We start from the raw sequence: 72089 nt of genomic DNA, 5'->3' as shown, positions 1-72089 counted from the left end.
CCACACAGAAATCCATGCTTCATCTGTACTCTTTCTGATCATCACCCCTCCTTTCTTGCCCCTGAACTAATTTCAAGTCCTGAGCTTTGAAGTTCTCACCATACACCCTCTCCCAGCCCATACTCAGTCTCTGGGTCCCCTTCTTCCCTTGTTTCCTTTTATGGGATCCTATAAAACACTGAAATCAGAATTAGAATGGATCCACCCAAGAGCCAGAGAATGGTTTCATTTGCAGAAAGCAATAAAGTACAGAAAATACTTTAAAATTGATTACAATGTCTACTATGCTTGATAAGTACTTGTCTCTGACTGAACAGAACTTCCTTCTGTCTGTCATGCTATTTAATAAATTGCAAAGTGATAGTACAACCCACCATGATATATTTCAGTCTGCTATTCACTATAAAACATCTTGATGTTATAGAAGAAAGACCTTTCTTCTAATTGAAAAGTCTGGTCCTTTTAAAGTATGAATATAGCTTTTATTTTTACTTTTTCTAAGTTATGCAACAGTACAAGAACCTCTTTTTAATGACATAGGATGAAGAGAGATCGCATAAAATGAAACTTTTTGCGAGTCATTTTAAGTTAAAACTAAATATGTACATGTGTGTAATGGATATTAGTAATGGATATATTCAGTGTAGAATAAAACCTCATTAATCTGAATACCAGAGGTGTTGAAATCAATCATTTGCCTTTAGCAGATGCCTTAAAAAAAAGTTGGGTCTCTTTAGGCCCAAGACAAATTGATCCTGGTGTTCAAAGGGTGTGTGCTTAGTAAGAGTTAGGATTTAATGGGGTTGAGATCAGAAGAGGAGTCTCAAGAGGACTCAAATCAACTAGTGGTTGAAATGTGCATGTTTATGTGACAGAATAAATAGGCATTGCACAGACATAAGCTGCAGGATATTTAGACAGTGGTGGGTTGGAAGGCTTAGGCACTCTAAACCCTGAGTTTAAGAACTTTGAACCCCAATGAAGTGCTCCAGTATCCAGTGTTGGTGAAGAAGCACTGAGAGATCTGAGCATGGCTGGTTAGCAGGACATGAAGAACCATAGCTGTGGCTGGAAGAACATGGGACTGAGTATGAACAGTTTATAAAAACACAATTTTAAGCACTTGGAAGCCTGCACCATATTTTTAAGTCTTCCCATTTAACTGAAAATATTTTTGTAGATCTAAGAAGAATGGAGATTAAATGCTGGGGCTGGAAGTAAAACCCAGGTCTGTGTGACTCCAAAACTCAAGCTTTTCATCACCACTCTGTTACTATGTCATACTGCTGTTTGGTGCATAACAATGGCGTGTGTGTGTGTGTGTGTGTGTGTGTGTGTGTGTGTGTGTACATAAATTATCCCTCATATATTTTTCATTGTAAAATAAAAATAGTATTATTCTGTCTTATAACTGTTTCCCTCACCAACTCTTGTGTTCATGTAACACATTAGGCTTGGAGAGTTCTAGTAACAATGGTTTCAGGTCCCTAACTCTAAGCCTAAGAACTATGTTTAAATAAAAGCCAATTCCTTCCATAAAAAACAGTCTCAGAAGGCCATACTAAAGCCACTAATGACTTGGGCCATTAGTCTGTCAGATAGCAAGCCGAGAAGTTGCGATGAGAGAAAAGACAGTAGTCCAATTTCTCTGATTTTGTAAAAACTGTCAACTCATGGAGACATTTGGGAACATTCATGACCACAGACTCACCAACTTTTTCTCATTAGGAATGTTTTGGGCTCTTGTATAGAAATAACAGAAATATAATCTTCTCTAATGTTTCCTCAACTAGTGTTTCTACTCATTAGGTAATAATACGTAACAGTAAACTTTTTAGAAATTATAACTTTGTTTATACAGTAAAATAAATGTAATTCCAACATACACAGGAAACAGATATGTGGACTAAGAAAGTTAATTTTTAAACTACCTTTTTTCTTTTTAAACCCAATTATGGTTCTATTGCTTAAACAAGTACTTCTCCATAATACTGTCTTGTTATATTTCACAGTTGAAGTTTGTGATTATATAAAGCAAATCAGATAGTATGTTTTACTAATATGGAGTTTGGTAAATCAGATCTAGATCCTTAAATTCTGTCCAGTGGTTTGCTCTGCATTTTCTCAGTCCTTTTAGGGGAGCAAAATGGTCCTTCCGTCCAATTCTTCCAGTATGTGGACAGAGTAATCACAAATGCGGGGGTCCCTATCCATCAGGAGGGTATAAGCATTGTTAATGTGAACTTGAATTTAAAAAATGCCTTTTTAAAAAGAATGAAAATAGAAAATGTGCGTCTCAAGATCACAATCCCTGTCTCAGATGCGTTTTCTCATCTCTAACATGAGGGATTGAGAATGGGTGAAGGCTAAGCATTGTCCCTTCCAGCTCTAATGATCTTTGCTTCTATTGTTTCGAACAGGCCTTATGAAACCTGCCAGAGCAAACCTCAACAAGCTCCAAGTGGAGCCTCTGAGAGAAACACAAAGGCTTCTCTTAATTTCTTGGGCTCAGCAACTGTTTTACTTCACAATCTCATTTACGCCTGCTGGCTATAGAACTGGGCCTGCCACTTTCATTTCAACCTGTATCACATGGATCAAGGTCAGAGAGAACTGGGCATTCTTATGGACCATATACATAAGAAAATCAATTTTAAAAATAAAGCTAGGAAATATACTAATATAAAAAAAGTTCCCATGACAAAATGATTTTTAAAGGGGGGAGGGGAATGTTTCTTATAAAGAGATTATCAAATACCCCTTAATCACAAATTACTTACATTCATGGAAATAAGACCAAACCTCCAAGACAGCATTCAAAGAGGACTTTTGCGATTTCAAAAGATCCTTATTTCTGCCGTGAGGCAGCTAATAAAATATTCCCAGGGGCTTTTTTAAAGAACTAAGCTTACTAGTTGATTAGACTCTGGTATTCCAAGGGATTCTTTGGCATAGAAATGATTTATAATACCCCTAATGATAGAAGAACAGGTGATACAGGGAGAGAAAACTGTTTGAACATGTTTACAAATAAAGGTCTTTTCAAATAGCAAACACAAAGGGGGAATTAATTACAATTTCATGTCATTATTGAAGGTACTTCAAGACTGTTTTCTTTCTTCACTTAAGACGGCATAATTTTCTAGATTTTTTAAAATCCAAAATACTTTATTTATTCTAGATTTATTTTACCTGCGTTAAATTATTATGTAATGAAAATGTTTCCTGAAGATTCCAACAGCAACACAAAGTGCCCGTACATGTATGGCACAACACACCATAGTATAAATTGTACTTAACCTTCACTATCGAAAATAAATACAAAAAAATCTACAATCTAGGAACCAATCTGGAATCCAAGTTCTCTAGGGTGGAATTAGGTGTGTTTTAATTCCAGGTAATTGATTAGGTCTAATCACCAAAATAGAAAGCTTCTAATTTGCCAGCAGGCAATGTTATAACTGGGGCACACCAGTGAAAGGTAGCACTGGAGTTAAAGCACAGACTTGAATGTTAATTCACCCACATTCTGCCTTCTAGCACCATCCTCCCCCTGAACTACACCCCCATGTATCTTTTGCATGCAGAGCTCTCTTTGAAGCTGTGAGAATTCCATGCGTGGGAAATCAGGGGAATCAAAGGGGCCTTATACAAAAGCATATGGTTAAGAGTCCAGGGGGTGCTGAAAAATACTACGTGTTAGTAGTCTCCCCGTGGGGAGCTCATCTGAGTATGAGACCTTCACATTTTGTATTTCTTGTGCTTGGGATATTTAAATGGGCAGCCTCAATCCTATAGCACCAGGATTTGTTTTCACATGTAATTCCCTTGGATTTTTTTTTTTTTTTTTTTTAACCTACTTTGACGAAAAAAAAAATAAAAAGAAGGAGCCAAATAGGAAAAGAAGGCAGGGGCGGGAAAAGAATAAATCATTATGCAGCTCTCAACCTCCACAGGGAAACAGCAGTACAAACCCACAGATCCAGAATTGTCAAGCAATTGGGGCTGTTTGTTTACAAGTCACAGAATCAGTTATATAACTGGACAAATTAAGGAAATCAAGTGAGTGTTGGAAGGGGAGAGAAGACTGATACTTTTTGAGTTAATCAAGAGACTTCATCTTTGAAATCGGTTCATACAGACTTTCAGTTTACTTATTTTTAGTTGCTTTATAAATTTAGTTTTTGAGACTACTGTGCCAAAAGAACAGTGTTTCTATGCCGATAATGACCCCGCATTCTTTATCATTGATTTTAGATACCTGAAAACACTTTCTCACAGTGGGAGTTGTTAATGTATCAGCATACATTTATAAAGGAAATCGGAATAGTTTTTTATCTGCGGACTTAGAATTCCTCTGTCTGATTTGACAGGAGAATGTACTCTATGACCAATTGATCAATTTTAATTCCCCCACCCTTCAGCCCATAACCTCTTTTTTTATTGGTTGTTTTATTTTTTTGGTTAAGTTCTAGGACCATATAATGTTTATAAAATGAAGAGCTTTATGAATATTTCTATATAAATAAGATTGTTTTTGGATCTGAGACAGTGTGGACATTGAAAAAAGAAAGGAAAGTTAGAAAGTCAAATGATTTGAATAGGTCATTTATATTATTGAACAAAAATAAATTTCATAAGTAACTTAAGCTACTCTCAATAAAACTCTTAGATTAGAAAGTTTTTATGATCTTTTAAATACCTGTATGTATATTCAATACTCTCTAAAAATAGGATTTATTCCCCTGAAATCTTACAACCAGGTTTTAGTGCTGTCAGAGTATAATCAACTTCATATAGTAAGTTAAACTCAAATTACTGAGGTTTTAGTCAGTAAATTTAAGGGACATTGTTTTCTTTCTCATGTAGCTGACTGGTTCTTCAAATTGGATCAGTTTAGTGCTATATGTTACTACCCAGGGAAAATCCTAGGGGAATTATTGGAGAAGAATTGTTTTTCACCAGGCAGACAAAGCTGAATTCAGGCCCTCAGGGGACCTTCTCAGGGTGTTTACTGCTAATGGTGCTAGAGCCCCATGACCAGGAAGGAGTTGCACACCTGAGATGTCGTACCCAGAGGGCCGCTCAGCTCTTGTACCTGCCACAACGGACACTGAGAATAGGGATTAAGTACAAGTCAATCTTTCAAGGTGTATGGGGGATGGCTATTGTGTTTTTCTTTGAGTCTCACAGTAGAGCAGGATATTTGGTGGCCTATGTCCTTCAACCTGAGTTAAAGGTAGGGCTGAGTTGATCACTGTCTAGAGATAAGAGGAATGCAACCAACTACAATAAAAGACTTATGCTCGTTGGTAATGTTTCAATGAATGTGTTCCCAACTCAGCAGCATCAGCCAGCCTCCATAATTGGGAATCTGATATTTACCAGCTTAGAACAGCGGTGTTTGTTTGATAAGTGCTCTCCATCCATTTAATTGTCAGTGAATGTTAAACAGAATGAATGAGTCAAAATGAAAGAACAAAGATGGATATCAACTTAAGACTGACTTCTCTCAATTGCTATTCACATTCTTAGGTACTTCTGGACTTTACGGCCATATCATTCCAATCATAGATCATAAAGATGATTTATGCAATTTATGTGGAGGTAAATTGTATAAACAAAATTTTATACAGTCATACATTGTATGGGCTATTAATCACTGTTTGAAGATAGTGATAGTTTGGAAAGGTGCCTGTAATTTTTTTTATTACTTTTATCTTACTTTGCCTGCTGTCCAAATATATAAGAAAATATTTAAAATAATAATCACAATTATCATATTACTTTACCAACAATACTTTACCCTGATTTAAATAATGATCTTAACTTTTCAAAGCAATGTTAGATATATGAGCTAATTTAGACATTATTAGAGTTTATTATTACTTATATATATTTCTCTGAGATGTGAAACGGCATCTTGTCTTATTCCAAGATGAAGGTAAGTTGGATCATTTAAAATATTAAGTATATTTCATTTCTGTATGTATATTATACTTTAATACAAAGTTTAAAAGGTGCTGATAATATAATAGGCACTTTAATTTGGCATAAGAAATTACTAAGACTGAATGAACTAACTCAATTCTAAAGAAAGGATAAATGTAGCTTTTGTTTCTTCAATAAAAAAAAATATACATCTTTTAAAGTGATTTTAAACTACCTATCCTTCAAAATAACTTTTAACTGATGATTTGGGGGTGCTCTTGAGCTCTCTGGGGATGGGACTGAAGTTTCATTAGAATATCTTAGTTTAATTGTTAAGTTAAGAGAGAGGATAGGGACCAAGAGGAGAAGAAATGCCTATCTGTGCAGGGCAGAGCAGCTCTAGGTATAACTTCTTGGAAGTGGTTGTTCGAAGTGGTAGAAAGAGAAGGGACTGTGGAGTCCAGTGGTGTGGGCTTCAAGCTCTGCTCTATTACTTAAGCTCACTGAGCCTTGCTTGGTTTCCTTGTCTATAATATGAGAATGTTTCTTTGCAGAGTAGGTGCTCAATACTATTATTGCAGGCAGCGGACATCAACAAAATGGCCTGATGTCATTTGGACATCAACCAAATGATGTAAAAGGGGTTTTTTTGTTTGTTTGTTTTCTTTTTCTTATTGGGAAACTGTGTTTCTCCAGGGCCCATCAGCTCCAAGTCATTGTCCTTCAATCTAGTTGTGGAGGGCGCAGCCCAGCTCCAAGTCCAGCCACCGTTTTCAATCTTAGTTGTAGGGGGTGCAGCCTACCATCCCATGCAGGAATTGAACCAGCAACCTTGTCATTGAGAGCTCGTGCTCTAACCAGCTGAGCCATCCGGCTGCCCCTCTGGAAGCTCAGCAGCAACTCATCTTCAACGTAGAGGTGGAGGGCACAGCTCACTGGCCCATGTGGGAACGGAACCAGCAACCCTGTTGTTCAGAGCTCGCGATCTAACCAACCAAGCCATCTGGCTACCACAAAGGGTTTTTGTTTTAAGTGCTAGAATTAAATAATTGTAAAATAGATGAACCGATTCCCCTTCAAGTAATGAGTAGTTGAAAACACCACCAAAGATGGCAGAATAAGCTATGAAAATGGCTTTTATAAAACATTTTCCCTTTGGCTTTTATCAACTATAAATGAAAGCTACTCTATTCACAGCCTAAAGCTGAGGAAATAAGCTTTTGTAAAATGCTAATATTTTCACCTCAGGAAAATAATTGTTCCTAGGAAAGCCAAAATGTTCCTACACTTAATCCTACTGTTGAAAGTATAAAGATTTGTTTTGTGTTTTGTTTTTTTTTTTCCTGAGTTGAAAAACCAAGGGCTGTTTTAAAAACTTTAAATAGTGATCAAGTGCCATATAAATTCTCAGTTATGAATTACCTGAGGACCTTAATGTAGCACATTATAAATACTAATTAATTTTTACCAACACCCCTGTGGTGAAAGCATTTTTGTACCTCCTCCCCTTTACCAGGCAGGCAGATGAAGATTCCAGGGGACCAAGTAACTTACCCTGGGGATATGTGGAAGAAGTTGCTTAGCCAGAAAAGGGAACCCAGGACATTGCAATTGGAGCCCTATGTATTTACAACTTAAGAAGAGACTCATTCCTCATGTATAAAAACATTTCTGCTTCTCTTTAGATTGATAACAGTCTGTGTGTAGTGGAGTGGTTTGTGTGTCCTATTGAGACTCTCAAAAACGTTAGCTATTTGTTTCCAGGACCTGTAATCACAAATTATTTGTTGGTAATACAAACACTTCAAACGTTGAGATCTAAATTTACTTACTAAGCTTTCAATTGCTCCTATAAATGATTTAAAAATGGAATTTAAGAACCATGAAGCCTGAACACAACAAGAAAAATAAAAGATTTTTCCCTTATCAAGTAATTGATTTACTTGTTCATTGTGGTTTTACTTTTAGATTTTTGTGTCAATGACTGTAATTTGTAAGGTAATCCAGAGGTTATTTTGTAATCCCTTCCTCTAGTCCAACTCTTTAGTGTATAGAGAGCACTTATTAGCTAAAACCCTTCCCAGTTATACATTGGCCAGTGACTAGTATAAAAGGTTGTATAATGGGTAATACAATGTATAAACAACTGTGCTCTTTAAAGCATTCAGTTAATATAGCACATTTACTCATACACCAAAGTAATTTGTAATTAGAAGAATCCTAGGAATGAGCCAGAAATAGCTGTGATGACTACAGTTTAGTTAAATTTGATAAATAAACACCTAATGCTATTTCTTCTTCAAACTCTAAAAATTTGACAACTGGGATCTGATTTATGATTTTTAAAAAACAGAAAGATTGAATGTGTCAAGAGCCAGCACAATATACATTTGTCCAAATTTTATTTTCCAAAAAATCGCTTATCTTAGAGGCTGTTTGACTATCAGTAGCATGAAAAATGGAATTCACCACCACTGGGTAGTTGTTTATTTTTCCATAATAAACTGCAATATTGGTTTATATAGCATCCATATACTCCTTTACTGTCATGCTTTTGGAGTTGTGATATTTAAAATAACACCTTGAAATTGCTGACTATAATATAGAAAAATAGGATTGACTTTGGTCCTATGAGATAGATTTTAGCTTCAAGGTACTGAAGTGTATTTTTGAAAATGAGCCGTGTGAGTGTTTTCCACCAGAATATTTATGGATATAGTAAGTTAGGCAGTCATTCCCTAGAGTAGTTTATGACATGCCAGTAGCTGAAAGATGAGTATAAAAACTAAAGTGTCCAGTTGCAACTAGAGAAAGACATTTAAAAAAAGAAGAAGAAAGAAAAATATCTTAATATAGATAGATAGATAGATAGATAGATAGATAGATAGATAGATAGATACTATGTTAAAAAAAAGTCCGCACATTTGGAAAACTGTCCTTATGTGACTTTCTGATAGACCACTTTCTTTACTGTTTCTGGGTTAAAATAAGTAACTCCTGAAGTTTTAATTTTGGTCTCTTAAACAAGACAAAACCAGTTGAACTGCTTTACATTATCTTGTGAGCCAGGAATTGAGGCCAACAGTCATGAAAAGATAACCACAAGTTGATGTTTTGTGTTTTGTAGGTTAATACCCGCAAAGAAGTGGGTGAGTTATTTATGTCCTTAAAAATAATTTTAGAAGAAATTAACAATCTTGTTATTACTCTTAATCAGATTATTTCCTACTCTTTTTTCTGGCAAAGAATTTGTAAATGTCAGTAAAGCCCTTCCTATGCATAAATTACTAAATTCAAGTACATGCTAAATGCCACTGCTGCTGTTGATAACTACGAGTATACATATAACAAGATTAAAGCCATTAACATAGATTTTAAGAGCTCTTGGCAAAATGATGTTCTTAAAACCATCACATTTTAGACACCTTTCTAATAGAGTACAGAGCCTAAGAAAAAAATCAGGCAAGATTGTTTTACTGAGCTGTCGCTTTTCCCTCTGGGGCTTATTAAGTACTATACAAACAAGGCTGCCTCTTATTTTGGCTTATTTGGCTTTGGCACACACCTCTTAGGCTAGTGGAGCCAGCCCTCTGGAACTGTCTGTCTCATCTTGAACAGTTTGTTATTCATATTTCAGTCGCTCTTTTTTAATGCCTGTTTTTCACTTGATAATATCAGAGTCGCTGATACTGATCAAACCAACTGAAGGTAGACTAGGGTGAGAACATTTCAGAATAGGACATTAATGCAGTACTACATGTATCTCGCTCACTGACATAAGTTGTATAACATCAGGGCAGAAAAAAAAAAATTGTTCAGAAATGTCTCCTTGCATCCTTCATAGGGTTACTGGTTTGCCAGGCCAAGAATTAAACAGAAAATAACCCATTTTTATAGCCACATCCTTTAGATGACATATGCAGAAACCACATGTGTTGGCATTTCATCACTTAGAGTATTATTCACGTATTAGCATTTATCTGAACATGGAGGAGAATGGCGCCAAAGAGTAAAAATGTGTTTACTTTGACCTCATAGAACTTATGCTTGGGAACGTCTTATGGGTATAGAGTCTTCTGCATATTCACGCATCACACCCATTACTGTTAATAAGGGATAACCACATACATCGAAAAGAAAACATGCCCTTTAGAATTGAACTTAGACCTTGGGGATGAAAAGATCTCCCCAGCTAACAGCTGATGGGAATAGTACAGTCTCAAATTTGCTCCCTGCTGACCTGACATCATTGAATTTGGAAAAGCAAAGCCAGGTTCAGCCCAGGGTAGTAGAGGAGAAAACTGTTTTGAAAAAAAAAAAAAAAAAAAAGAAAGGTGATTATAATCCAGGCTTTTAAATTAAGTCACAGAAGGCCCTGCCTAGTTATATCATGAAAACAAGCTCCAGCTCCAAGTTCCCAGAAAAGAGAAGTTTGTGGTAGATTTATTCTTGTTTACTACTTTCAACCAACCACGTTTAATTAATTTTTCATAAAAGTAAACCCATATAAAAATTATGTAAAATATTTCAATATGGAAACCAATTTACATTTCATTTTCAAGATTCATGATAAGGGGAAACAGGTGGTAAAAATAATCATGACCCACAGAAACTCACAAACCTTGAGGTATATCCCATCACTAACCTTCTTGTCCCCGAATGTGAACAAGGGGCCAGCCAGTCACTGAAGGAACACAATATTCAGAAAGTGTTTTGGGTGGGACATGATGGGAGGTGCTGAGAGCGGGCCACAAGTAACTGGAAAGCACAGTTCTTTCCTTTAAAAAATGTATAACTCAGCCTAAATGTCAGTACAAAGCACATGGATAAGTTTACATTCACTTTCTTGCCTTGACCTTTTTTCTCACCTTTGGAAAGGAGAGTGAACGAAGGGGTAAAGTTCTCAGTAATTTATTAAATAGGGTGTAAACAGATTTCTGAACAATGGGAGCCCTTAACTGTCTTCAGACAAGGGTGGGATTAACAAGACAAATTTTGAAAATAGGTAAACTTGAGCCTGTCTCTTGAACCTTTCCAAGTCTCTGTTTTCATCTGTACAATGGGAGAAATCCTGCTTCCTTACAAGGTGTTTGAGGACATCAAATAAGATACAATACATAAAATGTTTAGGATGGGCCTGGGCAAACAGCAAGAGCTCAAATAAACAGTGGTCTTTATTATTATTAATGATGGATAGTGGCTAATACCCACTTAATGTCTAGCATCCTTGGCATGGGATGTTTTTGACTCTCCCCTCTGGTATTAATGGGCGACTCAATGGGCCACCTAGGGAATGTAGGGAATGTCAAGTAAAACTCTGTCACCTTCGTCATTTTCTCCTTGGGTTTGATCCAAAGGCTGATTTAACACAGTGTCCCTGCTGGAGGGATGTGGTGGGGAAGAGGGGGTAAGAAGGTGAAGAATCAGGTCAAGTCCAGTGAGGATCGTGACCTCGAGCCTTAGCCAAACCAGCACCAGTGCAGCACCACTTGGCTTTGCATCCTTTGGGACTGAGCAGCTCTGCATGTACCAGGCTGGCCTCATTGGTATCCCAGAGAGAGCACATGAGTGATTTCACTGAGTCCTGCGAGGTTTTGCTAACTCCAGGACTAGGAATCTCAGGCACCTGGTTTTGGAATGAAATATTGTTTTAGAACAAAGGACAGCACATTAGCTATTTCAGATTACTCCATGATAGAAGAGATAAGCCCCCTTAAAAAGGGAAAAGCCCCCAGAAGTGAAATCACAAATGCTGCATTATTGTGGGATGTAGAAAGAGGATAAGTGGTAACATTTCTGTCTCCTGCCCACATGAATTCAGGTGATGGAAGATGTGACTGTCCAAGAGAATTAAGGGTAAGTAGATGGAAGAAAAGCTTGGTCTTCGAATTAGGGAACCTCAGGTGAAGGGTACCATCACAGAGGAAAGTTAAATTATTGTCGTGTGGGAGACCCTGCTCACTGTGCCATTTGTCATTCAGGGCGGCCTGCGGGGTCTCAGCTCCCACTCCCCACATAAGAACGCAGGACGTGGTGAGGCCAAAAAGGAACACCCACGGAGCCATAGGTAGGGGACTCGTACTACTATATTCTCGCTGGCGGCTGGGTTGGAGACACAGGAAGCAGGAGCCACACTGTTCGCAACCCTCACTGCACTGCTTGCAGGCTCAGCCACCATCTTCTTGCTAGCCCCCATTTCTCTGCTAGCGTAGCCACAGCAGTTATATTAGTGGCCAATGGCTCACTGGTTACAGCTGACGGCCAACTAGCCACAGCTGATGGCCATCCAATCACAGTTGATGACCATTTACTAGCTGAGCCAGCACCTTTCTTTTTTTGGGGGCGGGGGGAAGGGGAACAGGACTTTATTGGAGAACAGTGTGTATTTCCAGGCCTTTTTTTTTTTCCAAGTCAAGTTGTTGTCCCTTCAATCTCAGTTGTGGAGAGTGCCATTCAGCTTCAAGTTGTTGTCCCCTCAGTCCTAGTTGTGGAGGGCACAGCTCAGCTCCAGGTCCAGCCGCCGCTTTCCAGTTGCAGGGGACGCTGCCCACCATCCCTTGCGGGACTCGAGGAGTTGAACTGGCAACCTTGTGGTTGAGAGCCCACTGGCCCATGTGGAAATCGAACCCGCAGCCTTCGGAGCCAGGAGCACGGAGCTCCAACCGCCTGAGCCACTGGGCCGGCCCACCAGCACTTTTCTATGTGAGGCCGAGAGCCTGGAAACTGGTCTCTGGGGCTCTGTCCCCACAATTATTTTAATGCATCTGGTGAAGATTTGATTTGGGAATATCATTGTAAGGTGGAGGTCTTGAGACAAATCTGAATATGTGTGAACCAAACTGTGTACAACTTAGACTGATGCAGAAAGAACATATTGTTTTACTTGAAACGTTTTGATACAAATTAAGTATTAATAGAAAATCCGGTATCTACTGTCTTAAGGAGAATAAAAGGGAATTCTGGGGGCCTTGAGCCCTAAGCTCTGAGAACACATGCTAATCATAATTAGTGAATTAATTGGTGGTGCTCTGTAAAGTTAGGAAGTTAGACCCCCATGCAAGTGTCCTGATGAGCTCAGAAGCTTAAGGCCATCCATCTGTCCTGCCACTAGTACCATCTAGTGGCAGCCAGGACAATGTGTAGGCACCTTTTTAAAACTTGCTTTTAAAAGTTATAAAAGCATACATCAATAAAACTCATTGTTAAAAACAATGAAAAATACACCATAATTCAGAGTAAATTGTCAAGGGTCTTTCATTCCCTCTCCCAATCCCACCCCCTCTTCCTTATTTATAGTCACCTGCTTTTGCTGTGCATTTCCTCAAATCCCAATCTCTCTCTCTCTCTTTCCCCTCTAAATGGAATCATACTACATATAATGGAAGATGATTTTTTTGTTGTTGTTATTGTTTAACAGATATCTTCAAGTCTATTACCTAGCACAGCAGAAACTATCACCTGTGGGCCCAGACACTATGATCTGCTCACAAGTTGAAATGTTGGGTTGGCTGTCAAATTTGAGCTGGAAGAGTTATTTGGGCCTTGAAAATGCCTTTCGCTGGATGTTGCTTGTTTTTGTTTTTTTTTAAAGATTTTATTGGGGAAGGGGAACAGGACTTTATTGGGGAACAGTGTGTACTTCCAGGACTTCTCTCCAGTCAAGTTGTTGTCCTTTCAATCTTAGTTGTGGAGGGCACAGCTCATCTCCAGGTCCAGTTGCCATTGCTAGTTGCAGGGGGCGCAGCCCACCATCCCTTGCGGGACTCGAGGAATTGAACTGGCAACCTTGTGGTTGAGAGCCCACTGGACCATGTGGGAATCGAACCGGCAGCCTTTGGAGTTAGGAGCATGGAGCTCTAACCGCCTGAGCCACCGGGCCGGCCCTAGATGAAGTTTTAGCCGCAGACTAGCCATTATCGATTCCCCCGCCTAAACTGCACCTACCTTGTTCCCTGTCCTGAGGAATAGCTCCTCTCTTGCTCCATCCTGTGGCCTAAGCTGGCGATGAGCGGTCTGGTCCAGGCCTCCACCTCTCTTGTCTTGTCCCAGTCTGTTTACTCCGCCTGAGAGAGCTCTCTTGCTCCCATGCAGACTTCTCTGCCCCCATGTGCCATTGTCTGTCTTTACCCTCCTCACACCTCACCGTTGCAGATGCTTCTGTACTCCTCTCCCCATCTCTGAAGTGCCAACAGGGAGATCACTCTATAACACATGATCATTCTGTCATTTTATGCTTAAAAAATCCCTCCAGCTCCCATTTTCTGTAGAGCAAAGCCTAAACAGCTCAGCAGGTACGCAAAGCTCCTCCCACACGGGTCTAGGCCTCTTTCTTCCTCCACTATTCCCTATGCTCCAGCTGCACAGAATCCCTCCTTCCAGAGTGGATCACATGCCTTCATACGCCGATACCCTGCAATACCTTCTCTGTGCCTGGAAGGTGCTTTCCCTCTGTCTTCCTGATTAAATTCTACTTATTTGTCAAGATGCAGCTCAGATATCATCTATGAAGCTGCTTCCAACTCCCACAGGCGCCTCTTCTATCATTTCATGTATTTTATATCCCTTTCTACTAGAGCATTTACTGCATTTTACTAGAACTGTTTGGCAATGAGCAAGAAGAGCCGTCTGAATACTTCTTGTGATACCCTTACCATTTCTTGGCCCACAGAGTAGCTGGCACATGAATATGTTTTGAAAGAGTAAATGAACATTAACGAGAAGGACTAGAATGAATAGACCTCAGGGCAGTGATTTCCAAACTGACTGTGATAAGGATCCGCTAAGGTGCTTGTTAAAATGCAGATGCTTTGGACTTACTCTGAGAGTACGCCTCATTTGGCAACTCTGAAAAGGTGGAACACAAGAATCTACATTTTAACAAAAATCCCAGCTAATTCTGATGGCCCGTGAGAAACCCTCCCCTAGAATGCAAATCAAATAATCTGAAAAAAAAAAGCAAAAAACATTTGTTCCTCGAGATATCATACATTGAAGAATGTGCTTATGCCCACAAGAGATCCTTGAGGTGGTTGTTCTTGGCACTCCTGAGAATAAATAGATGCCAGCCTACGTATGAGAAAGCCACAGTGAAGTGAATTCCGTGAAGACTCTGTAAAGAAGCATCAAGTTCTACATATAAGGGCTGAACTGTTTCTTTTTCAGAACAATTGTCGTCAACTCCCATATGTTTGTTTTGTTAGAACAGTCACTATTTAGCCATGGCCAAGCTGTTTTCATTAATATGTTGCATTTGTGTCAAGCGTCTCTTTGGATGTTCTCCAAGCATTTTAGTAGCTTTAAGCTTGTCTTCCCTCACTCCCTGAGGGAGGAACAAGCCCAAGTTCACCCCAACTCAACTTGTTAGAGATGCATTGCTCAAGAGCAGCTCCCGAAGCACCAGATGCAGAGTGGGATAATTCCCAGCCCCCTCCCCTCTGCTCAGTCTCATTTTCCCCACCCACCCTGCCAAATGTTGTCTTCAGCAGGTGGCTCTCTCCCCTGCCTTCAAGTGTGCTCAATTTTCCTCCCAAGATAGATAAGCTCTGAAAAGATTTACAGGTTCTAGACAATGGAGGACTGCCAAGGACAACACTGGCCAAAGAAAGACTCCATACAACTAACTGATGGGCTTTTACAGAGACAGTAGAAAATGTGGGCTAGGCTCTGGTTCAGAAGGCAGAACCTTTAGGCAGCAGATGTGCACCAGGTTCAGAGCACCAGTTCTCCCAGAAGTCCAGGGGCTCTGACCTTAGCCACGTGGACCAACCTGGACTTGCCCTGACTCCTCACTCCTGTGCTTTCCTCCCGGTGAAACCTCTCTTCGCTCTACAGACTCTGATTTCCTCAGCTCTAAAGAGGTTAACCCAGTTGCATTAACCCAGTTTCTGATTTAGGCACTTCTCTGACTCCATCTTTTCTAGGTTCTTCCTTCTCAATCATGGCCTCCTTAGCATGCCTACTCTTCAGCTTTGTGTCTCCAAACTCCGTGAAGACACCACTCCAGGGCCAAAGCAAGACACTCATCTACTCAAAGCAGACCAGCTGAGAAAGACATTGCACTCTTCTCCAGTGGTTTATGAGGTACATTTTGATGCTTGTCAGTTTTATGGAAAGAGTGATATACCTGAAAGAAAGAGGACAGAACCACACTGGCAGCTACCATGGCGAGTCTGTTCAGTGGTGTGGCCCACTGAAGTTATTCCCTGATGTTTTGAGAAGATGGTCTGATACTGACAGCTTGATTTCTTGCCTCATGGGCACTTTGCGTTAGTGTCTTCAGGGTTTTTAAAAAGTAAACATACTGTAAAATTAACTCTGTGAGCGTGTGTGTGTGTGTGTGTGTGTGTGTGTGTATGTGTGTGTGGTATGTGATGTGGCATGTACAGTTCTATGAGTTTTAACACGTGTATAGATTCATGCAGCCACTACCACTATCAGGATACAGAGCCCCAGGAAACTCCTTCATTCTGCCCCTTTGAGCGTATACAAGCTTTACTTTAAGGCCTTACTCTTATAATAAAAACTAGGGGGGAAAGGTTAACCTCTATAGAAAGTTAAGAAAAATCATCCGTGTTCAATATTTGAAGGAATTTGTCATTCCGAGTTGGATCACATCTATAGGGTGAGAACAAATTCCCATGATCCTAAGTCCTAAATGGGTTCTTAGGATTTGTCTTCCCAGGCAAATTGGCTAAGCTATTCCTTCCTATCCAGGCAAGCAAGAGCTACCTCGCTCAGGAAAAGCATCCTTGTCCTGGATGGGAACCTGATGATTTAAGGTTTCATCCGTTATCTTTTGAGTTTAACTAACACGAATCTGAAATCATTAGGCTGCAGCCATGAAACTTCTGAAAATAAACTCTCAGTGTGGTCATATTCATTAACTCTTTAAGATGTAATCATGTAGATTGGGGGAAATAAGTACCAAGTGCACGCATGTATCTACTCCACTACAAAATACAAGCCTAAAAAATAAACTGTGAGAAGATCAAGATTCCAGCTGGGTTTTGACTTGAAAAAAAATTAGTATATATATATATATATATATATATATATATATATATATATATATATATTATATCCAGAGAAATATATATATATCCAGAGAAAGTGACTGATAAAGACAGGAAAAAACAGATGTTTCAGCTTTGAGAAATTCACAGTGTTCCTATGTTTAATGGGTTTGTTGAACTTTTCTGAATATTCAAAAAAATTCTGGTCAAATAATTTTGACATTTCAAATTCTGCTTCAAGCAGAAGGAGGTTGCCAATAACACCATGCTTACTTCATGGGCCATTAGGAGTGACCTTCTCAGTGGGAAGGAAACATCAGCTTTTGGGACTGTTAAAAACCAGGGTTTGTAGACTTTTAGAGGATGGTAAGTGTATTTGAGTCGTTTGGGTTTTTATTCTGCCTCTTCCACTCACACTAGCTATATGACCTTGGGCAGGCAGCCTAACCTCTCTGAGCTTAATATCCTCATTTTAACAATGGAAATCATATATCATTTACTGGGTGGCTTGGAGGGCTTAATGAGATAGTGTACATAAAATGTCTGCCACACAGCAGACACTCAGTGAATGTGATGTTTGCTTTTTCTTTCCCCATTTAATCCATCCTTCTGCCTCCAAACAGAGACCCACTGAAATTAGCTCAGTCAGAGTTTATAGTTTTCTTTAGCCTAAGAGAAAAAAGATGGTTTAATCTGTCTTTTAATTTATCCTACGACTTTACGTTTGCCCTGGCAGGAAATAATGTCTTGGAACTAACTTAAAGCGTTTACCTTTTCTTTTTGGAGTAGTTCTACTTTAGGATCCTCAGGAAAGAAGGAGAGTAGCTGATCAGGGCTCCCCAGATCAGGAAAGCCTAAGTTACACTGTAGTCCACAACAACCTCATGAACAATCCCAAATCTTGATAGCGTTTTACGATAGTTTCCCATTGACTGCCCCTCTCCCCAAAGAAAAGGATGGATTGATGCAGCACAGAAGGATGGATGGATGGATGGATGGATGGATGGATGGATGGATGGATGGATAAGCGATAAAGCAAATGCAGCAAAATGGTAATTGTAAAATCCAGGTAAAGAGTATGTGGATATTTTCTGTACAGTTCTTCCAGCTTTCTTGTATATTTCAACATCTTTCACAATAAAATGTTGGGGACAAAAGTTTACTTCTCACTTATGCTATGGGTCTGACAAAGGCTGGCTGGGTTTCTGCTGCGTATCTTCTCACTCCAGGACCTAGGATGATGGATCATCTTGAAAATGGCTGGTTGCCATGGCAAAGGGAAAAAGAGCTCTGCCAGGTATTGCAGACAGTTGGATATTTCAGCCTGGAAGTGACATGTGTCACTTCTGCTCACAATTCCTGGCCAGAGCTATTCTCACAGGGCCCTACTCCAGCCCATGGAAGTGCAGTCCCACCATGTGCCTAGACAGGGTCAGGCTGGAAACATTTGGTGGACAGCACAATAATTACCCTGACAAAAATAAACTCCTTAAAAGAACCACACACCTTAGTACCATCATCAGTAATAATAGTAACATGAAAAGGCACATTCACTTAAAGCAGTGTCAATAAGAGAACTCAGAGGCTTTCTCTTTCTCATCCACTTGCTTTCTTTTGGTCTCCTTTAAAGGGAACAGAACTAACCCGCGGAAGGCTAATATGTTCCAAACTTCTTGCTGGCTGGTTTTTCAGTCAGTCAGCCAGCCAGCCACTCAGCCAGCCAGCCAGCCAGCCACTCAGCCAGCCAGCCAGCCAGCCACTCAGCCAGCCAGCCAGCCAGCCAGCCAGCCAGCCAGCCAGCTCTTTCTAGAATCTCATCACCTTTTTATTGAGTCAGCTCATTTTCACCATCAGTAAGAAAACGTGGATGCTGTCCAGATAACTTAAGAAAAGCAGAAGTTAGACAGAGGCTGATGATGCTTTTCAGAAATGGGGTAATAACATAAAATATTTGACTTAAAAATATTTCAAAATTATTCTCAACTTGACATTTTAGAGGAGTCAGGAAAGACTTCATAGCTGAGGTGACATTTAAGCTGGCACTTGAAGGCATTTGCTAGGTAGAAAATGGAGCAGGGCATTCCAAGCAGAGGGAACAGGCTGTGCAGTGGCAAGGAAAGTCTTCTGGCTTGCTGCATCTGGAGAATCAGAAATGCACCGTGGCCAGAGTCTAGAGTGACTGTCGGGATTACTGTTAAAGCACTAGTGTAGAGCTAAAAAAAATTGTTGTAATTTTCATGTTAGCAAATGGGAGATGGAATACTATACTTATTAAGGAAAAATTTTAATTAGTCTTATTGAATGCTGTGACACTACTTAGTATGACTTGCAAGAGAAAAGGTCATTTTCAAGTAACCTGCTGTGTAGAGTACTATAGGTTTCTATATGAATACTGAGTTTCTAGAAATTGAATACTTCTCTTTAGTGACAATCATTTTTAAGTTGTATATATGTTTTTAATATATCCACAGTAATTTTCTTTGGGAAAAGCAAATGGTCTACTAGGCTGAAAACAAATTAAGACAAAAATCACCAGGTTAAAAAAACAAACACTGCAGGAGTGTGGGAACAAAATGAAGTCATTTTAAATAAAATGTGTCAGGTGGAGAGTGATAGGGAGAAGAGAAAGAAGATGCTTCTCATGTGATACATTATTTAATTTTAAAATACTTTGCGAAGTGGATATTATTATCATTTCGTAAATGAGAAAACAGAAGATCAAATAAAGTGGCTTCTTATAAAATTAGCTGTTTAAACTTGAGCTTTGTTTTTCAACTTCTGAGACTGTTTTTTTCCCTCTGTAAAACGGACACAGGACGTGTGCTGTCTACCTCACAGAGTAGTCAGGATAAAAGAAAAAACAAGTAGAATTTTTTACATCATTCTTGACCTTTCCTAGATTTTAAGTTCTCTGATTCTGTTCTGATATTTGCACATTATTCAAAACTGGTCTTTATAAAGAAACTTTGTGAAGCCTGTTTGTGGAGAAAGTCTTTTCCTAGAATATCTTAAAATATACAACTTCAAACTGCTTATTTTTAAGTAATTAAAAATATTGTCTCTATCTGAATCCTTTTTTTTTTTTTTTTTTTTGGTATAAAAATAGAGCACAAACTTTGGTCATTATTTCAATTAGCAAATGCATGGAATATCTTAGAAAGATAAGTTTTTTTCCTTTAAATTCGTTCAGTGTTTCTCTTGGCATTTTAAATAATTTTGTTTGAAAATGTATTTTGCACTGCCTTTTTAAATAAAACACACCTAATAATATTATGTGAAGACACTGTTCTAAACGTTTTACATACATTCACTTATTTAATCCTCACAACCATTCTACAAGTTAAATACTACTATTACCTTCATTTTTCAAATGAGAAAATTGAAGCACAAAGATATTAAGTGACTTTCCTAAGGTCACACAGTTAGTAAGCAGCTCCAGAATCTGAACTCTTAAACACTGAGTCATGATGATACATTTCTGAAGATGATACATCTTCCTAGATGAAATAGGGCCCTAATTATGTATATCAGTTTTTATTTAATATCCACAGAAACTACTGTGATTTAGTACAGGATTGTGTCTCTGTAGTCCCTGTCTATTATACTTTTTAAATTTACTTTATCTGCTTTTTATAAGCACATTACATTCATTATCTCATTTAATCCTTCCAACAATCATGTAACATGGAATTTTATATTTTATATGTTAGTCTCCCTATTTTATAGATGAGGCTAAGCCACTTGCCCAAGGTCACATACTAGTAAGTATCAGGCCCTCAAACACAGATCCAAAGTCAGTGTTCTTAACCACTATGCTATAGTATTTTCATGTCACAGAATACTTCTTTCTTTTTTGCTTATTCAAATTCTACTCACCTTTCCAGTTTGCATTATTGTTTTCCAGAGAAACAGAACCAATAGTATGAGGAGATTTAGCTTATGTGATTATAGAAATTGGCTCATGTGATTATGGAGGCCAAATTGTCTGCCATCTGCAATCTGGAGAACCAAGAAAGTTGATGGTGTAATTCAAGTCGAATTAGAAGGTCTAGGACCCAGGAGAGCCAATGGTGTAAGTCTAGTCCGGGTCCGAAGGCCCAAAAATGGGCGCGGGGATGGTCAATGCCATAAATTCTAGTCTGAGTTCGAAAGCCCAAGTACAAGGAGTGTTGAGGTCCCAGGGCAGGAGAAAATGGATGTCCCAGTTCAAATGAAAAGTTACAAATTGCCTTCTTTCCTATAATTATTCTGCTTCCAGTTTCCTAAAAGCCAGAAACCAGATTACCCTCTATGTTGGAACTGTCTCTAAAATATGAGTTGTGAGGTTTTGAGAGAAGACCCAAGCCTTTAGTGAATGGACATTGTGACATCTGTGATAAAGATCTTTATTTTTTGGCATGTTTTCTGTGCTCAACTGTGATCCAGAGAGTTTAGAAGACTGGATTAGTGATTTCTCAATAAGCAACGTGTCACAAAATATAAATTCAAGGCATGTCTCCTGATCTACCTGTTCAAAGTGTTGTAGTCATCAACAGAATTAGAAGGATGGCCTTGTTCCTCAAGCTTCTGGGTAGCCATCTGATGCTTAGAAGTAAAAAGACGTGGCTACAACTTGTATAAAAATAGCCCTTCCAGATGGCTGAGGGGCAAAGTTACAACTCAGCAGCTTGATATAGCTGAGCACTCAAGTTTTGGAGTAGGAGGAGAGCTATGCGAGAAGTAGCCAGAGACACTGGGCTTGAGTCCAATCATAAGTAGAACAGTATATGCCAGGAGAGATCACTTAACGTGGCAGATTAGCTGTTAAGATTTCCTGTTTACTTCATCTCCATCTCCTCCCCACCTCCCTTGATTCAGCTTTACCTCTTAGCCCCTAGGAAACACACACACACACACACACACACACACACACACACACACACACACACTTTTTCTTTTAAGGAGTATAAAATAGAGTTACAAACTATAAATTTTAAAGGGCTTTAGAATTCTCCTAGCCTAACTCCTCGTTTTGGAGACAAGCAAACTGAGACATAGAAAATTGAGATGACCACGTAGGCTCAACCAGAGTGTTTGTGGGACTCAGATCTCCAGCTTCCCACCCAGGGCTCACCGTCTGGCTCCTCTGTGGGAGGGTGTGTGCAGTGGGCCACATTTTCCCCAGTCCTGCCAAGAATCACGGCAAACTCAAAAATCAAAGCCTTGAGTTTTTTTGTTTTGTTTTTTAAAGCCATGGAAATATTGCAAAAGCCACGATACTGCTTCCACCCCTCAAAACAAACACTAAAGCTTTGATAAATGAGTCACCAGCTTGAAACATCTTGTTTCATAAGTGAAAAAGAAAATATTTGCTAATCAAATGCTTTAGCAGATTAAAATATGTAGTTTTCATATTTTCCCACCTTCTAATCACTGCATTTCTATCGGATATTCAGGAAGAAAACTTAAGCCTGTCTGTGGTGAATACATTGTTTTAAATATCTCAATGTCTGTTTAAATAATTGAGTGTTGGTGTTTAAAATCCAGTCATTAGGAATGGGTTAATGCTTACATTTAGTGGTCGTCGTAATAGACATTATTGTTTTTGAAAAACGGTGAATTGAGAAGCTTGCTGCTCTCCTAAACCAGCGCATAACTAGTCCACATCCAAGACACTGCTGTGCTCTGCTGGCAGTACAGCTTCATTGCAGGTAAGTGACAGAGGTGGAAAGTGTTTAGGTGCCAGCCTTCCAAATTCAGTTCTACAATACAATGACTCTTTACGGTACTCCCATTTGCCTTGCATAGTCTTACATGAAGGGTTTACAGGTATCAAAACACCCACATCTCCAACTAATTTTTTCCAACACAATAGGATTTGTGCTTCCCAGGTGGATATTACAATATTAGTGTAAATCAGTATGTTACTTTTGAAGAGGCAGTTTCTTTCCTTCTTAGGGATTCACCCTCAAACTTCATGGAGTACAGGCTTTGTGACAGGTACCTTGCAGTGCTTTGGGGGGGGGGGTGTCTACCCTGAGGTACACCTGCTATTATAGCACCACGTCCTCATACTGCTCAGCGACCTAGCTGGCTGATGGGGGAGTGTTCACCATGGAAGGAGGAATGGAGAGAGGACAGGGACAAGTATTTTCTGATTGCCCACCAAGTGTCTGAGCCCGTACTAGCTCTGTCAGAGCTGGCTAGAGCACTCTTGTTAAACTGTCAGAATTGACCTATGAGTAAGTGTGGTAATTCTACTCCAGGTCTGTCCTCCTCACCCTGCAGCACAGATGGAGATCTGAGTGGAGCTGGCCTGGAGCAGAGGTCCACCTGCTAAACACATATTGCCCAAATTAAGAAGGCAAGTCAGGATATGATTTTCAACACCTTTATTAAGAAATATCAAAAGTTCATTACAGTTCCATACACAGTTTACAAAGTTCAAGTGAAGGGGAATGTTGGGGTGCCATCAATATAACACTAGGGTCAATTGCCAAGGAGACAACCCTGTAACTCCTGTCACCTTGCTTGACAGTGGTCCACAACCATGGTTTTTCCCATTTCCACTAGGCCACAGCACAAAACCTTAAGTTATTCGAAAGAATTTTAATACATTATACATATATCTTAAATATTTCTCCTTTTATTTTGTCATCATTCTTCGCTGAAAAAAGCTAAGCTGTTTATAGGATGCACGTTCGAGTCCCATTCACTGCTGTTTGTATTACATTTTCACAAAGCCTGCTGTGAGAGCTGCAAACATTGCAAGTTAGCATGTTACCATATTACACTTGCAAGAGAACCCAGTCACATTGTTATTTTTTTTTGTTTCACGTTTCACAAAAGAGGGAAAATCACTCCACTTGGAAACAAAATACCACAGTCATTCAGTAGAACCGTTAAGTATGGGACACGCCTGCCAGGTCCACTGAGGTCCTCACAAGCGGCCAACAGCATGACTGGGAACAACCGGAAGCAGGAACACCAACACAGAATACGGGAAGGGATCTTCTCGGGACGGTACGTCACGATCTTTTGTCAGGGACATTGCATCAGAGGGGAATGACACTTTCAAAATAATCGGGGCTAGTAGGTCACTGGCACCCGATGGGAAACAGCAACGGTGTGGTGTGCCTCGGTGAAGGCTTGTGCTGGGTTATCTGAAAGTAGATTTCTGAAGAGATTGTCCAGCAACATCAGAAAGAGCCATCTTCAAAGGAAAGATTCCTTGTTCACCCACATAAGACTGCGTGTCTCGTTGGGCTTGCACTCGTACTCAATGACAGAGAAGGGGCTTCCCCACTGGCAGTGATCTCGCTTGTGGTAATTGTAGAACTTGACTTGCCACACCGTCTCGAAGGTCCCAATATCAGTGAACTGAAGGAAGACAAACACACCCCATGAATACGTCATTCTGCCATGAGCAATAGATGAGAGCTAACATTAGTGAAAGAGGTCCTGAATCTTCAACTGTAATCAATCAATACGTTTTGGGTTGGCAAACCTTCGCCTTTTACGAACTATCTTTCATTATTACGGGAGGTATTTTCCTGAAAAGCTATGTGTGAACCATTTTTCCCCTATGAAATCTTATTCTCATTGTATGAGTGGCATTCGCTATCATATTGCCCTTAATAAAACGAACTCTCCAAATACATCTGTTTTTCCAAATTTAATTTCTGGAAACCGCTCATAGAATCTCAACATTTTAGAGCTTGCCACAAAAGGGGGATTGGGAAGAGAAGATAATATTTAATGATTGTTTTTTTGGTTTCTATTTCAAAAGACAGCTGTACAAAATAACATAAGCACAACATAACTAAACATAAGATAACAATTGCCCTCTATCGCTAATTTCAATTCCAGGGAAAACAATTTTATTGAAAGCATTTGATTGTTAAAGACCCTAATTTAACTTTTAAATACTACCAAGTGTTTATAAGTGAAGATCCATGCCCATGTCTCAGGCTTTGATTGTAACTTACCCAGAACTATATTTTAGTACCTACTAAATGCCTTGCATGTATAACATTTTGTATAAGGCATGATTCTTGCTCTCAAGAAGTCTGTATTCTGCTTCCCGAAGGTAGGCCCTGAAAATCACTGCACCGAACTCTCCTGAGCCATAAGCACATACTTCTCGTGTAGCTGAGAAGAGGGCACAGAATACCCTAGAGGCCACTGGGCAGTTGCTCAAGTGGCCTGTGGGGTAGCCTGACCCTGCTACCAGCTCCTGGAGCTATTTAGGGGCTCTGGCATTCAACAGCATGATGCCTGTCCTTATTTTCTCCTCTGACCCTCCCCTGTCATGGGAGGGGACAGGGACTGACTTGGCAGGGTTCTTAGACTTGTCAGGAGCCAGAAGACATGGGAGAGGGAAGGCAGTGAGCAGCAGGAGCCTTCGGCTGCTACGGGACGAGGGTGATCAGGTGCTTCCCAGATTGCTTTCCAAGATGCTCTCAAAATTATATCCTGCACCATTGCCTCATCCTGCTAATTTAATCCCAAAACAAGATTTGGCTTTCCTTTGGGGTGTTTGCTTGACTTGAAACAGTGGGTGATATACCTAGAGTCCACAAATTTTCTCCCAGATAAGAAAATGCAGTATGTCTTTTGAGAGAGTCTTGGCTTAAAGACCTGTACAAGTATACAACAGCTTTATTCACAATAGCCCAGACAGGGTCAGCCCAAATGTTTCATCATTCACCTGGTGATAGATAAGTTTGGTATATCTATAAAATGGCATTTTACTCAACAATAAAAAGGAACATACTGGCATCCTGAGCAAAAGAATCTAGACTCTAAAGGACACATACTGTATGAAACTCATATCTACATATAAAATCTCATATATACATATAAAATCTGTGCTGACAGGAAATATCTGTGGTTACCTAGGGCCTGGTGTTGGAGGAAGTGAGTGATGGAACTGTGCAAGGGGGAAGTTTTTGGGGTAATGAAAATATTTTACATCTTGATTGGGTGGTGGTTATACGAGTATTATATGTACATGTTTGTCAAAACATTTTTGTCAAAACATTGATCAGTTTTCTTTAAAAGGGTACATTTATTGTATATAAACTATACCTTAAAGTTGATCAAAAAACAAAAATATTGATTTTTAGCCAGCTACAAAAAAACAGGTACTCTAAACACTGCCAATGGGAACTGAATTATACAGCCTTTTGGAAGGGTAATTTGTATCAAGTGAAAGGTGTGAATATACTCGGGTCTAGAAATTCCATTTATAATTTATCTTAAGAATATCACAGTGTTTAGAGTAGTGAAAAATTGAACACTAAATGTCCATCTGTCAGACATTAATTACAGCATATCGATATAATGGAATACTATGTAGAAATTCTAAATATAAACATTTAATAAACTTTTTCTATTATTTATATATTACCTGAACTAAGCAGAGTACCAACAAAAATGTCTAATATTAATTCAATTAAAATTATACATGTTAATAAGTTTTATTTTTGTCTATGTACTTATTTGTATTTTCAAAATTTAATGATTGAGTTTACCTTTTATAATCAGAAAAAATGTTAAGTCAAACTGTATTTACAAGAATTACCAAATAGTTAATATCCTTAATATATAATAATTTATGAATTAATTACTAAGAGCTACTAAGAACATTTGGATAAAGCTGGAACATAGTTCATTAAAAAGAAAAAAATGGCCAACATCTAAAAATATTCAAATGTAATATTAGTAATTCAAAAAATAAAACTTGTACAGAGATAATATTCACCTATCAAATAAGCAAAAATTTCTAAATACCAGAAGAAATCTAAGCACCCAACTTTAGAAAATATTATGAAAATGGCAGCCTACCCATGTGATGGATTTATATATCCATTAAACATGAATTTAGAGCTTTTAACGATGAGTGAAAATGATTAGAACAATGTTAACAGGAAAAGATGGGTTAAAACAGTTTATATACAGTATGAGCTCAAATATGTAAAATAAGATGTACAGAAAAAAGAAAATGAAAAAATATTAACAACAGAGTTTCTAAATAAAGAAATTGAGTGGTTTTCTACTCAGATATTTTTGAAGTAAATGTTACTTTTATAATTAGAAAAAATATTTTAAATGGTGAAATGGATTTATCATTCATGAAAAATTAACACATATATTCCTCAACTCCTAGGGATTTTACAAATTCTCTTAAGGATACATATATGCTAATAAAAATATTACAACTTGTGTGTACAACATGGTAGTGGTGGTAAGAATGGAATGAAGTCTCAGTCTATAAGTCACCAAGATTTTTAAAGAGGGTTTAGTATTATTGTTTTTGACCACCACAGGGCATTCCACACTTTAAGTATAACTGAATTAAATTAAGTTAAAAAAGTATTTTACCAACACCAGCTAGTCTTTTGAGGGAAGCAGCATGAAACCATGCTCCGTAAGAGGAAGAAACAATACTGAGGCCTTATTTTTTAAATAGACAAAAGTTGGTTGTAAAAAAAACAAATTAAGAAGATTATGACCAGAGGTAAGAAAAAACTTACGGTATTATACTTATGTCTGAATAACCTTAAAACTAAGAAAGTCTCAATCTAAGAGTTCTAAGTAACACAAGAGACCAAAATAGAAATCTGCTGACAGCAACAGTTATAGCTAAAGATATGGGATATTAGGTGCATTCATAGTTCGGTTTTGTTTCTTCTTTTTTAATGTTGGATCCAAGGTCATGGTGTAGAAAATTTAACTGTTGCTAATTATGCATATAATTTCCTCTTTCCCATGCTTTAGTTGTTTTAACTTCCCATTAGCCTTCTTCCTTATTATTCTTTCCTCTGGGGTTCTATTTCCTGGGTATGTCACAATCTAGCTCAAAATTTCTTCTCCTTTGGCTAAGAACAGATGGAGTCTTAAACGCTGACATTCTTCTTGAAGAACATAAGCAACTATACAGCCTCTCCCTCCCAACCCATCTGTATCTTCCAAGGAAAGTTTACTCAGGCAGGCATCCTGGTGATGCAATTTATACACAGGTATAATTCTGTGCATCTGTATAGTACCCTTTATTTTATACAACTCTTTCCCATATGTCATTCCACTTTGGTCTTGTGATTGGTTTTAACATCTCCATTTTATGGATAAAAGAACTAAGATTCAGAGAGGTTAAGTGACTTGCCTTTGGTATAGACTGTGAACCCAGCCAATGATAGGAGCAGGTCAAGAACCTAGGTGTCCTAATTCCTATCTAGGAACCATCATCCCTGTACCAAACTGTTTATATGAGCAAAGAGCTAAGAGTTGATGACTAGTTTTTCTCTTTTTTCTCTCTGAGTGAGGATATATATGGATTGTCACCTGTTGAATGCTTTAGGACACTGAACTGAATATTTTAATCCCTCCAATATTCATATGATAAAATCTAAATCCCCAATGTGATGGCATTTGGTGGTAGACACTTTCAGAGGTAACTAGATCATGAAGGTGGAGTCCTCATGAATGGGATTAGTGCCAATAAACATGATCTCTCTCTCTCTCTCTCTCTCTCTCTCTCTCTCTCTCTCTCTCTCTCTCTCTCTCTCCCCCCCCCCCCCCTTCAGATGAGGACACAGTAAAAAAAAGCAGCTGTCTATAACCTAAAAGAGTGCTCTCATAAGACACCAGATCTGTTGGCACCTTGATCTTAGACTTCCAGCCTCCAGAACTGTGAGAAATAAGTGTTTGTTGCTTAAGCCACCCAGTCTACTGTATTCTGAAACTGGCATCCTACTATATACCTGGACATTTGCTATAGTGTCCTTACAAGTTGCAAGTCTTGGTACATTTTTATTTCACAACTAATGTGGGAGAGAACCCATCAGATTCCAAGGAGAGGAGACATTTGTTGTCCTCGTTAATAAATGAGTAATCTAAAGAGTTTCTTTTAAAGAATTTCTGTGGTCTTACAACCAGTTGGCCTAGAATTCACCATGCCACCCACCTCCACTGGAGATGTGAAATTCACCAAGAATAAAATCATTGAGAAATCCACCGACTTGAGAAAATAGAACAAGCTTATCATATTTATAGAAACATGACGTTCCTTCATTATTAAACAAATTCAGTATAAATAAGCATCTGTGACTTTTAGTGTGTTGTGACCTATCAATTCCTACTGGATTCCAAGTCTCTTTATTCCTGTAATGCTTCAAATTTTATTAATTGTATACATGTTCTTTATTTCTCTTAGCTGAATATATAGGACTAAAAGTTCTGGGTCTTATGAAGTATGTTTAACTTTATAAGAAACTATCAAACTTTCCCTAAGTAATGGTGTCATTTTACTTTCCTACCAGCAATATGAGAGTTTCAGTTGCTCTACATCCTCTCCAACAGTTGGCATTGCTAGTCCTTTTAACTTTAGCCTGTCTAGTGATAAGAAGAAGGAAGACAATAAAAAGCAGAAGTCAATGAAGAAGAAAAGGAAAAACTAAAGAAAAACTATAAGGAAAAACTGTAAAGAAAGAAAAATCAATGAAACTAAAATCTGTTTTGTTTTTTTTTTTGTAAATGCCTTTAAATTGATAGCCCCCTAGTAAAACTGAGTAAGAAAAAGAAAACAAATTACGAACAGCAGGAATGAAAGAGACGCTATCACTGTAGATCCTATAGACCTTAAATTAGGAACAACCTTATACCTATACGTTTAATGAAATGGACAAATACTTTGAAAGATACAAAATATCAGTAGATATCTATCTACTAAAGAAATTGAATTTGTAGTTAAACATTTCCCAAGAAAGAAAATTTTAGGCACAAGTGGCTTCAATGATAAATTCAGATATTTAAGGGGAAAAATATCAATTCTACATAAATTTTTCAGACAGAGGAAGGGACCCTTTTCAATTCATTAAATAAAGCTAACGTTACCCTACACCAAAACTTGACAATGATATTACAAGTAAAGGAAAATTACAGATACAAATTCTTCATGGACTTATGCATAAGATTGGCTTATACTTTTTATTTGCTTGAGACATTAATAAATCAAATCCAGCAATATATAATAAGGATATTATATCAGGAGCAAGAGAGTTCATCATATTAACAAAACAAAGGAGAAAAACCATATAATCACATTAATAGATGCAGAAGGACCATCTGGCAATTCGACATTCATTCATGATAAACTCTCAGCACACTAGGAATAGAAGGAAAGCTTTTCAACCTGATTAAGGGGCATTGATGAGAAAAAACCTATAGTTAACATCACCCTTCATGGTAAGAGACTGAGACCTTTCCCTGTAAGATAAAAAAAAAGGCAAGGTTATTAGCTCCTGCTACTCCTATTCAGCATTGTATTGGAGTTCCGAATCAGTACCTAAGGCAAGACTCATTAGGGAAGTAAAAGCGGTCACTATTCACAGATGAACAACTGCTTGCAGAAAATACTAAGCAATCTAATAAAAAGCTACTACAATTAATAAGTGAATTTAGCAAGTTTGTAGGCTACACTATCATTTTTAAAACCACTACATTTCATAAAGAAAAATACTAGCACTGAACAATTGCTATTTTTTTAATATATCACCAATTTTGTAGGTGAAAATTGGCATTGCCCTATTTGTATTTTTCACAATAGTGAAATTCAGCCATTTTCCATATATTATTGGTCATTTGTATTTCTTCTTTTGTGAATTGCCTATTTGTTTTAAAAGTAGTTTTCTATTTCCCATGTCTTACGGTTATCTTTTTCTCATAGGTTTCTAAGAATTCTTTGCAGTATTAAGTTACAGATCTTGCCAAATTACTAGACAGAGCTGACATGAGGAACAACTTTTATACTTGGGAGTGCTTGCATAAGGCTCTCCACTCCACACAAACAGCCTCATAACAAGCTCATATACCTCCCTGCCTTATTCCTCCAAACTCCCACCAGTCTCCCACTGAAGAGGGCCTACTGAAGGGGAACCTTATGATGATTTGTGCAGGCAGCTTCTCCATCTGGCCTCTGTCCTTGGAAGGACTGAGTAGGGAATTAGTCATGTTAAAACACAAGTCACCATTCTCTTTGAAGGAGGGGTTGTGAGCTTTTAGAGCTGGGTAATGCTTTCTTAACTCCTAGTACCAGGGCCTGTGGAATTATTTGAATAAAGAGATCACTGCCATTAATCTCAGTCAGATGGCATTTGACTACTTCCTGGCTTGAGCTTCAGTGGGCAGTACAGGGCTGTGGGAAGTTACTAATGGCAGCAGCAATTTCTGCATGGGTACTAGCAAATCAAGGCAACACAGCTTTTTTCATCAATTGTCATTTGCCTTTTAATTTAAATCGCCTTTTAATGAAAATTTAATTTAACTTTGTTTATGATATTTGACAAAAATTTTACCTTGTGTATAATCAAAATTTTCAATTTTTACCTTTGGATTTCTTCCATTTCTTTTAGGTTCAGATTAAGTCTCTTTGATTTTTCAAAAAGTTGGCTTTTTTACAGATAACTCATTGATCTATCTGAAATACATTTTGGAGTATGGTATCAGGAAAGAACAACAGTGATGTTTCTCCCAAATAGCCAATTATCCTAGCATCATTTATACAATGATTTAAAAATCCAAAAAAAACTATGTACTTTGAAGTAACTTTAGACTCATAAGAAATTGCTCTGGTATAACCTTAATCCAGTTTCCATTGCTGGATTCATCTACTCCGTTGGATTTACTTGGACATCTTAAGACTTCCCTGTTGTCTGTGAAACAGTGGTTGTGTCTGTAATTTACAATACTTGAGCTTGAAACGTTGGTGACAAAAGTCATAAAGTAGTATTAAATGCTATATAAGGCTTTCATTACTAGAATGACATTTGAACTTAACATTAGAGTTACTGACTTGAGTCAATAATATATTACCTACAATATTTAGTTTCTAATCAAATATTGCCAAACACGTAACAAAACAGGAAAGTATAACCTATATTCAGGAAAAAAAGTTCATTATGTAGTAACTTACTCTAAATGGGGCCAAATGCTGGATTTACCAGACAAATATTTAAAACCAGAAATTATAAATATGCTCAAAGAAGTAAAAGGGAATATGGTTTCAATGAACAAACAGGGTATCTCAAGAAATGGAAACTATAAAAAGTACAAATGAAAATTCTAGAGGTGAAAACTACAATAGAAAAAAATAGAAGATAAGCATAATAGCAGACTGGAAATGACAAAAGAAAAAAATCAGTGAACTTGAGGATATATCAATAGAAATGATCATTTAAAGAACTATAAAAGAAAATTGAAGAGACTTGAACAGGACCTTAAATACCTGTGGGATAATACCAAGCTGTCCAACATATGTGTAATTGGAGTCCTATACTCCAAGGAAAGGAAAGAATGGAGTTGAAAAAAATTTTTTTAACAAAATAATGGTTAAAAATAACCAAAATTTGGTAAAAACAAAACAAAACAACAACAACAAAAAAACCTATAGATTCAAGAAATTCAATGGGCCCCAAGCAAAAGACATACAAAGAAACCACACTTAGGTCCACCATAGTCAAACTACTTAAAACTAGAACTGTACAACATGCAAAGGGATTATTTATTTTATATATACATAAAATGCTACATATATAAATATTATGTATATATGTCTTATACTTAAATTAAAATATCTCCATGCAAATAAAGGAAAGAAATAAAGATAAGAATAGAAATTAATGAAATAGAAAAATGGACAGTGAAACATATGAAAATAAAGCTGGGTTTTTAAAAAGCCCAATAAAATTGCTAAATTACTAGTTAGATTGATCAGAGGGAAAAAAAGGCAAATTATGAATATCAAGATTGAAAGAGTGGACGTCATTGCAGATCCTAAGACCTTAAAGGATGGTGAAGGATTATCAACAATAACTCTGTGCCAATAAATTTGATAATTTAATTGAAATCAATGAATGACATCAAAGATAAATTACAAACATTAACTGAAGAAATAAAACCTGAGTAACCCAACATCAACTAAGGAAATTGAATTTGTAACTAAAAACCTTCAAACAAAGTAAAAACACTTACATTTATTGGTGAATTCTATCCAACATTAAAGAAGAAGAATATCAGTTCTACACAAACTCTTCCAGAAAACAGAAGAGTGAACACATTCCAAATCATTTTACGTTGCCAGTATTATTACTCTGATACCAAAACTAAATGAAGAAATTACCACAGAAATTACCAAGAAAAGAAAACCACAGATCAATATTCCTAAGGAACGTAGATATAAAAATCTTCAACAAAATATGAATGAATCAAATCTAGCCATGTATACAGAGAATATACCATAACCAAATAGTATTTACTTTGGGAATCAAGGTTGTTTTAACATTGAAAAAGCAAGGTGATCTACCATAGAACAGAGTAAAAAAGAAAACACCATGTGATCACCTCAAAAGATCGAGAAAACATATTTGAAAACATTTTGCAACATATTCATGATAAAAACTCTAGTAAACTAGGGATAGAAGGAACCTTCCTTAACCTGAGTTTACCAAAAAGAAAACAAACCTACAGCTAACTTCATATACTTAGTGTTGGAAAACTAAATGCTGATAAATTTAACAAAATATATATAAGTCTGTACAGGGAACACTGTAATATGTTATAGAGAGAAATTAAAGAAGAACCAAACAGAGATATCATATTCATGTATTAGAAAGCTCAATATTAAAGTGTCAAATTTCTCCAAATTAACCTATAGATTTAATGCATAACCAATGAATATCCCAATTTTTGGAGAAATTGATAAGCTCATTCTAAAATCTGTCTAAAAATGCAAAGGGTCTAGACTAGCCAAAATAACTTTGAAAAAACAAAGCTGGAATATTTATGCAACCTGATTGAAAGACTACAGTACAGATAATGAAACAAAATTGTTTTGGCTCTTCTAGGTCTTTTGCATTTCCAAATTTAAAAGACTGATACATAATTAAGTGTGTAAAGCAAGTAAAATTCTCATACATTGCTGGTAGATATATGAAATGGTACAACAGTCTAGATATTTCTTATATAGTTAACATATACTTACCTTGTGACTCATCAAATCTCCTCTTAGGTATTTGCTCAAGAGAAATGAAAATGTGTTCATACTAAGAATTATACTCCAATGTTCATAGCAGCTTCATTCATAATACTAAAAGCTGAAAACAACCCAGATGTCCATTTATTGGAGAAAGATAAATAAACTACAGTATATCCATACAATGACTATGACTCACTAATAAAAGGAACCAACTACTGATACATAGAACAATGTGAATGAATCTCAAGGACATTATGATAAGAGAAAGAAGTCAGACACAGCAGTGTGATACTATTTACATGAAATTCTAGGCAGTTAAAACTAAGTTATTGAGACGAAAAGCTCAGGTGGCCTAGGGTTTGGGGGACTGATTACGAATAGGCATGAGGAAATTTTTCAGGTGACAGAAATGTTCTATATTTTTTATTGGGGTGATGATTACATAGTATTACCCCATGTGTCGAAACCTATGTAACTGCACATTTAAAACTGGGACGTTTTATTGCATGTAAATTTATATCAAAGGTGATGTAAAAACCTTCAATGAATTCCTATAGGCTTTAGGATAAATCTGACAGGAAAGAAGGTACTGTAACATTTAACACCTATTTACTTCTCCAGCTTTATCTTGGGCCAGTCCCTGCCTCATTCTCTGCCCCTGCATGTGGGACTTTTCTCATTCATTACAACACATTATGCTCTCTTCCAGCTCTTGACTTTACTAGCTCCTCTTTTCTTATGTGCTCCCTCTTCCTGCAACTCTTATTCATCCTTTAGTTCTTCCTTAAGAAAGCCATCCTCCAAATCTTGGACTAGGATAAGACCACTGGTATATGCTCCAAAGGCATCTCTACTTTTTCACCGCATTTTATATAATAATAATAATAATTATTTGCTTTATTATTGATAATCATGTATGAAGTATGTTTTCCTTCTCTAGCTTAAAAAGTCCATGAAGCTAGGGATGTCTATTTTTTTTTCATCAGTCTTCTACCAGTGTCTGATACATAAAAAATTCACATATGTTTGCTGAAAAATCAAGCAAATAAAAAGTTTAATATAATAAAAATCTAAGAATCCTAAATAAAAAATTAGACATTGAATTTAGCAATATATTAAAAAATAATACATAATTTTAAAGTGGGGTTTATTTTGAGAAATAAAGGTAGGTTAGTATTTGAAAATGTATTATATAATTTTTAAATTAATATATCAAAGGAAATAAATTATCTCCATAGATGGAAAAAGGAATTACATGAAATTTAACACATTGTCCAATTAAAAAAATACCTTTAATGAACTAGAAAAAGAATGCTTTAACTTGATAAATAGTTGAAACTAACATTGTACCTAATAGTGAAACCCTGAAAACAAGAATACTTATCACCACTAGCAGGCAACATTATTCTAGAAACATTAGTCAATGCAGTAAGGAAAAAAAAATCAGAAATTGATACAGTTATGTGTAGTTTATGACTTTCTATTTGAAAAACCCAAGATAATTTGCTAAAAAATTTTAGTAAGCAAGTTCAGTAAAGCGGTCAGTTGCAAAATACATATTTTATTTACAACATATTATAAAAGCAATGTATTTAAAACAATGCAGCATTGGCGTAAGAATAGACAGATAGATACACTAGATTAGAAAGTGTAGAAAGAGCCTTAAATTTTTTACCATATAAGAAATTACTATGAAATTTACTATTGGAGAAACATGAGTTATTTAATTAATTGTATTGGGACATTCTGGACAAATAGATTCTAATATGAAACCATGAATTGAGATAATATTTCATAATTTCATAACATTTCCTTTTATACCTTTTCTTAAAGGGAGATAGTGATTGTGTCCTATGGTTTCCATTTGCCATGGTACCACAACCCGACACCCCCAAGTAGGCCTTACCGGCATTGTGATCTGGATGGGTTGTCGTTCTCCACTCTTGGTTGGGGCCACACCTTCTGTGTCATATGTGCCCGTATAAACAATTCTGTCCCCATCAGGTTCTTTAGACTTCAGCTCCAGTGGGACAAGCACACCACCAATGGAGATGTTCCTGCAATGGACCATCTGTGTTGCGTTGACCACATATGGTAGGAATTCGCTTAGGTTCCCTGTGCTGGTCTGCACCACCACCCGAGGCAGGAATTCTACAGGGTATGGCTAAAGGAGACCTTGTAGGGGGGTAGAAAGTTCTGAACATTCAGGAGGCTTGGATTCTCCAACTAACCACGTATGTGACCACAGACCAACTACTTACTCTCTCTGGACTGACCTCAGTATTTGCATCCAGAATAGCTACAAAAGGCCTAGTATGACTATCAGTGGTCCTCCTCTTTAGCTTCTCATCTGGGGAACTACGAAAAAGCTACCTATACCCGGCCACATCACACACCCCAGGGATTAGGAGTCAGTTGGCCTGGGGTGTGGTTTGGGCACAGGTAAATCTATTTTAAGATTCTCTAGGTGATTCTAATGTGTAGGTAGGGTTGAGAACCACTAAACTAATTCTCTGATTTTTTTCTGTTCCAACAATCAGGGGTCCTGTGCGTTGCAGTACTCATTCTCAAGCCAGTCACACCACCAGAAATTCTCACTGGCACTATTCCTTTGTGTTAGGGTAATGTTCCCAAAGAGTAGTCCCTGAACTAGCAGTACCACCTGCCAACCTATTAGGAAGCACATTCTTAAGCCACACTCTAGGATGAGACTCAGCCATCTATATTTTAGCATGCCCTCTACATGATTCTGATCGCTTAAGTCTGAGAACCACTGGGTTAGGGCATTGAAAAACCCTTGATAAAATTAAAGTGTAACTAGAAAAAAAATAGTTTTGTCATTAACACAAATTCATTTCTAGATTAGTTTGAAAAATAGAGAACTACCCTGAAGAAAATGGATATAGAACAGGTAAGTTGAGAGAAGAGGTTAGTTCCCAGGAAAAACGGGAAACGAAAAGTCTGGATCATATGGAGAGGCACAGAACACTGGGACATAGGAGGGTAACGGGGCAGTTGTGGGGGATGTGACAAATGAATGGACCAAGAGCACTAGAAACAAGCCAGGTTTGGTTCTAGGTCCTTGAAGTAATGACTACGGAGGACACTCAAGCTATACTAGGTGTCTGGTGGATGCAAATCTCCTCCTGTCCCCCAGGCTCAGTATATGGTAGATGATAGAGATGGTTGTTTCCTCCTTCCACACTAGACTTTACATCAACTCTAGGTGGAGGCTGACAGGTAAAGGACTCCACCCCTGGATACTTACCCATAAGCTACCACACTTGACCTCACTGACTTTCCAGCCCGAGGTCTACTGGGTGCATCAACTGTGGTAGCAGGAAAGAGATAATTTCTGCCACGAATAAATTTTTAAAAACCATCTTTTTATTGTAAGGATGTTGCCAATCCCAGGCACCATCACCGGGCTGAACAGACAACTCCGGAGAAAAAGAAAAACACCCACCACAGAAAACCATCAAACTAGGCCAAGCCTAGGAGACTGCGCCCTGACGTGTTCCTCCAGCCCTGCGGTCCTCAGCCACGTAAGGGCGGATGAGGAGCGTCCTCAGGGAGCCCCAATAACCACCCCACCCCCGCATTTACACTTCGTTCCTCAGCCTTTCTCCCTCGTTCAGCCTCGCTGTCAGACTCGGGCGGGATGCCAGGACTTGGGAGAGGAGGACCTGGATTGCGGAGGGTGAAACCCGCGGCAAGCAGCTCCCATCTGCACCACCCCGGCCGCCTGGGGGTCCGCGCTGATGGCTGGGCAGAAGGGATGAGAAATTTACAAGGAAAAAAAATAACCCTAACCCCCCTGGCTTTCTGTTATTGTTTTAAACATCTCACCTCGCAATGGGTGGAGGGAAGAGAGAATGTAGGAAAGACAAGCGTTTGGCAGAGAGGACCAAGAGGAACTGGGAGCAGATTTCTAACCCCCCACCCCCGGTCCCGCTGGGCACGGGGCGACCCAACAGAGGCCAGGGAGGCTCAGGCTGCCCCGGGGGCCTCGGTGTTCCGCGCGTACCCCAAGCGGGGCCGGGCATCCGCGGCGCGCGCCCGCACTCACTCGACCTGCAGCGTGCTGGGCTTAATCTTCACCTCCACCTTGTAGGAGGAACCGGTGAGCAGCTTGATGGTGCGGTTCTGACCGAAGCGCTGCCCATCCACCTTGAAGAAGACCGGGCCGTCATTGGGTTGGATGCGCAGCGCGATGGAGAGGCGCACCAGGCCGGGCAGGTCCCCCATGGCTGGGCGCTGGGCGGGCGCGGTGGCTATGGGGGACGGAGGAGAACGCCGGCTGCGACCCAGCGGCTGGAGAGCGGTGGGCGGAGAGGAAGCGCGGGGAGGGAGAGGGAGGTGGCGGAGGGGAGGCTGCCTCTGGAGCCCTTGCCGTCGCGGCGGTCCGTCTGGGCTTTTGAGGAGCAACTCGCGAGGCCGTGGCCTCCCCTCCCCCACCACCCCGAGAGGAAACGCGCGGCAGGGACAGCTCCGAGGCCCCGAGCCTCCCCATCCCCCGCTCCCGGTGCTGCGTTCTCCGCGCGGGTGGGATCCCTGCGGCCGGCAGGCCACAGGCAGATAAGCGTAGCTGGGGGCGAGAGAGTTAATCCTGTTTACGCACCACAATCCCTTTCAGCCAGGGGAGCGGAGGACATTTAGGCTCCTCCTAGAGCGGCGCGGGGCGGTAGGAGAAGAGAGGTACTGGGGTTCAGCGACACTACACCAGGGAGCGAGATCTGGGAATCTGGATTCCACCTCCGTCAGCAAAAGGATGTGGACACCATTGCTCGCGGGTCGGGATCCATGCAGGCAGGAGGAGACCGAGAGGAGAAAGGGAGACGGGAAGCGGAGCGGAAACCGCTAGCCAGTGATTTAAGTTTCAGGAAATAGGAGTCTTTCCAAAGCTTAGGGGAAATGGCCAAGGGAAGACTCAGTTCCTTCTAATGTGGACTGCAAACCACACTTGATTAGGAAATGCGCAAGAAAGAGCAAAAGAAAACAACCAATATCAATTCAAGGAGCTCCACCTTCTTGTGGATGTGTATTTTCATTATGTGTATCCTTGTCTCAAGAGTGACATGGTGTAACGCATCACATATATATTTACAGATCTTGATGGATGAGCTATTAACCCTGGCCTGTGTTGAAGGCATCGTTGGTGACAAGAGGAGGGATCCTTAATAAAAGGTTTTCGGCAGAGCACTCGGTCTGACACCTCAGAGTTTAGATTTGCATAGTAAGCATAGTTAGAGAGAATTCATAGCAGAAGTCGGTTGACAGATCCTGATTTTGGAAGCAAGTGGGGACCAAGGGTTTTAAGGCTCTATTGGGAATGACTTCAGAGAGCGAGCTCCTGCTTCAGCACCACCTAGATGGTGGATAGTACCAGGGCCCGAGAACACACCTGGGGCGTGGAGAACCTGATTCGTGAGGACGAGAGACCGGCCTGTTTAGTAGTTTTTGTTGACCCAGGTTACTACTGCTTGTCTCTAGAAATAGCATCGCCTCGAGAGTTATCTATTTCCTACATTATTCTACGAAAAGAAATCCGCTTTAACTCTCATTCCAGAGTTGTTTGCAATATTCCCTACACCATTTTGAACAGTATTAAATTCTGCAGGGCTGCAGAATTTTGTGTGATTATTCGCTTCTCTGATATTCTGACATTGGATAGATTTGCTGATCACACCATACTTGCTGACAGTATATTATATCCTTAAAAGGCTGATATATATATATATATATATATATATATATATATTACATTAATGTAAAGATATATATAGCTAGCTAGATAGAGATAGATATCTCTATCAAAGGAACCCTAAAAATATGTGCTGACTTAACCAAGTTGTTCTGACTTCACCAGAAGGGAGGGAGTATGAGTAAGATGGGAGGGAATGGCTTGAAAATGTTCCTGGCAGCAGAGGCAGTTTGCCTAGTGTTCAGCCCAGAAGCAATGCAATCAGATTTGTTAAAATTCCCCTCCCTACTGTTTTGCCAGTTGTGTGACCTTGGGTAAGTTTCATAACTTCTTGGAAACAGTTTTCTCATCTGTAAAATGGGTGGAGGAAGCAGATGCTATCTCTCTGATAGGGTTGCTGAGAGGATCAAATGAGATGTTCCACATTCTTGTGCCTCACTCTAATATTAGCAATTATCATTAAGTGGAAATGCAAAGGTCAATAAACACATATAAGGATGTTCAACCATCTTTAGTAGAAGAGCCAGACAAATGCAAGTTAAATCAGTAATATCAAAACTGTTTTTGGCTTTAGCAGCTTGGCAAATTTTTAAAAGGTTTAAAACTCAGTGTTAGTAAAGATGTAGGGAAATCAGCACTATTATAAGCTGGTAGAATAATATAACTGCTACAACCTTTTATTGGAAGTAATCTGAGGAATATAGTAAAAGGTTAAAATTATATACATGTGTGTGTGTGTATGTATCCTTTGAGTCAGCAGTCCTACTTTTAAAAACCTAAGAAGAAGGCATAATTACATTGGCTATATGTAATGTGGGCATTAATTGCAATAGTAATTGTAAAAATCAAAACAAAGCATAAACTGAATGTCAAACAGTAAGTAAATAACTGAATAAATTCTCATGTACCATAGTATAGAATTTATGTCACTGTTAAATAATAAATAATATGTTGTATTGGCAAACACATATGCTAAAACTGTTAATGATAAAAGTGGAGTGGCTACACAGTAGCAAACTATGGAAGCCCAAGGGCAGGCATTTTTGTCTGTTTCGCTCATTGCTGTATCCCCAGCACGCGCAGAACAGTGCCTGTCACATAGTAGTGCTCCATAAATGTTTGTTAAATTGAATTTCTGTCCTTGTTTTTTTATGTTTGAACAATATTTATTGGATTTCTATTGATAATATATTTCACATGTTATGTTAGAGTCCAGAAGAAGAAGATACAAGCTCCAATATAGATGCTGATGTAAGAATACAGTAGCAATACTGGGTTCAAAGTCCTATTGGAGAGGCAAGTATAACAAGCAAAGGAAATATAGGAGGAGACAAGAACATGTCAACTTTTCTCTATTTAGAATATAGAGGTTACTTCTCCTGTTATTTTTGTGTTTCTCTAACACATAAAATTCAAATATTACCATTCCCACTGGTTTGGTCAACATATAGTACTGTTGACTGAATGAATGTTCATTTAGTCTTCATAAAGTGTTTGAGCTTATTTTTTTTAAATTTTCTATTAAAATGTGAGTAATGTGTGATATTAGAGACAATTATATCCTTGATGATCTGTCCTTGTTTTAAATATGTTCATATGGAAATTCTTCCATTTCTTGAAAAGTCATTAGTTAGATTCATATGATTTATCTGGAATAATGTAAAGAGAAAAAATCTAATTGCAAATAATATCTACAGTATGATGCCATTTTAAAACATTAAAAAATTTAAAACCATGTAAATTTGTATATGTTTTTATTAGCAATTTAAAAAGCATTAGAGGGTACACAACAAACTTAATGGTTATTCTTCTGGTAGATGGGGGCTGGAAATTATTTTAAATTCTGTTTGGAAATTTCTTTTGGAATTATTTTAAAATCTGTTTGGAAATTTTACTTTTTTTCTCAACTTTTTGTGCAGCAATCCCCCAGTCTCAAGCCATCTTCCACCTGTGTATTGAAGAGTGTGTTGGACACGGAGTAAGGTGACCTCAGTTTGAATCCTGGCTCAGCTACCAATTGGTTGTTTTATGCAGAGCACTTCAAATCTTTGCATTTCAGTTATCATTATTGTAAAATGGGAATTAAAACACTTCCTTCCCAACTTTGGGAGAATTAAATGAGGAAATGAAAAAGCGTTTGAAAACAATTACTTTTCAAATACAAGGTGTTAATAATGCCGCGCAACATGCATTAGGAATTACATTTTCAGAACTATAAAATGCAACTTCTTAAAATGGACTTAATTAACGTAAAAGTAACTGGACCATTTCTCATCACTAATACAAATGTGCAAAGATTATGGGTATGGAGTCTAATGAATCTATGTCTGTATCTCAATTCAGCTGAGAACAAGCTGCATGACCTTGAACAAGCCAAGCTATGTAGCCTTTCAGAGCCCCAATGTTTTCATTTATACAATGATGGTGGTAACATATATGATGCTCATAGAACCAAAAGAGATTATATAAAACACACAAGAGGATCAGTCACATATAGACACTCAATAAGTTGTAGCTATTTTTATTTATTTGAAAATATGCTTACTATATTTTTTTAAGGTGTCTAGCATTATTACCTCAAATTGATGACCCTAAACATTACCTGTCAACCAGGCAACCATTAATTATCATTCTTTGGAAATCGGTAAATTAAGCCCAAATGAATGGTGAGCTTAGCAGAAGAATCAGGCTACCATTCCATGTTCGCCGTCCCAGTCTCTATGAATAGGCTTCAAAAAGTAAACAGTATTATGACATGGGACATTGTGTGTGTGTGTGTGTGTGTGTGTGTGTGTGTGTGTGTACATACATATAAAATCCAAACTCAGCACATTTTACTTTCTTTTTCGCTCGACCTATGTTCAGGTACAGCTTAACATTTGCAGGAATTATTTCTTATTTTTGTTTTTTAAATCAGTATCAATGGTTTGTGATGTGCCATCCTTCTCCTGCCTCAGGATGTCTTAGCATCAGGGATCTCAACCTGTTCACTCTGTATTTATGTTAGGACTTCCCCTCCTCATTTGATTTGCTAGACTTGAAGAGAAAGCCATTCTCCTGGACCAATTCTGAAGAATCCAGGTCCTACCTTAGACCCAAAGGATTTCTGTAGCCATAGGGATAAGCAATAGGTCTCCTGTGTGTCTGCTAGACTCTTGGGGGAATCTGGTTACCCCCTTATGCAGTGATGGTGCAGACTCCGGCTCAGTGATGGAGAGCCTGACATTAATTCTCACTTGCATTTGTTCTAGACCAATTTAACATAGGAATTGGCATCTAAATAAAACTTGCTATTTCCTGCCATGGATGTTATCTGGGAACAGCCAGGGCAGCAGTACTCACATTTTCTCCACAAATATAAATAAATATTCCATTAAAACTAGATTCCATAGAAATGGCTTTCTACTCTTTCTGATATTAATACAGAACTGTAAGAAAAAATTGTGGTAAAATATGCAGAACATAAAATTAACCATTTTAAAGGTGTAGTTCTATGGCATTCAGTACAGTCGCTATTGTCCGACTATCACCAACATCCATCTCCACAACATTGTCATCTTCCCAACTCAAGCCGTGCACCCATGGAACACTAACTTCCCATTATACCCTCCGCCCAAACCACTGGAGTGTTATACCTCTGCGTCTTGTTCTTTCTCTTCTTTCAGGCCCCTGATCAGATGTTAGCTCCTTAGAGAGGCCTAAAGTTAGTACCCTATGCCTTCAGCTTACTTTATTTTCTTTCAGAGCACTTATCATCATCTCCAATTCTAAAATATACATTTACTTGTGTACTTGTACATTGTTTCTCCAACCAGCATAGAAATACCTTTAGGGCAGAGATTCTACCCTATTTACAACTTTATTCCTAGTACCTAGAACTGAGCCTAGAAAAGAGTAGGTGCTCAATATTTGTCAAATGAATCAATCAATGAATTAAGTCTTCAGAATTATTGGTAATTATCCCATCCATCAAGGTCCAAGTCAAATATTGCCGTCTCCTTAAAGCTGTTACTGACTAGTCCAGCCCTCACCAATAGTCACTTCCTTTGAAGTTCTACAGAATCATGGTGTAGTCAACTCATAAGTTATTGGAATATTGGGGGCAGTGGTAAACTGGAAGAGATGAACATGGATAGCCCAAAATCATAGTAAAAATAGAATTAGTCAAAGTCTAGTACAAAATTAATATATTTATAGTGCACCCAATATTTTAGAACATATTTCCCCCCCTATAGATTCCTTCCAAAAGGCAAAGATGATACAACCACTTTTAAGGACACAGAATGTTACACACATTGCCTGACCAAAACAATAGCCTGAAGTTATTCTTTGTTTTCAAATAATACTATGAAGTCCACAAAAATGTGAGCTTATCACTGAACAAACTGTCTTTCTAGCATTCTATATATTCCACCTGGGGTTTGAGATATTGATCACAGTTTTACTTTTGCTCTCCACTGCCCTCCCCCACCGTTCTCCATCTTCACACTGAACAAACTCACAAAGCTGTCATTTCTCAGGTTTTACAAACACAGTTTCCATGTATTACTCAAGCACTAGTCACTGCCGCTTTCTTCAATATGTCCTCTGAAAAACTCATGGTACTGTATGACTATGATTACCCAGCAGAAAGGCACATTAAAGCTATCTTCTGTTCTCAGGCTACAAACATTTTTAGTTTAGTGCAAATCAAACCAGACAGGGACATTCACCGAGTCTCCTTGTGATGGACCCAAACCATCACCACCTTTTTGCTTCCCACAGGAGCACTGTTTAAACATGACCCTAACCTTTTTTTCAAAAACTCTGTTAAATGCATGCGGCAAGGATGCAGGTTGCTTAATATTTCCTTCTTTTCATTTTCTTCATTTGTTCAAATATTTCAATATTTTCTTCAATGTTAAGATGCTGACATTTTGATTACTAAGGTTATATTAATAATGATTAAAATTTTAGATATTCAACAACAGAATATAGCTAAGATTTTCTTAGAATAGTGGCAGAATGTCAGGCGGTGGCACATTATTATAGGTTGTACGTGATTGGTGAGAGGTTTAATGCTTAGTATATGGTCATAACTACTAATAGATGTCTTTTAACACAAAAGTGTGGCAATTTTAATAATTTTTTTCACAAATAAGCTGCACATATTTGAAATGTACAGTTTGATAAGTCTCTTTTAAAAGATTTTTACTAAAAATATAGCTAACATACAATATTATATTAGTTTCAGGGGGACACCATAGTTATTCAACATTTATATACCTAAAAAAGTGGTCACCATGATAAATCCAGGAACCATCTGACACCATACTATGCTATCATCATATTATTGACTATGTTTCCCATGCTATGCGTTACATCCCTCTGACTTATTTGTTTTATACAAATTTGGACCTCTTATTCACCTTCCCCCTTTCCCCCTTTTTAAAATTTATCGTTAGAGTTCACATTCAATATTATTTTATATTAATTTCAGGTGTACAGCATAGTGGTTAGATGTTTATATAATTTAAGAAGTGATCCCTCCTGACTAGTCTAGTACCCACCTGGCACTATACATAGTTATTACCATATCATTGACTATATTCCCTATGATTTACTTTACATCCCCATGACTATTTTGTAACAAACAATTTGTACTTTTTAATCCCTTCACCTTTGTCATCCTGACCCCAACCCCCTCCCATCTATCACCCCAACAAATCTAGTACCCATCTGACACTATGTAGTTATTACAATATTATTCACTACATTCCTTATGCTATACCCTACATCCCCATGACTACTTTGTAACAACCAATTTGTATTTCTTAATCCCTTCCTCTTTCTTCACCCACACCCTCAATCCCCCTCCCATCTGGCAGCCATCAAAATATTTTCTGTATCTATGAGTTTGTTTCTGTTTTGTTTGTTAATTTTGTTCTTAGATTCCACATATAAGTGAAATAACATTGCATCTGTCTTTCTCTATCTGATACACTCCATTCGGCACAACACCTTCCAGGTCGATCCATGCTGCCACAGGTGGTAAGAACCCATTCTCTTCCATGGCCAAGCAATATTCCATTGTATATGACAATTAAGTTAGCAAAGTCATCCTAAAAGAAGTGCTACATACCTCACCACTGAATATCACTAAGGTCCCCTTCGAAGTGCTCCCCTTGGGCAGCCATGTACCAATGCCTCCACCTAGTCCACCCTTCAAAACAATTTTGGAACTCTTTTTTTGGAATGGCCATCAGAGCTGTTGTATTACCCTTGATGTCCTGAATGACATCAAAATGTCTTCCTTTCAATATTTCCTTTATCTTTGGATAAAGAAAGAAGTCATTGTGGGCCAGATCAGGTGAATAGGGAGGGTGTTCCAATACAGTTATTTGTTTACTGGCTAAAAACTCCCTACAGACAGTATCGTGTGAGCTGGTGCATTGTTGTGATGCAACAGCCATGAATTTTTGGCAAAAAGTGCAGGTCATCTAACTTTTTCATGCAGCTTTTTCAGCACTTCCAAATAGTAAACTTGCTTAACTATTTGTCCAGTTGGTACAAATTCATAATGAATAACCCCTCTGGCATCAAAAAAAGTTAGCAACAGTGTTGCAACTAGTTGGCGAACTTATTTGTCCGTCTTCGTGTGTACCGCCTCCTCTTTATCCATTCATCCAGTGATGGACACCAGGCTGCCTCCACACCTTGGCCATTGTAAACATTGCTGCAATGAACATATGGATGCACAGGTGCCCTAAAAGTAGCATTTTGGGTTTCTTTGGATAAATACCCAGAAGTGGGATTACTGGGGCCTTCATTGTCTCTTCTTATAGCCTTTGTTTTACAGTCTATTTTTGTGTGCTACAAGTATTGCTACCGCAGCTCTGTTTGTTTGTTTGTTTGTTTCCACTTTTATGAAACATTTTTTTCCATTTCTTGACTTTCAGTCTGTGTGTCTTTCAACCTGAAGTGAGTCTCTTGTAGGCAGCATATGTAAGGGTTTTGTTTCCTTATCCATTCAGTCACCCTAACTTTTGATTGTAGCATTTAATCAGCTCATTTACATTCAAAATAATCGTTGACCGATATGTAGTTATTGCCATTTTATTATTCATAATTTTGATCTTTTTTCCCCCCTGTCTTAAAGAAGTCCCTCTGACATTGCTTGTAATACTGGCTTGGCATGATGAACTCCGTTAGCATTTTTTTTTGTCTGGGAACCTCTTTATCTGTCCTTTGATTTTCAATAACAGCCTTGCTGGGTAGTCTTAGTTGTAGGTCCTTGCTTTTTATCACATTGAATATTTTGTGCCAATCCCTTCTGGCCTGCAAAGTTTCTGTTGACAAATCAGCTGACAGTCTAATGGGAGCTCTCTCATAAGTTGCTAGTTGCCTTTCTCTTGCTGCTTTTAGGATTCTCTCTTTGTTTTTAACCTTTGACCTTTTAATTATAATGTGTCTAGGTGTGGGCCTTTTTGGGTTCATCCTCTTTGCAACTCTGCACTTCCTGGACTTGTATTTCTATTTCCTTCACCAGGTTAGGAAAGTTTTCAGTCATTGTTTCATCGAATAGGTTGTCAATCTCTTGCTTTCTCTCTTCTCCTTCTGGTACCCCTCTGATGCAAATGTTTTATGCTTGATGTCGCCCCAGAGGTCTCTTAAACTATCTTCACTTTTTAAATTCTTTTTTCTCTTTGATGTTCTGATTGGGTGTTTTCTGATACCTTGTCTTCTAAATCACTGATTTAATCCTCTGCTCCATCTAGTCTACTGGTGATTCCTTCTAGTGAATTCTTGTTATTTCTTTGTTGAAGTTCTCACTAAGTTGCTTGAGCATCCTTATAACCATTGTTTTGAACTCTGTCTCTGATCGGTTGCTTGCCCCCATTTTTATTTATTTATTTATTTTTCTGGATTTTTCTCCTGTTTTTTCATTTGAGACACATTTCTTTGTTTCCTCATTCTGGCTACCTCTCTGTGTTTGTTTCTATGTCTCCCAGTCTTGGCCAATGGGCCTTATGTAGTAGGTGTCCTGGGGGGACCAGTGGCACAGTCTCCCTCATCACCTGAGCTGGGTCTCCAGAAGGGTCCCTGTGTGCATTGTGTGTGTTCTTCTGTTATAGTTGAGCCTTGATTGCTCTTGTCATGTGAGTGGGTGGGATTGACCCTCAGGCTGACTGGCTGTGAGGTTTGGCCACATCCACAGCTTGAAGGCTGCTATGTGGGAGGCTTATCCCACTGAGTGGGTTTCACCCCAGGGGTCTCTGGAGCCTGTTGAGACCACCCTTTGTGTGTGACACTTGTGGGGCTACTTGGATGATGCTCTGCTATGGTCTGAAGCCAACTCCAAGTATGTTGGTTCTTGGCCCGCTTGGGAGGGGCTCTGGTGCAGGCCCAGGTCAGACACTGTCTGTGACCGGCCAGAAGCTATCAGGTAGGAGCTGCAAAGTGATCCGCAGTTTTCTGCCTTTGTTGGACCTGGAGGCACGTGGGAGAGGTCTTGTTGTGAACTGAGGATGGCTACCACCAGTACCAGGCCTGGGGTAGCTTTGCAAAAAGTCAGGGTACCCTGAGGCCTGCTGTCATCTGCCAGCTCCCTTAAGGTTCAGCCACTGATAACACCTCATGTGGTATGAGACTTGGGTGAGGCAGAGCCTCAGGAAGTCACTAGAGTGGGAAGAATTGTGGTCACCAGGTTAATGTAAATTCTGGTTTGGTGCCAGTTCTGAGCCTGGAGCAACTAAGCAAAAGTCTCAGAGCAGTCGCCCCCTACCTGGAGCCTGCTGGACTCCAATAATTTTACAAGAAAGAGAACAATGTAGGTGGGGCTGACTTCTCTTGGAGAAAGTGCCTCTGGCAGCTTACAAGTTGGGTGGAACAGGGCCCACTGAGTCAGCAGGGCCAAGCAACAGAGCTCACCAGGCCAATCAGATTCAGATTTGGCTGGAGTGGGTGGGTTCAACACAGGAAAGATAGCACCCGACTGCCGGCTGCACTGAAAGGTGGACCTCTCACCAGCAAAATGCGGACTGTTTTCCAGTTCTCCTCCTGAAGCCACACATCTCACTCTGCCCCCTAGTATGTCTCTGAGTCCCCTGGAATCACTGTTCCTCTGCTGGAGCCCAAGGTGAGTGCCTGCGAGCAAGTGGCTCTGTGCAGGGAGTGTTTATAGAGCACACCTGGGTTTCCCGCAGCCTTCCAACCAAACTGAACGTTTGGAATCCCCACTGTTTTTCACAGTCAGATGTCATGGGTGTTCCTCTTCCCAATACCAGTACTCAGCGCTGGGGTGTCTTGTGTGAGGGGCTGGGGTCCCTCGCTCCCCTGGGGGGGAACTCTGCGGCTGAGATATCCCTCCTGATTCTCAAGCACCACATTCAGCTGTGGAGCCCATTCTGCGTCTCTGCCCTTCCTACCAGTCTCAATGTAGTTTCTTTACATTTTCAGTTATAGGACTTCTATTCTGCTAGACTTCAGATGGTTCTCTAGGTTGGTTGTTCTATAATTTAGTTGTAATTTTAATGTGTTCATGGAAGGACACAGACAGTGTTTATCTACTTTACCATCTTGGGTCTCTCCACAATATTGCTTTTTAAATGTACTTTAGCCGAAAACCACTTAATACACCACCAGATAATTGGTAATTGATTACTATAATTATATTTATATACTCTCATATGATTCTCTATTTTTTCATATGTCTTTTGTCTAAATCAGATCATAATTTTCTATTCTTTTATTTACACCACAACACCTAGCACAGTTGATTGAGTCAGGATTCATTTGCAAGTGGTTATAAAGAAACTCATTTCTAACTAGCTTGGGAGAGACAAATGGGTATATTACGTAACAAAAGGAAGCATTGATGAAGCAATACATAAAAAATGGAAGGATCAGCTGGACCTCAGGAAGAACTGGAACTAGAAACTTTAGAACCAAATCATTGGAGAGAGAGAATTATTTTCGCAAATAAGGCGGTGCTGTTTTCCAAAGAAGGACCAAGGAAGTTGCTGGGAAGGCACGAGAAAAACAAAAAAAAAATAAATGACAGAGGAGGAAATTGAGCTGAGATGGTCTAAGGCCAGTGTGTGAACTCTGAGCACAATGCCTGGCAAGGCTATCACACTGACAACACTTGTCAAGCTACTCAAATTTGGCTCCCTATATATAATAGCCTTGACTCTGTCTAATCTTATAGAAGCCATAGCTTTGGAGTTCAAGATAGGAATTTTTAATGCTCTCTTCTAGTTTATTCTACATTTAAAGTTCTCTGATTGATTAAGAAACAAATTGAGTGAAGGAAGTTAGAACATCTGGATGTTTCCCACTTTCTGACCCCACCTCTTTTCCCATCATGCACACATGTACCCACATACTCAGGTGCCTGAAATACCCTCAAACTGAAACAATACACAATCCCAATACTTTTTGAAATGTAGAGAAGGTTTTGTGGACACTAAGAAATTCTCATGCCCTGAAATCACAAAATGCAATGAGACAATTTCCTGCTAATGATGACTGACCTAGCTCCAAGCTCTGTCAGGATCATGTGATTGGCTTGGCAGAGTGACCATTATTTTCTTGCTTTTTCTATCTTATGCTTTACAAAATACCATCTTGAGTAATCACAAGACCTGTAATACTGATGAGTAAGGAACAATGAACAGTGGAATAGGTTACTGTATGTTATAAAGGAAAATCAGTTGACATTGAAAATCAAAGCACAATTCTCAAAGACAAAATTGTCACTTAAAGTACAATATGCTGTCTGAAAAGGTACTGGAAATTGTGAATGAGGAGAGATGGGGCGCTGCATAACAGGTTAAGAAGCAGCAAATAAACCTTTTTATTCTTTTCTTGAGATGGAAAGGTGCTATTCAATCACTAGATTCTGAAAATCTGACCAGTGTTTTTGGAAAACAATGTGTCAGGAATTTCCCCCTCATTATTTACTAGTTCCATATGTAGCATAGACATTGTAAAAGCTCGAGTTAAGTCTCAGTTTCAGGGAGTGCCTCAGTGCAGCAGGGTTCATGCACTGGGCACGCAGATAAGAGATAGGGTATTGAGTCAGAGGAGAGGGGTCTTGAGAGCAGCAATATGTGAGAGGCCAGTGTTAACAAGCCAACAGATCTTGGTCTAACATAGGTACTGTATTATTTATCTAAGGATGCATAAAAATTACCCCCAAAATAGCAGCTGAAAACAGTATGCATGTATTATCTTGCAATTTAAGGGGAGCAATCAGGAGTCCAGAAGAGTGTAGCTGGGTGATTTTGGTGCAGAATCCCAAACACTCAAGCTGTTAGCTGTAGCTGCAGACATCTGAAGGCTTGCCTGGGGTTGGTGGGTCTGCTTCCAAGCTCAATCACAGTGGTGTTGGGAAGACTCAGTTCCTTTCTGACTGTTGGCTGGAGGCTTCAGTTCCTTGCCCTGTGGGCCTCACCACATAACATAACAAAGATGAAAGAGAGAGAGAGAGAAAGAAGGAGAGAGAGAGAGAGAATGCACTCAAGACAGAGATCACAGTCTTGATAACCTCATCTCAGAAGTGACATATTGTTACTTCTACCATACGCTACTGTGAAGTGGGAATGGACTACACAGGGGTAGACGTCACTGGAGGCCCACTTGGAGGCTAGGCATCACAGGTACAAACTCATTTCTTAAGATTGTTCTCCCTAGGAACTATCAGGTCAAATCTGAAATCTGTATAATAATGAAGCCTAAAAGCACAGACATGTATTTGTTTGAAGAAATAGCTTTTTTTGTTGTTTTTAAGTGATCATTGCACTACAAATATTTTAAACATGGGTCAGCAAATTGTAGCCCTTGGGCCAGTTTGACTCTGTCTATCTTTTATGGCCCATGAACTAAAAATGATTTTATATTTTTAAGTGGTTGGAAAAAAATTTAACAAATTATATTTAATGACATGATTCAAATTTTAGTGTCTATAAATAAAGTTTTATTGGGACACAGCTATACTCATTTGTTGAGGTGTAGCCTATGCTGCTCTTGTACTAAAACAGCAGAGTTGAGTAATTACAACAGACACTGTGTGGCCCACAAATTGCAAAGTATTTACTATTTGGCTCCTTACTTAAAATGTTTGCCAACTCTTGACTTAAAAGGACATTTTAAATAAATTAAAAATTTAAATTTAAAATAAAGTCTCTATTATTTATAAATGACAGTGCTCCCTGCTGGCCGTCGCAGAGGAAAAAAAGCAGCTTGGAGAGGATTCAACCAATGGCTGCATCCTAGGGAGTTTGTTCATTATTTCCATTGCTGGGGACCGAGGGCCACTAAGTTCCTATGTATTCTGAGGCCTGGGAGTTCTACTTGAATTATGGGAGCTCATCACTATCCTTCTAAGAAGTACTTTTTATTGTTTAAGTAGTGAAGGATAGCAGAATTTGCCGCTTTAAATATGCCACTTTGGCATAAGGGTTATTTTAAGCCAAAAGCCACTGAGTAGAGCAGATACAAGAAACTTTGCCTTCCCCCTATTTGTCTAAAAGGAGGGAAAAACTTTGTAAAGGTGTGTCCCCTCCCCTCACTGCAAGAAAGGTCAGAAGTTAATCACAAAGATTGCTCTAGACTCTATCAACCCAGAGAAGGCACCAGAGAAATCTCTGACAAACCTAGCTGAAACTAGCCTATATCTACCATTAGTTTCCCCCATAAATTTGCCTTCCCATAATTTGCCATTCCTAGAAGCTAAAAGTCCTTTCCTTTGTCTGGTCAATACTCTAGAAAATTATTGTTCTTTACTAAAATCCCATATGAGCCCAAGTTCTAACTACCTACTTATTACTGAGCAGTCCCAGGTGTACGTGTGATTCACATGTTAATAAAGCCATCTGGTTTTCTCTTGTCAATCTGTCTTTTGTCAGTCTAATTTGCAGGGCCCCAGCCAGTGAACTTAAAATGAGTAGAAGAAAATGAAAAATTTCTTCTCCTACACAATTCTGAGTCAGTTTCCTTTCTGGCAACCCAATGATATCTATAAAGTTAGTGTGGGGGTGGGGATAGTTTAATCAGAGAATATACACTAAGGTTTTAGAAGTAATAGTTGCCCTTTTTTTCTTTATTTTTCTTGTTTATATTTCCTAGAATAAATAATGAATATGTATTGTTTTATGCTACAAAATGAAAGGATAATCAAGCTATTTTTACAAACAGGATCAGAGAAAGAGATGGGACCAGATACCTGGGATGCACTTTTTGCCACAACTGAGCTTACTCAGTTTAGAGCTGATTTTTTTGGAGAGTTAAGGGAAAAAGTTGAAACAGGAAACATATGGGTTATTTAGTTTGATACAAAATAAGCTAACATATTTTTCTAAAGAGACAAGGTTTTTCCTGGCACTGAATTTAAGGAGAAATGTTGTATGTGTGTGGGTTCTTGTTCAAGGTACACTGAGTAATTTAATAAATATCTTAAAATGTGGTTTTGCAAAATACAGAATGTTCTTCAAATGGATTTTCACATTAGTATGCTGTGAAAACTAGAGACTTACATTGTATGTTAACATGGTGAAGATATTTCTGTAAGAGATCAAAATAATAAGATCGAGGTAAGTTCCATTCTCCAGTTATTACCTAATGTAGGTAATAGACCCTAGCTCTCACACTCACCTACCTCAGAGCCAAATTCAGAATTTCAATGCTTCTTCCAAAGTAGTTCCAAATTCACATTTAACCATGGACATATTTATCGGTAGTTTGTGATCCACATTCCTCATCAACCAGCAGAAACTTAATTAAACTCATTCATTAGAGTTTGTTGCCTTTTCTAGTTACCTATTTCTCTACTTTCTCATCCCTAAATCACTACATATCCTCTCTGTGGTCCAGGTTTAGTTTTTGTCCTCAACTGAGGGTAATCCAGGTCTTGTCCACCTTATGCAATACAACAAAAGCCCAGTTTGATTAATAGAATAGCCCATTTATTCTTCTCAAGCAAGATGCTAATGCCATATCAATGTACAAAAAATGACATACGAAAGACTTCTGCTTTTGACATGATGGTACACCATTAGTTTCCTCCTACAAAACAATTGGAACCTACATAAAACACAATTTTTATTATATTGCTTGTATCACAAATAGAGAACTTTCCAAAGGAAAAAAACAAAAACCCAATGAATCTTGATGTTTCTGAAAACGTAGAGTTGAACAGGAGGCAAATGAAATTGCAGCATCAGGCCTGCAATCCAGAAACCAAGCTGTTAGGCCAGTGGCAAGATGGAGAAGTGGCAAGGAAGGAGGAATGAGCTTGGGATTCCTGATGCTCCAAATAGGGGTTAGAAGTGCTGGTGGATTTGTAGCAGTCCTTGGTTCCTGGTAGAAGTGAATAAAAATTGTATCTGGAGGAAGCATCCTCACTTTGGGCCACATGTTTTTCAACAGATGAATATCTACCAAATATCAGCTTACAGTCAAAGATCACTTAACCCATGTAGATTTAAAAAAAGAATGAGATTCCACATAAACAATAAGCAACAAACTTAGACCATCAAGAACTTCGTATATTAGAATAGCAGACAGGAAATATAAAATAGCTATGGATGAAAGTCTTAACAAAACAAAAGATGAAATTGTAAAGATGAAAAGAGATTATAAAGTATAATCAGGTGGCCATGAAGAAGAATTTAAAACCCGATGAAATCAAATAGCAGCAATCCATTTCCAGAAAAACATTATAGATGTCAGGAAAGAATCAAGCATCTACCAGTAGTAGAATGGGTACATTTTGCACAATAGCATAATATATTTCAATGAAAACAATTTAACTATTGTTTTCATTGTTTTCAATGAAACCATTTAGAGCTATATGCAATACTATAAAAGCATCTCTCAATGCTAAACAAAAGAAATAAGATCCTCATGACTATGGATATAGGATTTATATAGTTCTAAATCAAGCACAATTAAGTTACAGTAATCAAAAACAGTTTGGTATTGGCACAAAGGCAGGCATATAGACCAATGGAATACTATAGACAGCCCAGAAATAAACTTCCATATATGGTGAAATGATTTTCAGCAAGGGTGTGAAGACCATTCAGTGGGGAAAACGACTGTCTTTCCAACAAATAGTGTTGGAAACATGGGTATCCAATTGCAAAAAAAATTAAAAAAATAAAAAAACAATAAAAAAAAAATGAAGTTAGACCCTTACCTTACATCATGTAAAAAAATTAACTGAAAATGCATCAAAGACCTAACTGTAAGACCGAAAAGTACAAAATTCTTCGAGGAAAACATAAGGAAAAAGCTTTATGACATTGGGTTTGGCAATGAGTTCTTGGATATGATACCAAAAGCACAGGCAATAAAAGTGAAAATAGACAAATTGGACTACATCAAAATTAAAACCTCCTTTGCATCAAAGCAAATAACCAACAGTGCAAAAAGGCAACTATGGAATGGCAGGCAATATTTGTAAATGATATATGTAATAAGGGGTTAATATTCAGAATACATAAAGAACTTCTACAACTCAACAGCAAAAAGCCAAATAACTCTATAAAAAATGAGTAATGGACTCAAATAGACATTTCTCTGGAGAAGATATATAATACGAATGACCAAGAAGCATCTGAAAAAATGCTCAACATCACTAAACATTAGGGAAATGCAAATCAAAACCATAATGAGATATCATCTCACTCCCAGTATGATGGCTGCTATCAAAAACAAAACAAAACAGCTCTTGCCAGGCGTCCTCCTGAGAGTGATGTCATCTTTAAACCATGCATGGCAATCCCTGACGCACCACCGTGATGCCCAGGGAAGACAGGGTGAGCTGGAAGTCCAGCTACTTCTTTAAGATCATCCAACTTATGGAAGATTATCCAAAATGCTTCATTGTGGGAATAGACATTGTGGGCTCCAAGCAGATGCAGCCGATCAGCACGTCCCTCCACAGGAAGGCAAGAGTGCTGATGGGCAAATACCATGATATGCAAGGCCATCCAAGGACATCTGGAAAACAATCCAGCTCTTGAGAAACTGTTGCCTCATATCCAGGGGAATATGGGCTTTGTTTTCACCAAAGAGGACCTCACTGAGATCAGGGACATACTGCTGGCCAATAAGATTCCAGCTGCTGCCTGTGCTGGTGTCATTGCTCCTTGTGAAGTCACTGTGCCAGCTCAGAGCACTGGTCTAGGGCCCGAAAAGACCTCCTTCCAGGCTTTAGGCATCACCACTAAAATCTCCAGGGCACCATTGAAATCCTGAGTGATCTGTTGTTGATTCAGACTGGAGACAAGGTGGGAGCCAGTGAAGCCACACTGTTGACCATCTTCCCCTTCTCCTTTGGCCTGATCATTCAGCAGGTGTTGATGATGGCGGCATCTACAACCCGGAAGTGCCTGACGTCATAGAGGAAATTGCATTCCCACTTCCTGGAGGGGGTCCGCAGTGTTGCCAGCGTGTGTCTGCAGATTGGTTACCGAACTGTTGCACAAGTACCCCATTCTATCATCGATGGGTATAAGCCGTTCCTGGCTTTGTCTGTGGAGACTGATTACACCTTCCCACTTGCTGAAAAGGTCAAGTCATTCTTGGCTGATCCCTCTGAATTTGTAGCTGCTGCCTCTGTGGTTGCTACCACCACGGCCGCTCCTGCTGCTCCTGCAGCCCCAGCCAAGTTTGCAGCAAAGGAAGAGTCAGAGGAGTTGGACGAGGATGTGGGATTTGGTCTCTTTGACTCATCCCCAGAAAGCAACCAGTACCAACTTTATTTGTGAAACAAGGAAAATAAAGGCTTACTTCTCTTAAAAGTAAAAAAATAATAATAATAAAATTAAAATAAATAAATAAAACAGAAAATAACAAGTGTTGATGAGGATGTGGAAAAATTAGAATCCTTGTGCACCATTGGTGGGAATGTACAATGGTGTAGCTGCTATGGAAAACAGTATGGTGTTTCTTTAATCAAAAATAGAATTACCATATGGTCTGTTAATACCACTTAAGGGTATATATCCAAAAGAACTGAAAGTAAGGAAGAGATAATTGTACAATCATTTTCAGAGCAGAATTACTCACAATAACCTAAAGGTGGGAGCAACCCAAATGTCCACTGACAGATCAATAGATAAACAAAATGTGGTATATACATATAATGGGATATTTTTTGGCCTTAAAAAAGAGAATTCTGACACATTCTACAACATGGATGAACCTTGAGGATATTACGGCATGTGAAATAAGCTAGTCACAAAAAGACAAATATTGTATGATTTCACTTAAATGAGATATTTAAAGTAGTCAAACTCATAGAAAGTATGGTGTCTGGCAGGGTGGGAGGGGGAATGAGAGTTATTGTTTAATGGGTATAAAATTTCAGTTTTGCAAGATGAAAATTTCTGGAGGTTTGTTGCACAAAAATGTAAATATACTTGATTCTACTGAACTGTGCATTTAAAAAAGGTTAAGATGGAAATTTTTATATTATATGTCTTTTACCACAATTGAAAATCTTGAGGAAAAAAACAAAAAAGCAAAATTACTCTGCTGGTTAGAGATACACTTCTATGTGTACATTTATATGTGCATATAAGTTATACAGAAAAACAAGAAAAGGATTATCATGCAGTCAAGATAGTGGTCATCTCTGGGAGAAGGGAGAAATATAGGATGGGGAGGGGCACACAGGGTTCTAGGCCGCTGGAAATATTCGATTTCTTGAGTTTGGTGGTAGTGACATCACTGAACTCAGGTCTGGTCACTTGTTGTATGAAACCCAAAAATTCCAGAGACCAGAGTTGGTGAGGAGAAAAGGCATTTTCTTTATTCTAGATTCTGGCAACCAGGGAAAATGGCAGACTGCTGTCTCAAAGGCCACCTTTCCCCTTCCTAGAATGGTCAGAAGGTTTTTCTAGGTACACAAGAAGAAGCAGAACAAAGGAAAGGGGGAAGTTAGTCATGAGACTTGTCCAGGAAGATGTCTCCTGGGGTCCAGTTTGTTCAGCTATGGTTATCTCGAACCCGGACTTCGGGGTGATTCATGGCATCTGACAAAATCCCAGTCCAGTACTGCGGCCTGGTTGCTGGTGTATGGATGGCTGAGGGCTGACTCAGTTTCTTGCAAGTTAGTGTTCTGCTGATCAACGAGGTATGCATGTAGCCTTGGGAAAGCAGAGCAATTAAATCAGGCAGTGAGGGTGAGAAAAAAGAGAAAAAATATATAAACTACAAAATAAAGTACAGCAAACTGTAATTCAGTAAACCAAACTAGATTGCTAAATCCTTAAAAGTGTACCATCAGCCTTACAGTTACGCATATTCACTTCATAATTTTTCTATACACTCTTTATGTTTTATGCGTTTATATAACAATTAAACTGTTTTCTTTAAAAAACTATATAATATACATACTGAATAGTGCATAAAACACATAAACAGTTTAAAGAAAAATTATGAAGTGTATATCTGTAATGCTTATATGCATATACATATGTATATGTGTTACGGGTGGCACTGTTATTTCTATTTTCAAGATTTAACACTCTGGTTTGGTTTGGCAATGTAATCTAGCTGAAAACTTTTTAAAACTTTTTTTTCTTTTCTCTGCTTCCCTCCCCTCCTACCTGCTTTAATAACTGTTTTCTCAAGGCTGCAGGCTTTCCTAAATCTGCTTAATCTCCAGGAGTCTGACTTGAAAGAAGCTGTTACAGCCCTGCGCTGAGACTCCCTCATAAGGCAACAGAAACTGAGATACCTTTATTTCAGAATGTGTGTGTGTGTTTTTTCCCCCTCATTTTTTCAGATGTCAGTGCCCAGGAATTGATCAACGCCCCCTTTCCTTTGTTCTGCCTCTTCTTATGTGCGTATAAAACTTTTGGCTGTGCTAGGAATGGGAAGATGGCCTTTGAGACAGGAGTTAGCCATCCTCCCAGAATGCTGGCATTTTGAATAAACCTGCTTTTCTTTCCACCAACCTTGTCTCTTGATTATTGGCTCAAGAGCAGCAAGCAGCTGAACTTGGATTTTGTAACATATGTATATGCATATGTATATATACATATTCGTGTATGCATATGTATTAGTTTCTTGTTGCTGCTGTAACAAATTATAACAAAGTTAGTGGCTTGAAACAACACAAAGTTATTATCTTACAGTTTGGATGTCCAAAGTCCTAAAATAAGATGTTGCCAAGTCTGTGTTTTTTCTGATGGCTCTAGGAGAAAAATCCTTCCCTTGCCTTTTCTAGCTTCTAGAGGCCACTTGCATTCTTAGCTCATGGCTCTTTTTGAAGAAGACTCCATCTTCAAAACCAGCATCATAACATCTTCCAGTCACTCTCTCTCTGCTTCTGTCATCACATTGCATTTTCCTGAATCTGACCCTCCTGCCTCCCTTTTATAAGGACCCTTGTGATTACATTGGGCCCAATTGAATAAATCAAGATAATATCCCCATCTCAAAATCTTTAACTTAATCACCTTTGCAAAGTCTTTTTTGCTATACAAGGTAATGATAATATATTCACAAATTCTAGGGATTAGGATGTGGGCATCTTTGGGAGGCCCTTCTTTAGCTTACCACAAAGTGGTTTCTTTCTTTTCTTTTCTTTTTCTTTTTTTTTTTTTTTGGTCAGTTTTTGTATTGGGTTGGTTGTTTTTTATCACCAAATCTTGAGAGCTCTTCACATATTCCAGATATAGTAGTTCAAAAATGTGATCTGCAAATATTTTGTTCCCAATCTATGCCTTGTCTTTTCATTTTCTTAGTGGGATCTTTTAAGGAGAAGGAGCTGTTCATTTTGAGAATTCCAAATCATCAATTTGATTTTTTTAATGGATCATGAATTTGCTGTTGTATCTAACAAATCTATGTCTAACCTAGGATCTTATGATTTTTTTCCTAGTTTTGTGCAAATTTTCTAGTTTTAGGTTTTACATTTAGAGCTGTTATCGATTTGGAGTTAATTTTATATAAGGTGTGAGGCATGGATCTTTTTAGGACTTCAAATCTTGAATGAATGGTGCAAATACTAAAACATAGCTAGAACCCATCAGTTGCAGTGGTGGTTAATGGTAGATATTCTATATCAGCAGCAGCCTCTTGACCACAGTATTTCCTTCCAGAACACCCTTGATTTCTATCTTCAAGCACGGCAAGGCAACTATATAGAAGATAACAATTGTATTTGTGTTCAACAAAACTTAAAAAAAATCCCTAAACAATGTCCCCAAATAACATCAACAACGAACAAAAGCACCTTACTTAGAAACCAGCTTGAGATGATAAATTTATTTTTCTCTACCACATTTTAACATGTTTAAATAAAGGATTTATTATAGACACTAAACAAGAATAAGACTCATTTAGATTGCACTGTTTATTTGAGGAGTTATATGAGAAACTGAACAGTATCATTTTTATTATCCCAATGATATTTAAATACATAGATTGACATCCTAGAATATTGCTTGTTTGACCAATCCCTTAATGCAGCTCTCTGTTTATGTGTCTCTTTTCAGGTTTCCATAATGGGAAGAGGTTTCCCTCCTGTTATTATAGTCTAATATTTTGTTCTTACTTGGTTGAAATTTGAGAGAGGAGGGGAATGAAATATGAGTTCTCAAAATACTCTGGACTCTTAAATGCTTCAACATTATTTTTATGTGTACCTTTATGACATTGTCCACTGTATTTATTATATAAATGAGGACATACAGGTTTGCATGGATACCCATATGTCTGAATGAGCACTTGGAAATGCTAAATGCTACAGGATCAGAGAGATGGGAGAATGTGGGCCTTGGCACTAGGTAGATCTGGACTGCGCTCTCAGCTTTGTCACTTATTAGTCGTTGGAGAGTTTCTTAGTCTTTCTGAGCCTCAGTTTTCCTACTGCAAAACTGAGATGATGATACCTGCCTTGGATGCACAGACTAGGTGCTTTGTGAACATTGCTATATAGAGGAGGCCATGGCGGGTGAGAGGAGACAGAATTCTCTGCTGGATCGTGAAGGATGGATAGGATGCTTTCTCTGACTTTTGCTTTTCACCTCCTTTTTTGTCGCTGTGACAAATTATGCATCCCTCCCCTGCTGCTGCCTTTGCTGTTACCATGGTGATCCAGGTTCTATTTAGCTGGAATTTATGATGGGACAGATTGGTTTTGTGATATGTGAAATCTCACTCTCTAAAATAAGGACCAGGCAGTTACTGCAGCAGTAACATCATGTATTGGGCAGAGCTTCTGCCACCTCTCAGCCACACAGTAAGCAGAGAACTCATTGTAAGTCTGGCATTGTGCCAGGTTCCGAATATCTCGGGGACAGTGGTCATCTGAACTGATAAGACACAGCAGTTGATGATTGCTGTTTGCTTTTCAGTTTCCCTTCCGTTCGGTTTCTTTTTTTATGCTGCGTGCATCATGTTCTGTCCCTTTCTACCATCAATAACCTTCTCTCAGATGTTTCATTCTTATAAAATTGACACAGAGGTCATTTAGTAATCATTGAAAAAAAGAGGTTCTTATAATTGATTTAGGAAAACTTGTTGTTATGAAACATTTCAAATACAAAAAGTAGACAGTACTCATCACTCCACTTCAATAATTATCAACTCAGGGTCAATGTATGTCCCCATGCAATTTCAACCTCACCCATATTTTTGAAGCAAATCCCAGAAATTGGATCACTTAGTCCATAAATATATCCACAGAATATCTAAAAGATAAGAATTGTTGTTCTTGTTTGTGTGTGTTTAACATGATTGCAATAGCATTTCAATTGACCTTGAAGATACTCCTTATCACTCTTGGAAAAGCTATGAAGGATAAAATTATTGACTTTTACTTCTTCCCATGAAGGTTAACTGCAACAAAAATTTCCCTCCTGTAATAAACCACTAGAAAATCAAATACAATATATATGACAACTATTTTCACACAGTGGACAGCAGGCAACATAGGACTGTGAAACCTGAGAAGAGGGAAATAAATAAGATGAACCCTCCGATTGTCCCAGCTTAGTGGCTGAAGTCATTTCCAGGCCATGGAGCCCACCATAAAGCCGTAGTCTGAGTAATTCCTGGAGCTCACAGAACTGAAAATAGTTTGCACTGCTACCAGCCAGAACGGAAAGACCTTATAATATTTGCAGCCTGTTTGTTGGACTTTACTTTTGACTTTGTGGAAACAAGCTGTTAATGGGCTAAAGTATATATGAATAGAAAACATGTATAGATAAATATTGTCCAATTTTGACCCCTGATACAGAAACCACACCATGATAGCCAGTTACCAGAAACAGTCTCCTATGAAATCAAATGAAAAATCTGAGTGGTATAAAGATAAGCAATGCTGTAACCCCATTGTTTATTTCCTAATGGTTTTTTTTTAACAATTCTTGGATGATATATAAGCTTCTTATCTGTCCCATTTGTTACGTAGGAAATAGAAAAAGTGTGTTTTTCTTTCCATATATATACATATTTTTTTTTCTTTTAGTTGTTATGAAATAGGAATGTTTGCTGTTATTTAACTATGATCAGAAAGTTTAATACAAACTCCTTAAAAATCAAGTTTTTGGTTTTTTTTATCAGCATCCTTCCTCCTAAAGCCTATAGATTGATATTCAACTTGATAAGGAAGATCAATGTGATTACTTTAGGCTATATTATTTTTCAACCTCTCTATCCTGGTGGGGTCAGCAGGATTCTAAGTTGATGATCATCCACCTGTCTACTGTGTACCACTTTCAGCTTCTGCTCCCAATCAGGGCCTTTTTTTTCTTGGTGTGACTTATCCCTCAGAGCACCTAGGCCACTATACTTCTGGCAGCAGGTAAGGGAGACATCTCAGTAATTTTCTACTTTGATAATTTTCCAGTTCAAAATCATTATTATCTAAGATATACAACCTTGATTAATCATTTATGTACCTACATATATGATAGAGTAGACCAACAACTGTTTTCCGAGAAAAATATTTGTCCTGGCTTTAAAAAAATTTTGTAACCACCAAGAGCAGGAGCGGTATATTCATCTATTGAGGTGCAAATTACTTTTACATTCTACCAGAGTTAGCCTGTGCAAATGAAAGTGATATTATCTTTTTACACAAGTGGTAGCATGAGGTGTTACCACTGTACAACTTGCTCTTTTTCACTTAACAATATAGTACTCATTCATCCATTCATTTATCATTTATATTATTATATGTGGAGTTCCTAATATGTGTCAGATTCTGTTCTTGATGCTGGGACACAGCTGCCTTTTGGTGCATTGTCCTGCCCCAGCAATAGTTTCAGGTTCAGACTGAAAATTCAACTAGTGGGATTCAGTAGGACTGAGTCTAGTCTGTACCCGGAAACAGGTCAGGGAAAACAACATGCAAAGCATCTTTGGTCTCAGCAGTGATCCAGCAACTCCACGCAGGAAGTGCAAACATAGTTTCCACGAACGAGGTCAAGGTGTGTGTGATTCATCTTGAAACAGAGAATGTACTGCTGTAGTTCCCCACCTATCTCTCTGTGTGATTCCAGTGACATCAAACTCAGGCTTGAGTACCAATGCACTGCTCTCTCAGTAAACAAGACAGACAACCAACTCATGGTATGCAATAGTCCACCTTTATGGAAGGAAGTGGTGCTGTGAGAAGGCAAATCCAGGCTTATCTCCCCAAGAGGGTTTGCTGCTCACTTTTGAGGGGGAGACAGACAAAATAAATAAGTATAAGGATAGTACTTGTAAATAGATGATGACCAATAAAGGAGAAAGAAATAGAAGATGATGGAAGATGCAACTTCATACCTTAGTGAGGGGAATCCTTGTGTATTTGTTATTTGGACACAAGTGAGTATATCCTAGAGATTTTTGCTCAGAAGCAGATTTGCTGGGTCAAAGAATGTGTGATGCTTTTCCAGTTTTGATAAATATTGCCAAATTTCCTTCTGTAGAGTTAGCTCTACTTTGCACTCCCACCAACCATGTTCTTATTTCCCCACCTTCGTCAACACAGGGTGCAATCTGAGTTTTGAGTCTGAGCCATCGGACGTGTAAGAATAACATCTCAATGTTCCTTTGTGGTTCCTTTTATTATGAATGGATTCACTCATTTTTCATAAGTTTAAAAATCATTTGAACTCCCTTCTCTGTGAACTTTCTGTTCGTGTCCTTTACCCTTTACCCATGTTTTAGTGTCTCTATTTTATTTCTTTGTATATTGCATCAAAGAAATAAGCGTTTTGTCTGGGATATGTAATCATTTTTTTAAAAATTGACATTTGTCTTTTTGCTTTGTTGGTGTTTTTCTCGTGTGTTATTTTTTACTTTTATGTAATTTAATCTCTCAGTCTTACGGCATCCCCATTCTGGAATGATAAAAATAATTTATCTCATGTTTTCTGATAGAACTTTCCTGATATCACTTTTAATATATTTACATTTTGATCCACTTGGAAATTATTTTGATATAAGGTGTGAGATGTAGAATCTCAATTTATTTGATTTTTCCATATGGGTATCCATTACACCACCATGATTTATTGAATAATAATTTGATACTATTTCAGAATTTATGTATCTGCTGTTAATCGGTTACCTAGAATACACACACTTTAGGCCTCTGTTAAAACTATAACTTCAAACGTTTTGCTGCTCAACTTTTATCTTAAGCAGTGTGATGAAAGATGATTTACATGGAGGACTGTTGAAAGGATAGTCATCTGAGATTTTATCTCTCTCTCTCAGTCTCTCTCTCTGTCTCTCTGTCTCTCTCTCTGTTTCTCTCTCTCTCTCTCTCTCTCTCTCTCTCTCTCTCTCTGTCTCTCTCTCTCTCTCTCTCTCTGTCTCTCTCTCTCTCTCTCTCTCTCTCTCTCTCTCTCTCTCTCTCTCTCTGTGTTTTCCCCATGTTTTATTTCTGCATTAAGACAGATAAAGTTTTATATATAACTTCTATTATCACCTTTTTGAAGCTAAGCGTTTGTTTCCTTACTTTGGATATGTTGAGAAATTTTAAGAAACTGCAATACAAAATCCAAGATTGCATTTATTGTAGGGATATTTTATTCAATGACTTTTATATATAAATACACAGTAAGCATTTTTTTGTTTTGTGTTGTTTTTAAGAATGAAAAGTCAAGGAAGCTTTGTTTCTCCTGTGGAAATGGTAACTCTTTTGGGGGTTGATGTGAGTTTACTGATTAATTTCTCTTGGCTGCCCCATATCACAGGCTAGAGGCAACCATGTGCTAGAGGTAATGTTTAGAGCTGGCAGGCTCCGGAAAGAGGCAGACCTGGGTCAAATCCCAGCCCATTGCCCTTAGGGGCTGAGCTACCTTAGTGAAGTCATTTAACTTCTCTGTGTTTGCTGCCTCATCCATAAGACAGGGATAATAATAATAACTGCCTTGTTATATTGGGCAGATTAGATGAGATTAAAAATAAGTGAAGGATTTAGCACAATGCAAACACGTAGTAAGCATTCAACAAATCTTAGCTTTTATCATTATTATGGATTCACTCATGTTGATCAAGGTGTTAAGAAGCCATTTTTAAAACAGTGGACAGCGTTTGGAAGATTAACACAAAGCTGCGATGCATTGACATCTGTCCTTCCCATAAACAAGTGAATCATTTCTCTTTTGTTATTGCTCTTAATATCCTAGAAACTAAGGGCTTGAAAAAGACCCAACTATCCAAAAACAAACAAACAAACCAAATGTGACCGAATGTTATTCATGTCATCGGATTACAGAATCTAGGTGTTGGAAATGAATTTAGATGTTATCTGGCCCAGTTTCCCTTCCCCTAGTTATTTGGCAAATATTCAAATAAACCCATATTTTAACCTTTTCCCCTGTACGCAAGACTAAGGTGTCTTTTAAAGAAACGGAAAGTCTGTTTGAATCAGAATGGAAATACACACATATTATTTCAAAACTTTAAAGTACCAAAATATTTCCAGAACCAAATCATGATCTGATATTTCATTTGGTTTAAGTTCCGTTGGGAAACAGTTTCTCCCACGTTTTACGCGAGGTCAGCTTCTAGAGGGCTTGCGACCTGGTACCGCCCGCAGCTCTGGTGCCGCCCTGTGTCCTGTGCAGTCGGGAGGAATCAGGAAGGACGGTCGCTGGTGTAGAAAATATGTAAAACTCTCTTCAGTGACCTCAGCTACGCTTCATGCCGCTTAGCTCATCTGGACGTGGGCAGGACATGTAAGAAGGGTGACAACTGGAACTCCAGGCAGCTGTGTCTTCAGAAGCCGATTTTAGGAACGAAGTTGTCTGAACAAGTTGAAGATTGAAGATACCCTTGGTATCCAGTAACCATGATGCAGATATAGAACCTCTGTGTCCCCAGCCCTGCAGGTCTGGGGAAAATGGAGCCTTGCAACCACAGGTGCGCTGGGTATTTCTCCAGCTCTGCACGTGACTTGTGTGACGGGAGGTCTGGCCCCCTTCTCTGGCTCCCTATGGATTTTGGAGATTCTGCAGGAGATGACTCCCATGGACTCCTGGACACGGTCCTATCAGTTACTGTGGGTTTCTCCTGTTGGCTCTACTTATGATTGTCCCCTGCAGCCCATGTGGCCACCATAGCAGGTGGGGTCTGCTGCATCCAGGCTGGGGATGCCTGATGCCAAGGGCACTGATGTCTGCACCGAAAGCATGTGACCCGTGGCAGAGCCCAGGTAAGGGTGCTGCTCCCCGCAGAAGTGCTGATGGGCCAGAGCTCCCGAAAATCTGGGCTTTGTCTTCTGGAGACTTCGGTGTGCTAAAGCTGCACCAAGGCAGAGGGCACTTTGGCATTTGTTAATGCCATTCGTCTGTTCATTGGACACCAAAGCTACACCATAAAATCTCCAGCACTCTATACCTGTTACTATTGAAATATTTATGGACCATTATTAAACACACTATTTTAAGATATTTGACAGTTTCACAATACTTAGATCATCACAGGACTTGACACCTTTTCAGCCTAATAAAAGTTCTGTATTTCTGTTTAAAAATTAGTACATTAAGTCTCCAACTGGTTTGTATCCTGCTTTTTCCACTTACCGTGTTTCCCCAAAAATAAGATCTAGCCAGACAATCATCTCTAAAGTGTCTTTTGGAGCAAAACTTAATATAGGACCTGGTCTTATTTTAATATAAGACCTGGTTCTATAATATAATATAATATAATATAATATAATATAATATAATATAATATAATATAATATAATATAATACCAGGTCTTATATTAGTTTTTGCTCCAAAAGATGCATTAGAGCTGTTTGTCCAGCTAAGTCTTATTTTCAGGGAAACACGGGATTTCTTAAGGTTTTTGATCCACACTCTCTAGTTTCCCTCTCAAATGGTGAGATTGATTTACACTCATACCATGCTCTTGACAACTCTGGGTAAATCGTTAAAATAAATGCTTATTGAATTGAAACAAAATTACTGTGGTAATGCATGAACATGGTAACAAGTTCAAATGATATAGAAGTGATTAAAGTATAAGGTGAAAGCTCTTCTCCTTATGACTCCTTCCCACCTTCTAAGGCACTTTGTATCATGTTAACAGTTTTGTGTGCGTCCTTCCAGGCCTTCTCCTGTGATGGGCAGATGGAAGGAGGCAGTTCTGAGACTTTGGCATCGACTTGCTCTGATGTGACGAAAATAACCCAATTGAAATATAAAATCCCTGGTTTTAATGAAATACATTAATTCACCCTCTGTCATTTCCTTATTTATTTCATTTGTTTCTGTACTGTTTGAAATGGTTACAAGTTCATATTATTTTGATAATCCAAAAAAACCCACAAATATTTACAAGAATTGGGATAAACACTGAGATATCACCAGTTCCCCAAAACCATAAAAAGGCAATTTGTTATATTTATTGTGATGTACGCATATTACGAAGCACTGAGAAAACTTAGAAATTTAGTTGAGGACTTTTCTGTTGCTATCTAGAGTTGAGAATAAAGGCTCATACTGCAGTCCATTTATCTAATCTGCAAAAAGCAGTAGTTCCATCCTCCACTGTTTAACTAGAGGAGGGTCCTATTATTGCACAAAAGAAGAAGACACCCCTCCCGCAGGGCAGCCTCCCCTTGAGGTGGAGTGCAGGGTGGGGAGGCTTGTCAGACACAGCTTGGATCTCAGCCTACAATGACCCCCATGGGTGGCCGCCATTGTGCAGTAAACAGACTGCACAGTGTTATGTAAACATGCAGCTTCCCTTGGATGCTCTTGCATCAGAACGATGGCCCTCATCCTCAGGCAGCAGTAGCACTCCCATCTCCTCCTTTCAGTGGTCCACTCTGCCCAAGGAGTGTGCTGGCAGTTAGTACCCAGCAGCAGTGTGGCCTCAGTGTGCCACACTTTTCCCGACATTCTAGCAGGACTAGTATTCGGTCTCCATCAACTTTCAGCAGTCCATACCTCCACAGCGGGTGCTCTTAGTTTGCCTGAATTAGTGGGATTCTTCTGCGGATCCATCATCTTAGCTTCTTGTTGTTGGTGGTATAACACCTTTATTTAATAAGAGCTTTAAAAATCTGAAATTTGAGTGCTTTCCATCTTGAGACAACCAGAATTACACACTGCTTTAAAATCTTGAACTTAACAAAGGTGCACCTTTTTAAAGAGCAGTCTTCTATCCCTCCATAATCCTCAGAGGGAGAGGAAGAACTGACAAAACCAAGTTTCCACTGCAAAAACAGTGCTTACTGAATGTAAATCCTTTCTGAACAAATGGAATGCGAATATAACAATATGGAAATTGTTGCATCAGAATCTTCATCTACACATGATGAAAACTAAGAAGATAAAGAGGAGTTGGAAACGCTTTCTTTTTATTAAAGTACGCTTTTTATTTTAAAATAGTTTTAGATTTATTTTAAAAATTTAGATAGTACAGAGAGTTCCCATATACCTTACACAATAATAGGCGTCCCCTATTATTAACGTTTACATTAGTATGGCATCTTTGTCACTATTAACTGACCAATATTGATACATTATTACTAGCTAAAGCCTGTACTTTCTTTAGACTTACTTATTTTTTCCTCACTGTCCTTTCTCTATTCTGGGATCTCATACAAGACCCCACATTCCACTTAGTCGTCCTGTCTCCTTAAGCTCCTCTTTGCAGTGAGTTTTCAGAACTTCCTTGTTTTTGAGGACCTTGACAATTTTGGGGGTTACTGGTTAAGTATTTTACAGAGTGGCCCTCAATGATGCTTGACCAATATTTTTCTCATGACTATGTATCAAGGGCACATCCTCTCAATCTGACATCACTGTTGATGTTGACCTTGATCATCTGCCTGAGGTAATGTTTGTCGGGTTTCTCCACCATAAAATTACTCTTTTTTTCCTCTTTCCATACTGTACCCTTAGAAAAGAAGCCACTATGAGCAGGCCACAATTAAGGAGCGAAGATTTATGCTACATCTTCTTGAGGGTGGAGTGTTTGTTGGAATTATTAGAATCTTGGAATAGATTTGTCTATTCTCCCTTCTATATTTATTTAATCATTTTATTCATTTATTTATTTAACCTATTTTATACTTTGGGCTATAATTCAATATTACTTTATTTATTTTGTTGCATAAATTGTTCCAGCTTTGGCCATTGCTGTCTCTTTCAGTTGGCTCCTATGTTCTTTTGACATAACCCATCATTGTAGTTTATTTATTTAGTTTTAATTTTTAAAAATCTTTCTACCATTTCCATACTTCTGGCACTACAAGATGCTCCAGGCTCATCTTGTATATTTCCTTTCCCTAGAATCATCTATTTTCTCCTTCTACTGGAGAACAGAGTATCAAGATGTGGGCACTAGGTGTGTGTCTTAATCCATGCAGGTTTCTATAAGAAACTACCACAGACTGAGTGAATATAAATAACAGAAATTTATTTCTCCCAGTTCTGGAGGCAAGAATTCCAAGATCAGGGCACCAGCATAATTGGATTCTGGTGAGGGATTCTTTTGGGTTGCAGACTGCTGTCTACTTATTGTATCCCCATGTGGCAGAAGAACAGAGGAGAGAGAGAGAGAGAGAGAGAGAGAGAGAGAGAGAGCGCTGTCTCAAATCTTTTTATGAAAGCCCTAATCCTATTCATGAGGGCTTTGCCCTCATGGATTAATTACCTCCCACAGACCTCACCCCCTAATGCCATCACACTGGGGGTTAGGATTTCAGCACAGATACTGAGGGGCGTGGCATAAACATTCAGTACATAGCATTGTGCCTATTGCTACCAGGGTGTTTTTGCTTCTAGGCCTTCCCAGCTGACAAAGCGAGGACAGGAATATGTGGAAATGCTTTCTTTGAACCAAAGGGGTATATGTATATTCTTATTTTTATATTTCTTTCATCACTTCCATGTGAATTTGAGTCTATGTATCTGCTGGGAGGGAGTTGCTCGGTATGTGGTTCGGTTCCCCATTTTGAGCTGGAGGCCCATTGAACACCAACTAGATGTTCTCCATTGGGTTTACACGAATGAGACAACTTAAGGCTTTCCTTTTGTTGGGCGATAATTCTCCAGAGATCTCGTGTGTTTCTCTAGAAATGCCAGCAGAGGCACTTTTTTTTCATGGATATTTGTTTCCTGCACCACAGCCTTGGAAGATACAGTGTCTTTTTCCAGAGCAAGGGCAGAGTGGTTGACTGTTCAGCATAATAAAGACAATTATTATGCTGAGGCAATAATAATTGAGGCAAAATTCAGGCAGGTTTGTTTGCAGCCCATTATAAACGGTTTGGGTCCCTAAGCTCAGGGGGCCTCAGCTGTGATGCAAACAGCCCATGTGAGCAGCAGTCATCTGAGCTACTCCACCCTGCCTCATAGCTCTTGGGGCAGGAGAAACAACACAGACATGAAGCTTATCCTGTTTTCTGTGTTGTAACAATATAATGTCAAGAAGTCTTGGGTCTTCTGTCAGCTTCTGAGAAACTGTGGCAGATTAACTTGGTAGCCTGCAAGTAGGGTAAACCTGACTCTTCACGGGTTTAGACACCTCGCCTTTTATTTAGGTTTAGCACTAGCAGTATGTTGATATTTCTCAGACAAATGTAGGTCTTTTTTGAGTTAACAATGCTAGAAAATAAATTTTGTAAATTTAAATATAAAAAGTAAATTTAAAAAATGTTTAAAAATAAAATCATGACTCATGGATAATAGAGTGAAAATTGTATTTAGCTTATAAATTAAAGAGGAAATAAGCCAGAAGTCACAATTGGTTCTAAGGAGAAGTTAAAGACAAATTTGTATGGAATAAAACAATGTGAAGATTAATTTACAAATGGACAAAAACTGGCTTCTTTCCAAGGGGGTGTGGAGTGGGGTAGTGGAGTGGAGTGAAGTCTGCTGAAGCTCCATCAGGCGGAATTTATTTGCACGTCTATAGGCAAGAATTATTTGCATTGCTATCAGCTATCCACAATTTACAGACTTGTGAAATAAGTCAAATACAGGAACAAGCACAAACTCCATAGAATCAGATAACCTGGAAAGGTGTGCTGTAAGCAATGCATAATTTTCTATTGGATACACACAGTAATCTTTTTTTGGCTTAGTCCAAAAGTCTTAAAATTTCCTTACACCAATGAAAGATACCGTAAGAATGTTTCCAAGGTGTTCATCCAATGTGGGAGAACTAAAAGAAGGACAGAAGGAGATTTTAAAAAGTAAGGCTAGACACACATACATAGAAAAGATATTAGAAGAGGTTCTAACGATCTGATCTGGGGATGGAATCTGACAGAGCAGAAGCGCATTTGTTTCAACTTCTGTTAATAGAAGATTCAGACAATGCCCTCTATTGACCACTAGGTGTTGCTAAGCAAGCATGATGACCTGTGGCAGCAGGAGAAGCAGGAGTGGCAGCGTCTAATCCATCCATGGTCTAGTTCAGCTGATTTACAAATTTGGGAAGCTCCTTGGTGGCAAAACATTTACCTAGTTCAGCGCCTGGCACATAGTAAGCATTCAATATGTATATTTCTTGAAATGAATTATTCGGGACCCACGGGGTGCTGTTACACTGTAGGCATCCAAGAAATGTGGTATGTTGCAATAAGGAATTTTTAAGACCTCTCTGGTTGTATTAGGACAAAAGGAGAAAGCATTACAAAGTAGAAGTCACTTGGTTAATTTAAAAAAAGGAGATAAATTTACCCATGAAATCAGACTAGGTAAATCTATGAACTATTTCCATTGCCTGTACAAGTACAAACATAGCAAAATGTTAGGTTGGTGAAAAAGCAATCGCGGTTCTTGCCCTTTTTTTTTTTTTTTTTTTGGTTAACCTTTTAAACCACAATTCCTTTTGCACCAACCTAATACTTGTGTAAATGCAGACCTGGCAAACTGTCCTTTTGTTTCTTTCTGTTTTGCTCAGGTGCCATCAAATGTTGATTTCCCACTTCTACTCCCCAAAAGCTTTCTA

At 38.5% G+C, this 72089-nt stretch overlaps 1 protein-coding gene and 1 pseudogene across 6 annotated transcripts; one reads left to right on the top strand and one right to left on the bottom strand.

Annotated features, from left to right (window-relative positions):
• Nucleotides 1-23299: 23299 nt before the first annotated feature.
• Nucleotides 23300-38979, bottom strand: CNRIP1 (cannabinoid receptor interacting protein 1). 6 transcript variants are annotated; one of them, XR_016020443.1, is made up of 6 exons: nucleotides 38579-38979; nucleotides 38027-38231; nucleotides 37564-37722; nucleotides 35864-36014; nucleotides 33964-34075; nucleotides 24168-24302 (listed from the first exon to the last, which is right to left on the bottom strand). XR_016020443.1 is itself a non-coding variant. In XM_019718255.3 (5 exons), exons 1-5 carry the CDS (start codon nucleotides 38610-38612, stop codon nucleotides 24138-24140), a joined length of 714 nt encoding a protein of 237 aa, XP_019573814.3. In that variant the 5' UTR covers nucleotides 38613-38948; the 3' UTR covers nucleotides 23300-24137. The 6 variants fall into 6 exon arrangements, 5 of the variants coding, with proteins under 5 accessions (XP_019573814.3, XP_019573824.1, XP_074188185.2 ...); XM_019718255.3 differs by lacking the exon at nucleotides 33964-34075 and having other exon boundaries at nucleotides 23300-24302; nucleotides 38579-38948; XM_019718265.3 differs by lacking the exons at nucleotides 33964-34075; nucleotides 37564-37722 and having other exon boundaries at nucleotides 23300-24302; nucleotides 38579-38905.
• A 15401-nt stretch (nucleotides 38980-54380) lies between these two features.
• On the top strand, nucleotides 54381-56418 carry LOC109437648 (large ribosomal subunit protein uL10 pseudogene; annotated as a pseudogene).
• Nucleotides 56419-72089: the final 15671 nt, after the last annotated feature.

Source organism: Rhinolophus sinicus, chromosome 2 (assembly GCF_057876585.1).
Source record: "Rhinolophus sinicus isolate RSI-liver-muscle chromosome 2, RSI-T2T, whole genome shotgun sequence".
Lineage (NCBI taxonomy): Eukaryota > Metazoa > Chordata > Mammalia > Chiroptera > Rhinolophidae > Rhinolophus > Rhinolophus sinicus.
This window is presented reverse-complemented; position numbering and strand designations above follow the sequence as displayed.

Excerpts from the sequence above, each read along its gene's own strand:
- CNRIP1 (XM_019718255.3), bottom strand. The coding sequence starts at position 38,612 with ATGTCCTCCGCTCCCCTGGCTGAAAGGGATTGTG. Across the intron at positions 37,723-38,026 it reads CCCAGCACGCTGCAGGTCGA|CCATCAGCGCGGACCCCCAG; the intron begins GTGAGTGCGGGC and ends CCTTCTGCCCAG. Across the intron at positions 24,303-35,863 it reads CCATCCAGATCACAATGCCG|TTCACTGATATTGGGACCTT; the intron begins GTAAGGCCTACT and ends GTCTTCCTTCAG.